The 65,896-nt window shown below is 39.2% G+C and overlaps 10 protein-coding genes, 1 non-coding gene and 1 pseudogene across 14 annotated transcripts; 10 read left to right on the top strand and 2 right to left on the bottom strand.

Moving 5' to 3' along the window:
- The first annotated feature begins 558 nt into the window (after positions 1 to 558).
- LOC137942170 (uncharacterized) lies at positions 559 to 1,119 on the top strand. The gene has a single exon (XM_068787862.1). It carries the CDS (start codon positions 772 to 774, stop codon positions 997 to 999), a length of 228 nt encoding a protein of 75 aa, XP_068643963.1. The 5' UTR covers positions 559 to 771; the 3' UTR covers positions 1,000 to 1,119.
- Positions 1,120 to 8,667: 7,548 nt separating this feature from the next.
- Positions 8,668 to 10,425, top strand: LOC137941756 (uncharacterized). Its single transcript, XM_068787324.1, has 5 exons — positions 8,668 to 9,007; positions 9,128 to 9,215; positions 9,312 to 9,382; positions 9,494 to 9,550; positions 10,122 to 10,425. The coding sequence occupies exons 1-5, from the start codon at positions 8,906 to 8,908 to the stop codon at positions 10,311 to 10,313; spliced, it is 510 nt and encodes a 169-aa protein (XP_068643425.1). The 5' UTR covers positions 8,668 to 8,905; the 3' UTR covers positions 10,314 to 10,425.
- Positions 10,426 to 17,003: 6,578 nt separating this feature from the next.
- Positions 17,004 to 17,459, top strand: LOC137940854 (uncharacterized). Its single transcript, XM_068785974.1, has one exon. It carries the CDS (start codon positions 17,004 to 17,006, stop codon positions 17,457 to 17,459), a length of 456 nt encoding a protein of 151 aa, XP_068642075.1.
- A 392-nt stretch (positions 17,460 to 17,851) lies between these two features.
- LOC137940853 (uncharacterized) lies at positions 17,852 to 18,289 on the top strand. Its single transcript, XM_068785973.1, has one exon. It carries the CDS (start codon positions 17,855 to 17,857, stop codon positions 18,287 to 18,289), a length of 435 nt encoding a protein of 144 aa, XP_068642074.1. The 5' UTR covers positions 17,852 to 17,854.
- A 1,819-nt stretch (positions 18,290 to 20,108) lies between these two features.
- Positions 20,109 to 24,248, top strand: LOC137941883 (E3 ubiquitin-protein ligase SINA-like 10). Its single transcript, XM_068787492.1, has 2 exons — positions 20,109 to 20,325; positions 23,497 to 24,248. The coding sequence occupies exons 1-2, from the start codon at positions 20,122 to 20,124 to the stop codon at positions 24,151 to 24,153; spliced, it is 861 nt and encodes a 286-aa protein (XP_068643593.1). The 5' UTR covers positions 20,109 to 20,121; the 3' UTR covers positions 24,154 to 24,248.
- A 1,404-nt stretch (positions 24,249 to 25,652) lies between these two features.
- LOC137941089 (uncharacterized) lies at positions 25,653 to 31,452 on the top strand. Its single transcript, XM_068786342.1, has 11 exons — positions 25,653 to 25,784; positions 25,871 to 25,933; positions 27,618 to 27,752; positions 28,242 to 28,344; positions 28,831 to 28,901; positions 29,100 to 29,204; positions 29,347 to 29,380; positions 29,697 to 29,797; positions 30,657 to 30,716; positions 30,774 to 30,971; positions 31,069 to 31,452. Exons 1-11 carry the CDS (start codon positions 25,677 to 25,679, stop codon positions 31,159 to 31,161), a joined length of 1,071 nt encoding a protein of 356 aa, XP_068642443.1. The 5' UTR covers positions 25,653 to 25,676; the 3' UTR covers positions 31,162 to 31,452.
- A 728-nt stretch (positions 31,453 to 32,180) lies between these two features.
- LOC137941068 (nuclear pore complex protein NUP50A-like) lies at positions 32,181 to 35,813 on the top strand. Its single transcript, XM_068786313.1, has 2 exons — positions 32,181 to 32,371; positions 34,259 to 35,813. The coding sequence occupies exon 2, from the start codon at positions 34,342 to 34,344 to the stop codon at positions 35,623 to 35,625; it is 1,284 nt and encodes a 427-aa protein (XP_068642414.1). The 5' UTR covers positions 32,181 to 32,371; positions 34,259 to 34,341; the 3' UTR covers positions 35,626 to 35,813.
- Positions 35,814 to 38,034: 2,221 nt separating this feature from the next.
- On the top strand, positions 38,035 to 39,449 carry LOC137941069 (heavy metal-associated isoprenylated plant protein 21-like). Its single transcript, XM_068786314.1, has 3 exons — positions 38,035 to 38,116; positions 38,239 to 38,314; positions 38,978 to 39,449. The coding sequence occupies exons 1-3, from the start codon at positions 38,039 to 38,041 to the stop codon at positions 39,268 to 39,270; spliced, it is 447 nt and encodes a 148-aa protein (XP_068642415.1). The 5' UTR covers positions 38,035 to 38,038; the 3' UTR covers positions 39,271 to 39,449.
- Positions 39,450 to 39,471: 22 nt separating this feature from the next.
- TRNAD-GUC (transfer RNA aspartic acid (anticodon GUC)) lies at positions 39,472 to 39,543 on the top strand. Its single transcript has one exon. It is a non-coding gene; the product is annotated as a tRNA-Asp (tRNA).
- Positions 39,544 to 41,321: 1,778 nt separating this feature from the next.
- LOC137940401 (beta-glucosidase 44-like) lies at positions 41,322 to 44,654 on the bottom strand. The gene is made up of 11 exons (XM_068785446.1): positions 44,389 to 44,654; positions 44,217 to 44,275; positions 43,833 to 43,908; positions 43,639 to 43,710; positions 43,453 to 43,540; positions 42,721 to 42,973; positions 42,524 to 42,639; positions 42,208 to 42,425; positions 42,085 to 42,116; positions 41,857 to 41,959; positions 41,322 to 41,714 (listed from the first exon to the last, which is right to left on the bottom strand). Exons 1-11 carry the CDS (start codon positions 44,615 to 44,617, stop codon positions 41,437 to 41,439), a joined length of 1,524 nt encoding a protein of 507 aa, XP_068641547.1. The 5' UTR covers positions 44,618 to 44,654; the 3' UTR covers positions 41,322 to 41,436.
- Positions 44,655 to 49,667: 5,013 nt separating this feature from the next.
- LOC137941105 (heavy metal-associated isoprenylated plant protein 37-like) lies at positions 49,668 to 53,285 on the top strand. 4 transcript variants are annotated; one of them, XR_011110361.1, is made up of 5 exons: positions 50,821 to 50,883; positions 50,982 to 51,032; positions 51,146 to 51,221; positions 51,844 to 53,016; positions 53,112 to 53,285. XR_011110361.1 is itself a non-coding variant. In XM_068786365.1 (4 exons), exons 2-4 carry the CDS (start codon positions 50,994 to 50,996, stop codon positions 52,848 to 52,850), a joined length of 1,122 nt encoding a protein of 373 aa, XP_068642466.1. In that variant the 5' UTR covers positions 49,668 to 49,675; positions 50,982 to 50,993; the 3' UTR covers positions 52,851 to 53,103. The 4 variants fall into 4 exon arrangements, 3 of the variants coding, with proteins under 3 accessions (XP_068642466.1, XP_068642465.1, XP_068642464.1); XM_068786365.1 differs by lacking the exons at positions 50,821 to 50,883; positions 53,112 to 53,285 and adding an exon at positions 49,668 to 49,675 and having other exon boundaries at positions 51,844 to 53,103; XM_068786364.1 differs by lacking the exons at positions 50,821 to 50,883; positions 53,112 to 53,285 and adding an exon at positions 50,623 to 50,675 and having other exon boundaries at positions 51,844 to 53,103.
- A 1,894-nt stretch (positions 53,286 to 55,179) lies between these two features.
- Positions 55,180 to 58,206, bottom strand: LOC137940852 (uncharacterized; annotated as a pseudogene).
- Positions 58,207 to 65,896: the final 7,690 nt, after the last annotated feature.

Here is a 65,896-nt window from a genome sequence, read left to right as displayed (position 1 = left end):
ATAATGGCAAAACTGAAAGCTCAATGGTTTCATTGCTATAAAGAGTGAGCTAAGGTAGGGAATCCTCGAACGTGTTTTTTTGGCACGGCGGTTCCTTATCCTGATGTTCATGGCCTGCCGATTCCCATTGATGTTCAAGCCGGACGGGGCAATCGACCAAACAGAGTAAGGGGTTGATCGATCATGTTCTAACCGATTTGGCTATTGGGGAATCCAGAGTTAGTATAGTTTGGTTTCGAACTACTAAAAACAGGTTTCTTTAATGATTTTTTTTAAAGTAAAGGTTAATATGAAATTGTACGTAAGGCATAAATGGTTATTTTTAAATTCTATTAATTGCATTAACAAAGGGAAGTTAGTAGTCTAAACATGAACTTAAACCGCCTCCGCTTTACAAAGGACACGCGGATGACATGTATCCCTTCGCAATGAGCTGAACACTACACATTTAGCGACACGTCGCCTCAAAAGAACACTACACATTTAGCGACACGTTGCCTCAAAAGAACACTACACATTCTAGCTCCTTCCAACACGTTCTAGCGCCTTCCATTTAGCGACACGTCGCCTCAAAGTGTCATAAAGTGTCGCCACTTGTAACCCACATTCTTTGATAAAATTGCCCAAACTCTTCCATCTCTTCTCACTCCAAGGGCAGCAGACACTTACGCTTGAGCTTCAGCCTGCAGCCAGAAAGAGAGTGGTCTTTTCATACTAGCCTGATCGATTTTGTGGTCGAGACTCGAGACGTCAAAAGATTTCAAAGCGAGAATGGGAACGGGCGTTCCTCTCTGCATCCAGTGCGGGACCGCGAGCAACCCTTGCCGGTGCAAGGTGGTAGGGCCGACCCTCGGCTTCCTGGCATTTGCGGTCGCAGCGATCGTGGAGTGGCCAATCGGTGCGCTGGTTTACTGCTTCCGACACATGAAGGGTCGTCGCATAATGGCTCACCCGGCGACTGTCGTCTACCCCTCAGTCAGCAATGCAATCCCTATATGACCTATTAAGGGCAGTGGCCTTCACTCATCATTCATATCGTATCAGCATGCAATGGTGTGGGAGTAAACATGTAACTCGTCTGTCCTTTTAATGCATAATACCAACTTTCATGCTTTTCAATATTTTTTCTTGGTCAATTTTTCTTCTCCTTACTCTTTGGATATTGGTCTTTAATTAGCTCTTTTGGGTATGAAATTCGAAGCACTAAATCTTGCAACTATAACAACTATAGTACATCAGTTTGGAAGCCAATTCAGATGGGCTTGTGCTGTGAGTATTGACTAGTTGCCTTAGACTCGATGACGACGCGGGGTGCGAGCCCCATTTATTTATTGGGTGTGAAACGATTGGAAAAGGATTGACATACCATGATGACACACGGGGGCCAAATACTTGTACATCTTCCACTTGTGACACGATCGAAAAGGGAGAAGCTGCTACTTCCTTGAGGATTTAAGGTTATCTATTCGAGAGTTTTCAAAGAGATATTGGGATTTTTACTTGTGGGATATTGGGAATATTACGAGAGTTTTCAAAGGGATCATTTCTATCACCATTAAAAACAAAAAAATGATAGAAAAATTAAAAATCATTCACACGTTCTGTATCTATCGTCGATCAGGGGAACGAGCCATAACAAAAAGGGCACCGCAGAGTGCTCTCTTACCATATATTCCTGTCTTCCTCTTGAAGGCCCGGAGCATCCGATTCTCTGATTGAATTTCAAAAGAGAAACGTGAGTCACAACAGGTAAGGAAGAAAAAGAGTAAAGATTAAATATTGCATTTTCTATTTCTTCTCAAACGATGTTACAAGCGTTTGGATTCTCGTCACTGAATATGGAAGTAAGGTTGCCACCGTCCGCGTCAAGTTTGCAAATGCCCTGGCGAAGCGCAGCCGGAAATTGCACCTTCTTGTGGCTGCTGAGTTGACCAGATCCTGGGGAGCCACTGTGCGAGCTACTACTGCGATCATCGTAAGACTTACTTGAGGGAATCTCATTATAAGCGCCGAATTCCGGCGAGTCGGTGGCTTCATGGATGTTCACTGTCTTCCTACTGGAGGAGTTCAAGCTCAAAGCATGGGCTGACGGGTGGATTACGGTTTCTGGAAGGGTGTCTGAAGGAATCCACCTGACGGGCGTCCCGGGGATTGGGTTCCCCACGTAGATGTGGTTGTCGCCGGGAATTATTCGCTTTACGATCTCATCCCTCGATCTTTTCTCCCTGCCGTGCAACGATCTACGTCTCTTAGCCTTCACTGAGCATTAGGAGCACGAAAGCAAATGGAGAATCGTGGATTATTTATGAGAAGAGCGCAAAACCAGCTCATAAATTCAGTAAAAGTTTACAGAGAAAGTGGAGCCTGTGGACTCATCTGGAATTGAGAAGAGAAAATATCATAAACGCAGGATTTTCAGGGGATGTGACAAATGATTTAGGAAGAAAAACTACCGCAGGCCATGGACATGAGCTTTCCGAGGGGGTTGCAGACCATTCGTGCTCTCTTGTGTCAATCGTCTCCACACCAGGAAATGCCTCACGCCTTTCTATATATAGGTTCCACTTTCCATCCTACACTGAAAAGGGCACGCAGGCACCCTGCATTTCTATCTGCTTTTAGTCGAAAATAAGACTTTAATTTTAGTATATATTCTCATTCACAATAGCCATTTTACATACTATATATGTAAAGATTATGAGACTATGAGTGATTACGGAGATTAAAGACAATTTACATAATTATAGGATTTACGGAATATTTATAAGATTTCTTATTAAGGGAAGAAATCTTAGAGGAAATCTCAACACTCTCCCTCATCATGCCCAACTTGTCGAGACAATTGTTAAAGGCTCGATAAGACACTACATCGACAAGCTGATTTTGAGACAGAACATGGAAGGATTTCAATGATTCTTGTTTCAAACTTTTCTTTAATAAAGTGCACATCAACTTTTAAATGTTTAGTTCTATCATGTTGGACTGGGTTGTGGGCAACTATCACATGCTGCCATACTGTCACAATATAATTTCATAGGACTTGTCAGCTCAATATAGAGTTCTTGTATCAGATTTTTTATCCATAATAATTCACATATTGCATATGTCATTCCCCTATATTCAGCTTCAGTTGACGATCTAGCCACCACTTCTTGTTTCTTACTTTTTCAAGTGACCAAATTTCTACCTACAAATGTAAAGTATCCAGATGTAGATCGTCGATCCTTTATTGACCCAACCCAATCGGCATCAGTATAACCTTCAATTATCAAATCGCCTCCCTTTTTAAATAAAATTCCTTTCCCTAGAGATGATTTCAAGTAGCACAAGATACGGTTAACGGTATTCATATATTCTTCAGTTAGAGATTGCATAAATTGACTAACCATACTTAGTACATAAGCTAAATATGGTTTGGTCTAGTATGTGCAAAATACATTAACCTCACGACTAATCTCTAATAACGTTCCTTGTTTGCAGGAACTTGATTTGAATATGTTCACAGTTTTACATTTTCTTCCATGGAAGTATTGACTGGGGTACATATTGTCATACCAGTTTTCTTCAACAAATCCAAATCGTTGAGATAGAAAAATTTCTTCCTTCGATCTTGACACTTAAATACCAAGAAAATATTTTAAGTAGCCAAGATATTTCATTTCAAACTCTCTAGCAAGATGACTTTGCAATGCCTTTTTTTTTTCTGGATCAATCCCAGTTACTATCATATCATCAACATATACAATAAGAGTTGTGATTGCCTCCTTGTTAGATTTTAGGAAGAGAGTATAATTTGAGTTGCTTTGCTTGTATCCAATAGATTTCATAAAATTGGTGAACCTTCCAATTTTAACATTTGTTGTAGATACAATATGTTGTTCAGATGGTTTCATACTTTTAACATGATGATTATCAAAAGTCATATGATCAGTAATACCAAAATCAATTATCCATTCACTATTTCTACTAGGAGCGGAAGTATTAAGAACATTATCAGATGTAGCAATTAAAACTGATGCATCCTCAGTTGTGTGAGAGGTGGAAGGTTCTTCTACTGCAACAAAAGCATAAATATTTGGTTTGGACTTCCGTTTGCGAGGCTCTTTGGTAGGATCTCACCATTTTGGATATCCAATAAGTTCATAACATCGTGACTTTCACTATTTCTACTAGGAGCGAAAGTATTAAGAACCTTATTAGATGTAGCAATTAAAATTGATGCATCCTCAGTTGTGTGAGAGGTGGAAGGTTCTTCTACTGCAACAGAAACATAATTATTTGGTTTGGACTTCCATTTGCGAGGCTCTTTGGTAGGATCCCACTATTTTGGATATCCATAACATCGTGACTTTGTATGCCCAGTCACACCACAATGATTAAAAATGTGCTCTTGTTTTGCTATTCCAACCTCATAGCTGCGATTCTGAGATCCTGATGTCCGATTTTGATCACTAGTAGGACCAGTTGGTCGAGTTGTTTTAGGTTTAGCTCAACGTGCCACCATTGCAGATAACTCAACACGATCAACTTTACTATTTAAAGTGGTTCTACGAACAGAGTCACGACGTACGTAAGCATAGGCTTCTTTAAGATCCTATATCGGGTCTTTTCTAAGAATTTCGCCACGGATTTGTTCGAATTCTACATCCAATCCATTTAAGAAAATGTGTACACGTAATCTTTCAACGAATTTTCTATAGGCGATAATATCATCAGGATCTTTCGTTATAATCCTATCACGATGATCAAGTTCTTGGAAAATTTCTACAAGATCACCATAATATATTGACAGAGGGTGACCAGTCTGTTTGGTGGAGAAAACTCTCTGATTCAATGAAAATAATTGTGATTCATCTGACCCTTCATAGAAAGTTTTTACCAGAGCATTCCATATTTCGCTTGTAGTGCGTAGCCAAATATAGCGCTTCATAATATTTGGTGACATAGAGTTTAACAACCACCCCTTGACCTTTTGGTTTTTAGCATACTACTTCGTATAGGAGACATCAGATAACTGCAATTTGCATCTCCATGATCTCAGACCATACATCATAGTTTACTTCTGTAAGAATGACCCTAGTTGTAAAACTAGAGTTTTTGAATTGAACATAAATAATCGATGTGGATTCCTTTGACATGATGAAAGAAGATCGGCGATGATCATAATAAAATCACCCAAAAATATTGGTTTGGTCCGATTCCTGCCAATGCGTTGACCCGATTTGGGTCTCTGATTTCGGTCCGGTCCGAGATTTGATTCGGTTTGTTTTCCTGCTGCTAGGTTGACCCGGTTTGGATGTCTGGTTCTAGTCCGGTTGGAGTCCAGATCGTTCGACAGAAAAAAATAAAATAAAAAACAAGTACCTAAGTTAAGAGAAATAACACCTTTTTCTTCCCCGCATGTTGTACGTCTGAATTTTTTTTTCAATGTTGTCGTCCGGTGAGGAGATCTTCTCGGTAGAGTTTCGTCCGGCAAGGAGACCTTCTCGTTCTCTTCTTCCGCTTTCTCTCTGAACGGAGTCAAACCGAGTTCTTCCCTTCCTCACAAGCAACACGGCGAGAGGATTCAGCAAATTACGGCAAAACTCGTCTTATGGCGAGAGGGTTAGACAAGGTTACAGCAGAACTCGTCTTCCGGCGAGAGGGTTCAGCAAGGTCACGACAGAACTCGTCTTCTCCGAAAATGGCAGACAAATCGAAAAAAAAAACATGTCTCAATTGGAAGCTCTCTTTGATTGATTGAAGACTCTGTTTCGCGTTGATCGGCTTCCACTGGGTCGGCGTGTCTCAATCAGAAACTCTCCTTCGGTTTCACGGGCGGCAGAAAGGATTCAGATTCTGTTCATCGTGGATCAACTTCCACAGACGCTCTGATACCAAGTCTGAGAAACTCTCTTTCAGTTTCACCGGTGGCAGAAAGGATTCACTCTTCATCGTGGATCGGCTCCCACAGACGCTTTAAAAGTCGAAAATAAGAATTCAATTTCTTTCATTCACATCGTCGGCTTAAATAACCATTTTATAGACTATACATGGAAATATTACGAGTGAATATAAGGATTACACATAGTTTACATAATTACAAGATTTACGAAATATTTAAAGGATTTATTCTTAAGGGAAGAAATGTGATAGGAAATGTTAATATTTTTAGGTTTTTTTCCTGCTTAATAATGATGTCATAGCAGTAGCCAATGACCTGCATGAGAATTCAAATAGTTCCTATAGTTTTTTTCAGGAGCACTAGAAATAATGTGCTTATATTTTAGCACATTAATGTGGGTATTTCCATTGATGGCTACACTTACTAATTAGTAGTGACTGCATACAAACTTGTATTAAAGTTCAAAGAGAATAAAAACTTATAGCTTTTCCCTACTTTAAGAAGTTGAAAAAAAAAATGTGGTCTTTATAATCCTATAATAAATTACAAATACTAATAGTTCTAAGTCTGATCTTATCCTCACCCTCATTGCCTCTGCAAGTACACTTACCAACTGTGTATAAGTCATGGATGCCTGATTCTCGACCAAATTGGACCGGAATCCGATCCTTTTTCCAGTTTCACATAAGGAAAACGATTTTGAGCTAAAAACATGATACCTTATTAGTTAGTTTGGTCTGAACTTGAATGTCAACTTAGTACAACAATCATTTTCTTACAAAGAAATGGTAAACAAAAAAAAAAATTACTAGAGAGGATTCAAAACCATGACAAGTACATGCATAAAGAAGATAATATTAACCATAGTTGAATCCGGTCTAACCCGATTGGACTGAAATCAATTATCCTACTAATTTGTTGGCCAGTTCGGTTTTAATAAATTGTATTAGACATATTAAGACAAATAAAAAATAGGTAAATGGTGAAATATGGGAACAACGAGTGCTTCTACTAACGTTAATTACTCTTTTTTATATTTGGTTTCAATGTGACCTCGTAATTTGTTGTGGAGTTGTTAAAAACATCTAATGAAATTATCAATTTCCAACTCAAACAAGTTTGATAGTACGTCTCAAGTACTTAGACCATTCTTTATTCATATATAACGTTAATTACTCTTTTTGTCTTTGAAAAATGTAAAAATGATCACACCTTGACATATTATCAACTATTCGTACTCATTGGTTTTCAAAGGTTAAGGTAATATTTTTCACTTTTAGGCTATGTTTGGAACACAGAAAGTGAAAAGAAAAGAAAAGGAAGAGAAAGTACAGAGATGGGTAACTGAAAAGAAAAGAAAAGAAAATAGTAATTTCTCTTTTACACGTAAAAATATAATAGAAAAAAATTAGTAACATTTTAAAATTTTGATGATTAAAATTTTCTCTCAATTTTCTATTTTTTATTTTCTCACCAAATTCCATAATTTTGTGAGAAAAATTTTATTAACTAAATTTCTCTCTTTTTTTTTTCTTTCAATGAGTCATTGTTGCCAAACAAAAAAATATAAATTTCTATCTCTTTTTAGTTTATTTCTTTTTCTTTTTTGTGAGTTTCGAACAGGCCCTTAAGTTTTATCCTTAACTTTGTGTGTTTATAATTAAATTTATAAATTAATTAACATAATTACACAAAAAGAGGAAGAAGAAGTCTCTCCTCCCTCCTATCTAAGGTTGATAATTTTACCCGATTATCTAATTGTCAGAGTGGTTCCGTCCACTCTTGTAGGCAGTAGCTTTTCATAGCTAACAGATCGGTCCGTTGGGTTATATTGGCTAACCGCTGTCATGGTGTCAGAGCTGGGCACGCCACGTCCCGTGTTCGAATCCCTCCTACAAGAGTGGACATAACCACTTTGACACTAATAATTTGCTTTATCTGTTTAGGAATATGAGTCAACTTATCCAATTACTTGTCACCCACTTTATAAACAAAATAGATATAGATAATTAGTTTTTTGCACCTAATTACCTATTTGCCTAGTTATATATAATATAACAATTTTTTTAATATTATAAAAATATTTTATTAGTTGTCTAGTATTTTACAGTTTTGTATGTATGTTATGTGATGTTGTCGTTTAATTTTAATTTTAATTTTTTAATTTTTAACTATTTATAACTTGTTTATTTTATTAAAAATATTTTAAATTATCTATTTACTTACCTGTTTACCCAATTACCCTATAGGTAAACGGGTAAACAAAATAAACTGTTATTTATTCAGGTGAAATGGATAATAAAATGAAAGTATAATAACCTGAACGGAAATTAAAATACCCGTTGCCACTTTGAGAGCAAGACCGTGGGTCCGGGCCATCCTCCCCTCTCCGTTCATAAGGCTTCGTTCTCATAGTCCCGTTCTTTTGGTTTTTTTTTAAAGAGAATTTGCATTGAGCTAAAAAAATTTAACCTAGGCTCGTGAACCAACCCCAACCCAAAAAATCCGGTGGCTGAAGGGGTCACATCCGATCCTCCTATTTTGCCGAAGGTTAATTGACGTTGGAAAGATGAAGAATATTGCATCTCATTGTAGATCATTGCAGTTTGTGCTCCGAAAATATCTACCATTTTTTAAACGTGATAAATAAAAAAATTAAAATATCTTCAATGAATCGAGTAGATGTAAAAGATCTTCTGACCCGACGCTTACGTGTAATGAGCTCTCGAATCGAGATGCTTCCAGATCTTTTTTACGAGGTCTCTAGAAGTTCCGTTTCCTGGATATTTCTCTTCCTCCCTCCCCCCTTAGTTCCACTTCCGCCTTTGCGCTCTACAGTTTATCCTTTATATAGCTTCCCATCCTTGGTTTGTTTTCGCTTTTCTTCGATTCTCTGATCCCACGTTCGACATATCGAGAGGACGATTAGACGCTTTGCGATCTTCCTTTCCGCCCATTAAAAAGAAGGGCCTGCTCACTGAGGGAAAAAATTGAAGGCTGATTGAGTTTCAAGTTCCAACAATGGGTTTGTGTCGAGAACCAGGATCATACTACGGCGTTCTTGGTGTAAACAGGAAGTCTTCCATCACCGAAATACGAAGTGCTTACAGAAAGCTTGCTATGGTAAGATGGAAATATAGAAGAGTACCTTGATTCATTGTGATTCCTTTATCTGAGAATCCCACAAATTTTGTTTCCTTGTTTTATTTGGCGTGGGAATTGAAAGTTATGTTTCTTGCTCAGAAATGGCATCCGGATAGATGGTGCCGAATGCCTTCAGAGTCGGAGAAAGCGAAACGGAGATTTCAGCAGATTCAAGAGGCCTATGAAGGTTGGTATATTGCATTAATGTGTTGTTTTTGTTCTGGTTGTGCATTTAGAACATAGTTAAACCCCAGTTGTACTGAAATCGCTCTGTTTGTGGCAGTGTTGTCTGATCAAAGGAGAAGAACATTGTACGATGCGGGTTTATACTTTCCCAGCGACGAGGAAGACGAGGTGAGTGTGTGAATGAGAACAAAACAGGTCCGTGTTTTTAGTCTTTCAGGGGTTTCTTATTATAAGCAAACAAATGTTCTCAACATTTTCATTTTGTTCGTCTTCACACAGGGCTTCTCGGAGTTCTTGCAGGAAATGCTATCACTCATGGCGGATGTAAACCAAAAGGTACGTATTTGTTTTCTCGATTTTTTTAACTGCACAATTTTTTGTTGATTATGTGGTTTCTTTTCCCGCAAGATTGATCAATTGAAACGTGAAAGAACGACGCGAGTCCAATGTGGACAGTCCCAAACCGGCTCGAAAGTTCCCTGTTTGGTTTCTCCATCCCCTCTGATCTCTTAATGTCGTCAACACGATCAATAATGATAATCAAACGTCGATTTTCTTTTACTATCTGATAGTTCGTCAACATCGCACCACAGTCGCATTCTACGAGTTGTATGATTTTTTGTTCACAGGAAGCTCCCAGATTTACAGCCCTCTGTTTTGTTCATCTCTCCTGTATTTTCCTGAGAGTTCGAAGAAAATATCTTGGAATAATTTTTTTCTCAATGTTAAATGCAATTCGATCTCGAAGAAAATATCTTGGAATAATTTTTTTCTCATGGTTAAATGCAATTCGATCTTTCTGGTGCTGATGATTCTGCACCTTTCGAGAAAATATCTTCTGTTGGGGGGTATAATAAAAATTTTATCCGGAGGAGTTGTTTTCTAACAGAGACGTGTGTGGCTGCAGGGCCAAGGCTGCAGCATGCCGGAGCTGCAACGAGCGTTTGAGGAGATGGTTCAAGGGTTCCAATTTCCTCAACCGTCGAACATGGAAGAGCATAGAAATGTAAAGAGGTCCAGATGCGACAGGGGTCCTGCTGACTGCGTGCACCGCACCGTTCACGTGTCCAATGTCTGGGAACATGGATTTTGTAAATAGCGACGAGCGCAACTTTTGGTTTTTATATTTTGCTTTTGCTTTGCTTTGCTGTTTTTCGCTTCTGTTTCATCAATCATCAGTCGTGAGGAATGCAGCTTTTCAGTTATCAGTACACATCAGCTTGGACTTCGTTTTGTCTGCATTCTGCAAGTATTTTTATCATATTTTTTTTTATGTAAATCGATTTCCAAGTTAAAGAGGACAAGACGTAACGGGCGGACCGACAGAGACTGGGAAGGCGTCAAAGTTAAAATTAAATAAGCATTGAGAGTTGGAGACACAAGGAATGATCATATGAGTATTTAAGCAAGAAGCCGTTCATAATTGATAAGTTTCCTAGTTTTGGCCAACATTGATGCAACCAATGGTTGGCCTGGGACAAGAAATATTATCTGTCCTGCTCTGAGACAAAAGTGTGGGCTTGGATACATAATGCTTATTAGACGATGTCTTCCAAATTGAACTCATCTCTTCTTTCATTACCCATTATTGCCTCATTGTACCCGCCCACAAAGGACATAAGCCCGATTACCCCCTGCCATGTCTGTCGCAGGCCTCTCCTTGTGGAAGTTCCACTTCGCCATCCACGGTCCACGGCCATAGACCATCTATAGTTGCTCTTGAGTAACCATGCCGCGACACCAATGTATATTTTGTATAACGGCTATTTAAGCAAAATCAAGATTGAATGTGAATCATTATTTTTGACTTAGTATCAGAGCAGGATAATCATCTCCTTCTCCTTCTCGTCGTCGAAGAGCAGAGCGAAAAATCTTTGTTCCGTAATCTAAACTAAATCTCTGTTCCGTAATCTAAACTCTATTTCGCCGCGAAACAAAGTTGTTCGGAAGCTCCGCAGGTCGCCGCCGCCGATCTTCCATCAGAAAGCTTCATCGAGACGTTCCGCAAGCAGCCGACGATCATATCCGAGCTACTGCTCGGCCTTTCCATCCGAAAGCTTCGTCGACCGACGACTTGCCGCGAAACAGCGCTGTTCGGACGTTCCGCAGGCCGCCGATCATAGCCAAGCCACTACTCGGACCTCAACAGAACCTTCACCGACGACAGTATTCTAGAATATCGTCAGAGCTGACGCCGGCGAAGGGGGAGACGCACTGTCGAGACGAAAACTTTGTCGTCTCGACGACGAAGAAGAGGTACAGTAACCCGGTCCAAGATAAGTTTTATTTTTTGAACTTAAGTGTGTGTGGTATAATTATTTTCTGCCAGAGCGATCCAGTCTCAGACAGACCAAGATCGGCCCAGCATAAGCGAACCAGACCAAACCAGTCTACTGATCGGACCAGACCGGACCGGTCCAAGATTAATTTTAGAAAGGGAATCGGACCATACCGAATCAGTATACGGACCGGATTGGACCAACATTATTTTTTGTGAACCAGACCAGACCGGACCACTCTACGGACCTTCTTTTCATCATGTCGAAGGAATTAACACCGATTATTCATGTGCAATCAGAACACTCTGGTTTTACAACCAGTGTCACTCTTACTGAAGTCAACTATGATGTATGGTCCCAGATCATGGAGATTCAAATTGCGGGACAAGAAAAATTTGAATATATTATGGGAAAACACCATTCCCACAAGAAACGAATGCCTCCTATGCGAAATGGTATGCTGAAAATCAAAAAGTCAAGGGGTGGTTGTTAACCTCTATGTCACCAGATATTATGAAGCGCTATATTCGTCTGCGTACCGCACGCGAAATATGGAATACTCTGGAAAAAGCTTTCTATGATGGGTCAGATGAATCAAAATTATTTTTCATTGAATCAGAGAGTTTTCTCCACCAAACAGACTGGTCATCCTTTATCAACGTATTATGATGATCTTGTGGAAATTTTTCAAGAACTTGATCATCGTGACAGGACTATAATGAAAGATCCTGATGATGTTATCGCTTATAGGAAATCCATTGAAAGGTTGCGCGTTCATATTTTTTTAAATGGATTGGATGCAGAATTCGAACAAGTCCTGTATTTTCGAGTCGAGTTTTGATTTGAATATTTTGAGCCGAGCTTCGTATGGAGCCTCATCTCGGGCCTCAACATATATTTAAAATTTTTCAAAAAATATATATTAAATAAAAAATATATAAAATTATGCATACATTTTATATAAAATTGGGCATAACCTTTATATATAATACATGTATAAGATTGGGCATAACTTCTACTTAAAATTAAGCATAATCTATATATATAATACCTGTATAAAATTCGACATGACCTCTATTTAAAATTGGGCATAATCAACATACATAATACCTTCATAAATATTCCATGAAATTGTTTATATATACCATAAACACTCCAAGAAATTGTTTATATACTCCATAAAATAGTCTAAACACTCCATACACTGCATAATATTATAAATAAATTCCATACAATAATCAAACACAACAAAATTAAATAAAATATCACTATTAATTTACAATTACCCAAATAAAAACTATAAATCCATTATAAATTTACAAACTATAGTTATTTCTCTTCATGCTAGAAAATAATATACGTCATTACTTGAGAAAAATCTCCACCTATGACAAAAAAAAAAAAAAAAAATTAGTTATTGTCAGATAAAAAAGTACTCTTCCACTACTAGTTACTTAATGTCGGTAAAAATATTAAAATTGTCATGAAGAGAAAAACATGAAAAATTATGTAGTTGCTAGTATTATCTCTTCACTCTTCTTCTCAGGCTGTAATCATAAAACAAAATTTTAATAAATAAAACTAAAAAATATACTAAAAAATATCATAATAAATAATTAATCAAAGAAATTCACCTTTTGATTTTTCTTTATAATACCATGAAGAGTTCGAACCCAATCAGTGCCATAAATCAAAGTTTGAAATGTATTTGGTACCAAGGAAGAATGATACGAGTCTATTACTCTACCACCACCACTAAATAATGACTCCGAAACTACTGTGGATATGAGAATTATAAGGGGGGTTAGTCAACAAACTTAAAATTTGAAGTTCATCTTTATCTCCTGCTTCAAATTAATTTAATTCCTTTTCATGAAATTTAATTTCAAACTTGGTGTTAGTGTGGACGAGTTCATATACATTGGAAAACAGTTTCCAGTGTTAGTGCCCCAAAATAAAAAAAATATAAAAAACAAAAAAATGAGTAACTTATAATAGTATACTTAATTAAAACATAATATTTAAACCCCAATTTAGGTAAAACAAACATGATTACAACACAAATAAGTAATTTAATGTATAATTAAAATAAATTAATATATTAATTAATTAAATTAGATATTATATTATTTAATGATTGCAGTTTATTATACATTAATACAATTATTACGTGAGCCAATTAATTGTGTACATGATTAATTATAAAAAATAAAAAAATAAACAAGAAAATTTGATCAAATGCTAACTTTAACGCACTATATTTTCACGTATTATTGCATCGTCCAGAAGAAAAACATGCGAATAGGATTTACAAGTTTTTTTTTTATTTTATTTATAAAAATCACATGTGCGAAAACTCGCATGTGTGAACTGCACGTGCGAGTTCGCACACTGTGCGGAACGGAGCGTCGAGGGGGGAAAATAATCTCCCCCCCTCAACTTAGGTATCCGGGGGTTCTGTGCCGTTCCGGCGAGAGCAATGGGCAGCTGATTTGACGACGGCAGCAGGTGGTGGTAGCGGGGTGGCGACAACGGGAGAGGGTCCAGAGCAACCGCTTTAGTTGGGGTACGACGAGGCGAGGGCGATGCTACAGGAGTAGACGATGACGACGAAGAGAGGCAGAGAAGGCGATGAGCGGGGGGAAAGATTAGGTGCGGCTGCTGCAGAAGGGGTACCAACGGTGAGAGGGAGAAGGGAGATGGAGGCCGAGAGAGGGAATTTCGGAGAAAGAAGAGAGAAGGGAAAGAGGAGATGAAGATAGTGAGGGAGGGAGAGAGACCGAATTTTTTTTTTTGGGAGAGAGAGTGCAAGACTCCCGAAAACTTACCCCATCCCGCCGCTCATTAAATTAACGAGTCAGCTCACGAGTCGACAAACCGAATCTAGTTCTGCTCGAGTTCAGCTCGTTAACCTAAACAACCCTATTTCTGAGTTCGAGTTCGGCTCGAGCTCCATATATAACGAGCCAAAACCGAGCCAAACACAAGCCGTTCGCGAGCCAGTTCGGTTCAAAGAACCACCCTTACCATTGAGCACCCACCAGCTATTCCTGTACATTCAATTAATCATCCTTTCAGTTACTTCAATAGTAATCCAGTCAAGATATAGTAATTATGTAATAGCAAGAGCTACAAGATGTCTTGTTCTGGTCGAATGAAATCGATTGATGCGCCCATAATCAACTCATTGCTGAATGTCGATAACTTAGCTATTGGGACTGTCGGCCATTGATGAGGTTGAATTGAGACTGGACGGTTGGGATTGCCTCACATAAATAAGTTTCGACTCCTGCATTGCACGGTTGATTAGTTGATATAGGAGAGCAAGTTACAGGCCTAAGCCTAATTCCCTAACCCTCGAGTTTTTTTTTAATTTTTTATTTTGTTCGGTTTTTCTTGTGATTTGTCTCTACTATGTGCCGTGTAAGTATAGCTTACTGAGAAACTTGTGGATGGGAAAGTGGGAAAGTGGGAAACTTAGGAGAATGCGGACGCGATCCATCAACGTCTACTTTCCAAATTAACTTTCCCATTGAAACGGTGACGTAAGCGTCGTTCGCGGGATCCAGCGTGATGCCATTGGGGATGGCACTGGAGATTCGTCGTCAGAGAGGACAGAAAGGAGGATGCGGCGGCCTGAGCATAGATCGTAAGGCGCGTGGACGTTGAAGCAAGGGAACCGTCTGCCGGTAATGACGACGGCTGGCACACGGCTTCGGACGGAGTCTACGGCAACGCCGAGAATAGAGACATTGGCGGGGAGGTAGGGAACGGAGACTGTGTGAAGTTGCGTCTACGCCATCCCAAAATAACTACCGTCTGCCGGTAATGACGACGGCTGGCACACGGCTTCGGACGGAGTCTACGGCAACGCCGAGAATAGAGACATTGGCGGGGAGGTAGGGAACGGAGACTGTGTGAAGTTGCGTCTACGCCATCCCAAAATAACTACCGTCTGCCGGTAATGACGACGGCTGGCACACGGCTTCGGACGGAGTCTACGGCAACGCCGAGAATAGAGACATTGGCGGGGAGGTAGGGAACGGAGACTGTAAAGTTGCGTCTACGCCATCCCAAAATAACTAACCAATTTAGGACCTCGTGTGAAACTACCAGACGGGGCGTGTGAGACTACCACCAGACGGGGGATTCGCAAACGAATCCAGGTACAGAAGTTGATGGCATGGTTCTTCCGGGCAGACACAACTACGAGGAGAAGCTGAGAAGTGTGAAGTTGGCTCAAAGCTTATCCCAAGATATTTAGCCAATTTAGAAAAAACTTCCTGCGATTCTTGCCCGTAATCTTTAATTTTTTTAGTTTTTATCATTACTTTTCTTTTTCTAACCCGAACCAGTCGATAAACGAGTTTGGCTCAACTAGGTTAACACTAACGAGGTTGGTAGGAAAACGTATGAACCCTTCCCTCCTCTCAATCTGGTGTCATCGTGCTCTATCTCTCTTAGGTGTGGCAGTTATCAACACGAGCTGGAGAGATAAAAGAGGAAGGGCCCTCTTCTCGGAAATGGCTGAGATCAGGGGGCTCCGTGATGAAAGAGGGAGGCCACCAGAACTTATCATTTTCACGATGGCGGTCAAGTACTTTTGACAAAGTACGCAAGTAAAAGAAATAAAATTCATGAGCAAAATTCGAGATAGGTTTCGAAGTTGTAGTAAATAGTCAGGCAAGAGAAACTCTTATGCTAAACCTGCACCACAATCGATGCCTGGTCTTGTTACTCTTCGGCTTTCAACACCTACAGAAAGGACTCTTTGGGGCAGCTTTAAGACGATACCTTGCTTCAACTCGATACTGTGGAATGCTAACGAACCAATAACCATGTCACTGTGGAATGCTAACGAACCAATAACCATGTCGCATTGAACGATACCAGAAAAGATCTTGTCTGTAGGACTTATAGTAGATTCTTAGCAGCTCGAGATTAATCAAGGGAAACTATCAGCATGCTTTCGTATCCATTATTAAATACCCGAGGAGTACGATCTGCATCCACGATAATTATTACTTCCTTCTGGTCTGGACATTTGCAACTTGCCACATATCTAAGGAGAACTTTCTTGGAAGTTTCTTCAGATCGAAAGAACCGGGAGAACCGTTGGTTGAGTTAAGAATGATAAGAGATTACACCGAATAAAGGTCCCTGTCATATGTCAATCGTCATGTTCATTGAATTATGCATCAGAGGAATCAGGTGATCGCAAACTCCGCGTCCTTTAGATAGTTATCTTGTCTCTTGCATTTCCTATCCCCTTCTGCGACACAGGAGCCCACCATTCTCCGCGTTCCCCATCGAGGACAGAACACGTAAGCAAGCAGAAACGCGGAGACTTACGTACCAACGAAGAATTTGTTCCAGCGCCGGCGGTAAACCCATTCTTGCCTCTTTAAGGACAAGATTTGCAGAATATTCGGAGAAGATGGCCGATCAAGCCGTTCCTACAGCCTATAAGAACGAGCAATCGGAATTTTTTCCTAGATAGATTTCAAGCAATGGAAGCTTCTTTTTTTCGATCCTCTACTCTGTTTCTCCCTCAACGCGCCTTTGCGGACAAACCCCATCAGAAACCAAGGCCATATCTCCGTAACAAAGCAAGCTGCAGTAAGATATGCGCTGCCGGAAACGGCAGGCATGACAAAGATTTTGGAGGGAGACTGGTGGATGAGAACATGGTCGAACTTCGCAAGCGAATTAGGGACATAAAGCTAAGAGACGACGACGAGGAACAGCTGCCAACCGATTGGATGAAGTGGGAGAAACAATATCACAAGTGCTATAGATCGGATGTCTGCCAACTGATCGGATTTTTGCAGATTGCATTGATGAATACAAGGCCAAGCACGGCGCTAGGTTTCCTAGCACTGGTGGGGCTAAGTGTTCCTACTTCAGTGGGGATGATCATGATTAATTTGATTGGAGCTGCAAAGACAATATTTCCCGGGGCTTAATACGATGTCTGAGTTGTTACGAGGGATTTTCTTCCCCAACTATGTATATAATTTATGTTGAAAGATCTCGAATTCTTCTATGGTTCGAATTCGTTTCAATCCAGAGCTTTTTAAATAACTTGAATAAAAAAATATCAAATCATTAAAAAAACATAAAGTTACAATATAATAATTTACAGTTACGAATTTGTTTCAAGAAACGCGCAAAACGCCACGTGGCAGAAATTGACGGGGTTTTCTCCTTAGCCTTTGATAAACCTGACACCAGCCTAGGCCTTCAATCCTATAAATATCAACACTACGTTCATCTCCTTCGTGCAGCCCCTCTTCCTTTCCGATCGCTTTCTCTGATTCCAATTACAAAATCTTCCATCTTCCAAAACGAACCAGAAGTGATGGACGCTTCTTCTCTCTCCTCGATTACTCTCCCTGCGCTTTCACGGAAGATCCGCTTCCGTCCCAAAAGATACCACCTTACCAGAGTCTCCGCCTCTGGCAATTGGCCGAAGGACCGTGGCTACGGCGGCCGATCGGTGGACGAGAGCCTGACCGTCCTGCGAAAGCGGATCCACGAGATGAAGATAGCGGAGAGGAACTACGAGCCTCCGGCGGAGTGGACGGAATGGGAGAAGAAGTACTATACGTCCTACGACTCGGATGTGTGCAAGGCGTTGGGTTTATTGCAGACGTTGCTGATGAATACGAGACCAGGCGTCGCAGTTGCGATGGCGGTTCTTGTGGCATTGAGTGTTCCTACCTCCATTTCCATGATCCTCTTTCGTCTGGTTGATTTGACAAACGTAGCTTTGTGTGCCATCCATCTCCACTAAAATATACTTCTTTTAATTCTTTTAGTTGTTTGAGAATCTCTAGATTGAATCTAGAGCTGTAAATACTAGTTGTGACGCAGCTTTTTAAAGTTTCGTAGTTATATGACATTCATTATTTCATTCACATTCAATTCGTTACGGGCTTTGTTCTGTATTATTAATCTGGGATTACCGGCTGAAGATGCAATCTTTGGTGTCGTGAAAGTTTTAGCACACTTTAGCCGCTGCGGCAGATCCCGAGCTTCCTCGTGTTACTGTTACTTCCTGAGGTGCTGCCGGGGATTTCTCAGCAAAATTCGTCGCAAAATAATTTTCCAGTTCGTGGAACTCACATAATCTCACTTTCAGTTATAATTTTAATAATTAAAAGTTAGTGTCTGAGTGATGCGCATAGCGCGCTTTCACGTTATAAGATGAATATTAAATCCAAAATAATTTTCTATTAGTTTTGGTTCTGTACCTCAACGCGCTTTAATCTAATCTCTTAAAAAAACTCAAAAAGAGTTGTGCAACCAGTCAAGAAACCCATCCCTACTCTTGATTCGAGTCATGTCGATAATGTTCTCCACCTCCAAGGAGTTCTCTGAAACAGAGACTGAATCTATTCAAATTGAGAAGACTCGTTGATCGAGAAAGAAAAGTGGCACGATATAACGACTTTAGAAGGAACTTATTGACGATTCCAATCAGAAAATGGGAAGACTTGATTCTCGTTCTTTGAATTTTCCCTAGTAATTGGATGACCTTCTTTACGGAAGGTGGGACTAGGTGGAACCGGTACAGTAAAGAATATGTCTTTTTCTATCCAGAGTTAATATGAGCAAATGAAGACGTTTCTACTTAATTATGCCCCCTTTTTTGTTATTCTAACGAAGGTAGGCAATAAATTGTTGGCGTAGTTTGACATAGAATGGTTCTCACACTGATATCTTCTGCTGTGTAGCAACAACCCACAATGTTTTCTTCGTGTAAGAAAGTAAAGAAATTGATTCATCAAACCTCCCCCCAGCCCAGCTTTCTTGCCTCTGTTTCAAAACTACGATACTTGTACTAGAATCATACCATATGGCGGATTTATTTAATGTCTCATCCACTGTGGTTGAAAGCAATCCATAAAACATATCGTAGGATGAAGTCCTGCACATTGTTTGATTCAACAGCCTTACTCCATTTCCAACAAACCAAACTCCTTTGAAACTGTGGAACATGTAGAGAGGTTACTGACCTATATACTCAACAAACTCTCCCTCAGTTCCTCTTAGAAACCAAGGTAGATACAGAGAGATTATGTTATGAGGACATGGCACCTTCAATGGTAAGGGGATGATGCAGGGGCCAGATCTGGCACCCCACTCAAGTAGGAAAGTCAGCTTCTAGACTTCTTCACCAGTTGATACTTGAAACTCATACAAAATTGAGAACTGTTGCTGGTTCAGATCCAAGGATCCAAACTATGAACAAGGTAAGCTTGGCTTTGGTAGGAATACTTCATCTGTGGCCTCAAAAGTTTTTGTGTGAAGTCTTGAATAGGTAGAATTTCAGCCGAGTTAGATCGATTCAACCCCGATTCAAACCGAGTCAAATCTAATTATTTCATGCAAAGTCGTGTCAACTGTCCAGTCAGGCAGGCCCCTATACCCAGGTCCAATTCCCAGTCTGACTCAGAGCCCTTTCTAGATGCGAGTCGACACACGAAAATCGTAACTCGTTGTGAGGGTGGTGTCCGAGTCTCTGTCGTGTTAATTGGCCTAGAGGATAATTTTTTTAAATTAGTGCCTTTACCAAGGACAAAAGCAAAAGTATGCAGGAAAAGAAAATGGTCATTACGGCACATGGCAAAGTTCTCTGCTGCAGAAGGAGAAGGAGAAAGCGAGGGTCCTAGCAACCCGAAGAAAAGAAGAAGAGAAGGAGAGTGTTCATTGGATGCAAAAGTGAATGGTGACTTGGACTCCGGGAAGACAATCTCTATCACCATTGATCCCGATGTTCTGGATTGCTCAATCTGCATGGAGACTTTCGTTCCACCCGTCTTTCAGGTCTGCCTCTTCTATTTCATATGTTTATCATTCTTAGGCATTTTTAATTATCGAAATAAGCTATGCATCTTTGCGTTTTGGTCTTCTTTTAGAAGCTGACAGGAGAAAAACGGTAAGATGAAGAGTCAATTAAAATCCCTAGTTTTTGGAAAGTGATTGATTCGCATTCGTTGAAATTTCTCTAGTAATTTAGCGGCCTTTTCTACGGAAAGGTGAGCTGTGGCTGAATTGAGACTAGGTGCGATCGGTGCAGTAGGCAGTTGTCTTTTTTCTTTATAGGGTTGAATATGAGCCAATAAAGACGTTTTTATTCAATTATTTTCCCTTTGTTATTTAAACAAAGGGTGGGCTTTCTGAATGAGGAAAAGTTTTCTCATTGATGCGTAGATGTTGGGATATAACCTATAATTTGTTACTGCTAAATGACTATTATGGTTTTGAAACTTGATCAATTTTCATTCTTTAAATGTATCTTTTGCTGAGTTGCAAAGCACATAAAGTTCATGAAGAGTTTCATGGGTTGTCCTATCCGAATACTAGAAGGATGCGTTTGAAAGATAGGATTCTAGCTTTAGTATTAAAAAAGTTGATGACTACGAATGTAGTGATCATCCTTGCTTCCTGATCCAGCCAGATTGGCAGACTAGCCGGCATCCACTCAAGTAGAAAACATGGAGTTAACCGTCCAGCATGACTTTGCCCATGCCATGAGACTGATTACAATCTCCAGCAATAATTGGTTGCATGACTCTCTTCAAGCTGGGAATTGAAGACTCTGGAACTGAGCTCCTTTTCTAGATTAATGGATGTCTTGCTAAGCTTGGTGCAAGAGAAGAAAAATCAAGTTTTTTAGTGTCTTTTTCTCTTATCTATTCCTTTTCTATCTGGAATTTCTATAAGAAGATCAGCTGCTGAATTCAAATTAAGTCTGTTTGTAGTTATCTGGAGAAGTGTAAGAAATTAAATCGGTCCATTAATCTTCCCACCAGACCAGCTTCTTTGACCCATTTCAAACTATGACACTCGGTTTCTAATCTCATAACAAATGGTGCTTTCGTTGAATCTCTGATCCACTGTGGTTGAAAGAACTCCATGTGGCATCATGGAGGATGAAATTCAGCATTTTAATTATTCAACAGCATCACTCCATTTCCAACAAATCAAACTCCTTGAAACCATGTAATGTCATGAATGCCCTCTGCCCTATATACCCAACAACTCTCCCTGGTAGAAACCAAGTTAGATAGACTTCAAGATTCCACTGATTCGAGTCACCCTCTCCTGTCTCCAACTTGTTTTTCATCTTCTTCTTCTCCTAATTACTCCATGGAAGATAAGTCTGCAACTTCATTGTTCACCTTTCCACCTTCCCAACGTCCCGAAACCCACACAGTCACCACTCTCTTCCTCGAATCCAAGGTCACACAAGATGAACTAGTAATGTCTAACAGGGGACCAGAGTCCTATGGAGCTGCTGTCACTTTGATCCAGGCAATGCATGAAAAACAGAATGTTAACGATAATGTTGAGCCCATGCTAATGCTTTCTCTTACTGGCAACGATACTGTTGGATAGTTAAAATTCAGTTGATTGTGAGTTTGTATCAATTGTCAGTAGGCCAGAAATGATGGAAGCTGTTATGCTAGCGGACATTCTTCTTCAAGTGAGATTGTATACAGTAATGTTGTCCATTGAAGACAACTAGAAATTGAGGCCTGAAGGAAAAAAAAATGGTAATTGAGAAGCTTCATTATGCTACCAAAATCACATATTTTATCCCTCCTTGGCCACCTCCAAATTATGCCAGCTCTATGCTATGGGACATGGTGCCTTCAAGGGGAAAACTCTGCCTTAACTGTTCAGTATGACTTTGCTGATAGCAAGTGCCATGAGATAACCTCAATCTCAACTGAATGGATGCACTGCATGGTCAGCAATGACCAATGGCATGATCCCTCTGCAGGCTAGAGAAACATGATGCAAAATGTGGACTCTAGAGCTGAGCTATTTTTCTACATTATTGTATGCCTTGCTAAGCTGGGGGCAGAAAAGAAAAATCTAGCTTCTAAGTGTCTTTTGTTCTGCTTGCTTCATTCTTCTTTTCCTATTCTATTTTGAATATCTCTTAGAAGATCAGCCAGGAAGCCAAATTAAGGCTGTTTGTAATTAACTGGAAAAAGCAGTGTAAGAAAGGAAAGAAATTGATCTGCCCTCCAACCCTGCTTCTCTGCTCTGTTTCAACGCTATGATACCCTTTTTTTTTACATGACAACAAGCCTTGCTGATACAATGTGCATTGGGAATAAAATAACCTCATTCAAAGAAATATTATGATTCTTCATGAAGTCTTGTGAATAAAATAACCTTCACCATCACTAACTGCCCTTTTGTGGTTGCATTGTTGGAAAATATGATTTGTTTGATGCATGTCTGAAGAGAAATTGTAATTCTTGCAAAATTTCTCTTTATTAACCATTTGGAAGTTCCTTTCTTTCTAATGGAAGCAATGTAATTTTCTTATGTACATTTAAAAGCATCCTGAATTGCCTGTTTATGTCTCGACACATCGGTTCACGGGAACTTGAACGATTACTATTCATGGGTTGTTGCTGGAAGTTTTGCAGGAAAAAAATGACACTATGTTATTGTTATTGTTGTTGTTGTTATTATTATTATTATTATTATTTTTTTTTTTTTTTGGGGGGGGGGGGGGTGGGGCTTCTTCTAATTTCACTCTAACAGGAAGAAACACTTTGCTTGCAACATAGCCCCGCTTGTTCACCTGTTGATTCTTGAAACTTACAAAAAGTTGAAAGCTAGTACTGGGTGACATTAGGGGTCCATCTGGTAGCCTAGGTAAAGTTGGTTTTGCTGGGAATACCAGTTTAATCTGTGGCCTCAAAGTTACTCTGAAGTTTTGAAGTAAAATTTGGCTATACTATCTCTGCTTACGTTGCTTGTGGTGTCTAACTTCTTGATCAACTTCCAGCATTCTGTATATGTAGTTTCAGTCTTCACCTTTTTGTAAATCCTATATGGTTTATTACATATGTGAAGATCCATTGACTGCTTTGGATTCCCTTAACAACAAAAATTCCACAATTGTGATTTTTTAAATTTTGTGCTCTTAAAGTTGACGGCAGGAATTAATCTTTTGATTGTCATGAACAGTGTGAAAATGGACATATTGCATGCTCTTCTTGTTGTATGAAGCTCAAGCATAAATGCCACTCCTGCCCATTGCCCATTGGCTATACCCGGTGTCTCGCCATTGAGAAAGTTGTTGAATCCATCAAAGTATGCTGCAGAAATTCCCGTTATGGGTGTAGAGAAACCCTGTCATATTCTAACAAACCAACCCATGAGGAAACTTGTTTGTATATGCCATGCTCTTGCCCTATGATCAACTGCAACTTTATTGGATCATTTGAACAGTTATCAATTCACATCAATAGCAATCACTGGGCTTCAGCTATAAGGTTTCGATATAACTGTCCTTTTCATGTTTCCTTGGACAAGAATGAACCATTCAATGTTCTTCTCGGGGAAGATGGTCTTCTGTTTATAGTCAACAACAGAGAGGAACACATGGGACTGGTCATCGCAGTGCATGCGATTGGACCTCCTTATTCTAAAGGGGGTCATGCGTTCAACCTCGTAACAAAAAGGGGTGCAAGATCCCTTAGTTTACAGTCTTTTGCAAATAGTGCTACAAAAAGGTCTGATGTGGCTCCTGGTGTGGATTTTCTTCTGGTTCCTTATGATTTTAATAGTCGTGCGCAGCTTAAATTGGAAATCTGTATCTGGAGTAACAGAGAGTTGGAGTGAGAAGAACGTAAGTTTGTGATAATTCGTGTATGTTGAACTCTCCTGTATATCATGTAAAAAGGTGTTTGTAATACTATGTCCAGCCAGTTCTATCAGTCTACACTGCTTATTCACTCTGTGATTTCGTGCCTATGGCGCTTTCGCTTTGTGCAGAAGCAAGATCATACATTTCACTATTTTGCAAGTAAAAGGAGGAGGTGTCATAAGCTTGCTTGGCCTATAAAATCCATCGAACCCTTGCAGCACAAGCTTCTTCAATCTCTAGATGGAAATATTGATTTCCTTGGAACGCATCCTTTGCTAAATCTCATGAGCAAAAAGCTTAGCATTCAACATCACAACAACTTTTACCAATTTCCAGTTCAATCTTGTGCAAACTACAATGTCCTATGATAAGATTTTTTGAAGTTTTTTTCTGATTGCATCTGTGATTTTGGCTGTTAAATATCTCCATGAACATGTTTGACTAAGATGTCAACAAGAGGTGAGACCCAAGATCGGATGCTCTTATTATAACCTCAAAAAATGGTTTACGCCCACCTCTTTAAAAGAAAAATAAAATAAAGGAAAACTTGCAAAAGATGCAATCTTGAATTGGGAATCTGAAATATCTGCACTATTTTAAGTTGAACTCATGGCTTTGATTTGCATCTAATTGCTCTATGAGAATTTAAATCCTAATGTTTTAGTTCTTGTATTTCTTTTATCAAAGCATAGAGGCTTCATCCAAATATAAAATTCTAGAGAGATCCCTTCATCCATACCAGCTGCCATAGCTGAAGGTCGCAATGATCCCATAACCATGGAAGCTCTTGATCACTTCCCAAATGCTACGAGTCACTTGAGCAACTCTAGCAGAAGTGCTTTCGATCACTAACCTAAGTCAAAGCCCCAGCCGACATCTCTCCAAACGAGTTGCTTCGGTATTTTCTCAGTCCACACAACCAGCGGAAGGAAAAGTATAGGCAGACATTGGATTTCTCACTTGTTTTGCCATCTCATTTCATCGAAATCCAGAACAGACTTGTGATTTCTAATTAGCATACAGGTATATTCCTTCTGCAGCACATCCAACTGATTAATTCTAGTCAGTTTGAAGAAGCAATCCATTAATTTCTTTAGGCAAGTTCAGTGGACATCAATTTTATAAATTACATTAATATAATATACTTTCTTCACATAAAATAAATTACTTGGCAATATTCGGGCTAAATGTCTTGGATATTGGAGATGTAATAATTCGCCCCTACTAATACTTTTTATTTATAAACATATGCAATGTTTCATGTAAAGTTATCTCATTCGAGACGTTCCATACCTCGGCTGAAGAAAAACCTTCGAGCTCTGTAGTCTGCAGTCGCTTCCCAGAGCCTGAGTTGGACGCATTCACAAGGGTCCCAGTCGCACGTGAGTACAAGCACGAGTTGCGGAGTTGGTGCTGGCCCGATCCCATTTCTTTGAATACCTGGGACAGTGGCTGCAACGAACGGATAGACGGAGTAGGCGGCCGCAGCAAAGAAGCAATGACACCTGCAATGCTACTGAGACGCTTCTGCTGCTGCAATGTCGCGTATCCTGCTACGCGCCCTTCAGCGACCAAGAAACAACTGGTTTTCATGGGCTCTCCTCAGGCATTTCTCAGAAGCTGTTCTCTTGTACAGTTGGTTTTTCCTGGCTTTCGTATGCTCTCATCCTCATCTTTGTTGCGCGCTCGCAGGTCTCGGCATCTGTTCTAGAGACGCTTCTCAATGCCTCTAAAGAACCCAACTCCATTTTTCAGGTATTTAATTCTGTTTCCTTAAACAAACATAATCTTTCGTTATGTTTGCGGAATTGGGCACCCTTTTAGCTGTGCCGAGAAAGTGTTGTTCTCGAAAGCCTTGTGGGGTTTTTGCCTTTTTGGCTTAAATACAGCTGTGTCTTCGAAATGGTCAATTTTTCTTCAGAGTCGCATATCGATATTGTTGTTCATTTTCTCCAATTAAGTACGAGCATGTTCCTGATGCTCTTATGAAATGGGAGTTTACATTCAGTACCATGATACCGTACTTTCTTGTAGGTAGCAAGCTCAGTTATAGGTTGTTCAGTCTCAGTTTATGCATGTAGAAATTAACCGTTTGACATTGCCAAAGGATGTTATTGGGCATTGGAGACTTGTCCGTTTAGCTACTTGCATTGGGTCCTGTTTTGGTTGTTATTGAATACTCTTCTTTTTTACGAAGGGTAAGAAGAGCAGATTAACTTCGAAAAAAGTGATCCAACAATCAAATGGATGCGATAACGTGGGGTCATACAGAGTCTTTTGTGCGAGGCACACAGTCTGTTGCTTGTTTTTTGTTGATTTCTAGGGCCAATACATAAACACAAAATATTTCAAGGGAAGAAGTGAAGAAAAGAACTCTCTAACTCTTGGAAGAGAGGAGAGAAGAAACCAAGAGAGAAAGAAGAGGCAGAGAGAGAGAAAGGTGTAAGGACGAATTTGAGACAAGGGGAAAAGGCTTGAATGCTCTACCTCATCCCTTGAGGTTGTATTTATAGTTGTGTAAAGAATTTACCATGACTACAATACCCTTAGGGTTACATGCTTCAAAAAGAAAAATATATCAGAGGACATATCCCAGCTTGCATAATTACAATTTTATGTCATCTCTATGGAAGTTTTCTTTATTTACTAGCTATGCCACCCCTACACACGTGAGTGTATTTTAACATTTCTTTCTTTTCTTCTTCATTCTCAACAGGTTTAAACGGTTTTCCAATTGGAGTTTGGATGTCTGACGCGATATAACTTTAACTATACCTCATGTGTATATTACTAGTAAAATTTCCTATTTACTAAAATAGGTGACATTGATCACCTATCAATGGGGTTTTTGAAGGGGAATCTGCATCATGTTTCTGGTAAACCTAGGCTTCCTGACCAGAGGAGCACTGGTTCTACCTTTAACAAAGAGAAGATGGTCGGCTAACTGCTTTATTTTCTCTCTCCATGTGTTCTTTTTGTTAATTGTTTGGTTCTGATGGCATCCTTGAAAACTTGTTTATTAAGCTGCTAAATTGGCGAGTTCTGCTTTTCAGTAAACATTGAATGATGTTGGAGCAGCATATCTTTTCTTTTTTTAAAAAAATTTAAAATTATATTGTAGTGGTTGGAGGGATATGAAGATTTATGTAACATACTGTGACTAAAACCTGTCTTGAGTTAGGCCAGCACTCTTAGTGGATTATTACTGCATAATAGTTTCATGAGATCTTCCTATTGTGCAATTGACTGGTTATGATGGTTATGATTTATTTCTAATTATTTTAAACCCATTTTTTTTTTTATTGGGATTCATCTCTTGATGTATTTAGACTTGCCCTTAATGCCAGTGAATGAATGTGTTTTTTTTTTTTTTTTTTTTTTTTTTTTGTGTGTTGGAAAATACCAAATTGACAAACATGAATTAATTAGTTTTGTATAGCTTGCAGCAATTGTTACACAGCCACCTTCTGCAAGGGATAGAGGAAGAAGGGTTATGCCTTCTCCAGTTGCTCAACTTGCACTTGACTGGGACTTCTCACAAGATCGTGTTTTCACACCAGAACGAGCTGGAGAGGTGCACACCTCTGTTAAACGTTCTTTAGTTTGTCAAATTTATAGCAAGTGGTAGCACCTTAGTTACTTGTCATAGTTCTGTTTTCTTATCCTCGAAGATGCCTGAAGTAGCATTCGGTCTACTTTCTCGCATATTCGTCTCTTTTGTGTCTTACTCTGTAGAAGTCTATATGGTTGACTCAACTATTTCCAGACACAAACCATCATGAGCTGACATTTATTGGTTCTCGCAAAAATGAGCTATTGGCTAAATGACCTGCATTTGGAAATCTTTGCCATCCAGTTTTAAGATTGGAAGGTGAACTATAATTATAGTCCTTTAGATCATAAACTCGAATAATCATTTCAGTGAGAATTTCAGACAATGGCCGCGAATCATCTTCAGATGGTTTCGGAGTCCCCTGCAATGCTTATTTTTTGTTGGGTATGATTAATTTGGAGGGATTTTTTATCACATAAGTCATGAAATATATTGCTTGTTGGTATACAGGAAAATTTCTTGGCTGAGCTGAAGTCCTTGAACCCGGAACTCTGTGTCACAGCAGCATATGGAAACATCTTGCCTACAAAGTTTCTTAACATTCCTCAATATGGTGAGTTGAAGTATTTTTTTTTGACTGAGAGAGAATAGATGTTTATTTTTTGACAAATTCAACAACTGCATGGTTGAGGGCAAAATAATACTTCAAAACCAGTGAGTAAATATGTGTTTTTATTGGTGGACAGTTATCATCTCAATTGAATGGTAATCAAATATAAACTTAGTAAGCTCAGGAAATCAATGCCTACTGAAAGAATCAATTGGAGGAACCAATTGCACTTGGATCAGAATATTCAAGGAATACTACTACTGAAGAAAGGCTATCATTATGGAAGAGATGATCCCTATGTTATTTTTAGATCCTGACCTTTCCTAGGATCCATGAATGGTGGACTCAAGGTTTCTTATAAATGCTTATGATGCATGATTGGGAGTTGTATCATTTGCTCTTGCGTATGTACATCAAATACAAGAATGAAAGGTTCAGGTTGTTGCCTTCATGAAATCTACTTACATTGGATCCTTTCCCTTGTTATAGGCACCGTCAACCTACACCCTAGTTTGCTGCCTCTATATCGTGGTGCTGCTCCAGTTCAAAGAGCTCTTCAGGTTCTGAAGCATTCAAGGACTATGCTTTTTTTTTTTTTTTTTTTTGTTCTATGTCTATTTTAATGTCTTTTAAATCTATTGGAAAAAGTTTCTCTCCCCCACCTACCTACACACACACATGCAAAAAAAAAAAAGAAATGAAGTTTCTGACTATTGATACTCTCATAATTCAGAATTCATTGATTGATCTTTAAGCAGGATGGGGTCAAAGAAACTGGAGTCTCGCTTGCATTCACTGTTCGTGACCTGGATGCAGGACCTGTAATTGCCTCTGAAAGAGTTAATCTTGATGATCATATCAAAGTATAAGACTCGCCCTATCAATCAAGTTATTGTCATTATTATTTGCATCACTCTTGTGCATGACACAGTTTGTGTATTATACTTTCAGCATCTTGAAACCTTATTGGATTATAGTAATGTTTTTTGAATTATTGGTGTGTAGGCCCCAGAATTGCTCTCTCTTCTATTTGATCTGGGTACAGAATTTTCCCCTTTTACTTATTTATTTGATTATCATTAGGTCTTTTGTTTAAAAATCTGATGACTTCCTTATATTAATTTTTCTTCTCTCTAAATTGAAATGCTGTACTTTTTCATAATTTTGTCACTTTTATATTGTGATATAGAACATATGATGCCTTCATATTAAAAAAAAAAAATACTTTCTCATTCTCATTTAGTGATGGAAGAGTATAAGAAGCAAAGTTTCAAAAAAAAAAAAAATCTTTGTTATTCTACTACCTCTCCATTTGGTAATTTTGTAATTTTTGAGTTGGGTTTTAATTTTGCTAGGGTCAAAGCTTTTAGTCCAGGAGTTGCCTTCTATTTTTGATGGTTCTGCAAGAGTGAAAGCACAGGTGCAAGATGATTCAAAAGCTACTTTGGCTCCTAAGGTATCATGCCCTGTTGTTTCTCAGTAGAATGAGAGCCAATATACACTGTTTTCTTGTTGCTGTAATTTTTCTCTGGTTATTCAGTTGAATCGTACATTTATTCTTCTGAGACATCCGGCTTCTTTCCCTGTAGAAGATTATTGGTCCTATTGCTTAATTTGTGGATGTTGTAGTTAAGGACATGCATTTTTTTTAAGATTATCACATACCATATCCTACGAGATGGTTCAGTGACAAAACTCACGTCTATTCACTGTTCTTAATTATTGTTTTTACTTAAACTGGAGTAGGGATCATCTAGAGGCTGCTAAAGTTGATTAAAGGGAACTGATGAATTTCGTTGTTGGAACTTATATCTATATGACACTGTTCACATGTAACTTTGGGTTCTACATATCTTACACACCTCTGATTTTTGCGCCACATGGGTGACCACTGTAGTAGAGTTACACTGAATCCTTATTGTTCATTTTCAAATATCTAAGCTTGTTTAATCCTTTCTTTGATTTAGGATTAGACTAGGATAAGGCCTAATTTTTACGACAAGAATGAAATGATCATTTAACCAGTTTACAGATTAACAAATATTTACCAAGGTTGCAATCACTATGAAGGTGAGATGTGGGGGTTTGGGGGGAGAATTTGTCTGCAATTCAGTCATACACTCGAACCATACCTAACCTGGCTGGCCTTAAAATACCTACTGAGGGTGATTTTAACACTGTTAAGCACATTATGGAAGGCTGTTTGGTTATAGGAGCCTACTGAGTTACTAAAACCAATCGAGTTAGAAGCTGTAGCATTTTTCTCATGAATAAATCTTTCCCTTTTAGTGCTAAAAACTAGGTTCTTGGAGCAGATAACGTCTGAGGAATCGTGGCTGTCATTTGATCAACCAGCACTGGTGTTGCATAATAAGGTAAGTTGCAAAACTCCTTTGGACTTCATTATTTTACTTGAAAAATGATTTCTCCAGGTTCGGGCATTTGCAGGATGGCCAGGCACAAGGGCTAAAGTGCAAATAGTAGATGGAAAAGGTGAGCTTGATACATTGGAGCTCAAAATAATCACCACAAGAATTTGCTCTCGTGAAGGGGTTAGCAGCAACGAAAGTGATATAATCCTTCACAGGGACGCGTTGTTAATTCCATGTGCGGGAGTCACTGCACTTGAGGTACAATTAGCATTTTGGCACATCCAGCAGCATTTGGAAGGCCCTGTTATGGAGAAGAAACATTTTTTAATAATTTGTGATATCATATTGTTATCAGGTTCTTGAACTCCAACCACCAGGCAAAAAAGTGATGAATGCTCGCGCTTTCTGGAATGGCTTGCGGGGTCGGAGACTCAGGCTTCTGCCATGAGTGAGTTTCGTTAATAAACATGTGCAAGTGAAACTTCCCGACTGCTCCTTGTAGCTGAAAGGGCCATGTGACGCGGACGTTTTGGGATGAAGGGATAATTGCGGTTCTTTTTGATCTCTTGTGTTAGTTTTTTCCCTTTTGGTCGGCAATTTGGCCTTGTGAGAGGATCTCATCCTATCTGCATCTATGATTCATTCGAGGGCACCTCTCTTGTACCGATTACATACTGATGGTCTTTCAAGCAAACCCAGATCTACTTGACATTGTCCAGTGTCACGGTCACCAATAAAATTCAAATGGTTAGTAATTCTTTAAGTTTTCGATGGTTACTCAAAGAGTTAATTAAATTATTCAAAGCATTTTTATTTAACCTTCTATAATCTATTGACTAGCATCATCACTTTTTTAATTAAAACATTTTTTTAAGTACTTTTAAGAAACTTAAGAAATTATATTATTATATAATTAAAACATATATCCTTCATAAATTCTCTAAAAGGGCATTTACATATATAAAACTCCCGCAAGTTGGGTGTGGAAGATGAAAAATGGGGTAATCCGATAGACATTCCTATAAAGTGATCTTCAGTTCTGATTAAAAAAAATAAAAAAAATTAGGACACCACCGGATGGATAATAAGATCAAAAGCCTACACGAAAAAAGTTAAGAAAGCAACGGATAAGCAAATGATCATTTCTTTTCGTTTCATTATTTCCTGTTTACGACCGATGATCATTCATCAATCATCAATACCTGTCTGAACATCATCCAGAAATCCGACTGCCTGATCACTCTTCGGGATTGAGAATAACTGTTACCGTAACACGTACGACACCAGACAGGATCGAATCAGTGGCGTGAGTTTCTAGTGTTATTTTCTGCTAAATCAGACTCGCGGCTGATGGGCTGTGGTAACCAAGTGGGCGGTGGCTTTCCGCTTTCGTAATGGACCCAATATGGAGACATTTCACAGGCGCTAGCGATACAATTATATTCTGCTGACGGTAGCTACTTTCTCGTTCGTGTAAGCTCCTTATTTATGGGCCTAGGGCTCCGTCTTCCGTTGGCACAGGGAGGTCTCTCCTTGCCGCGGTTCAAAGACTTCTTTCTTCGGTGAGCTGCGAGGGTTTGGGGGATCCTGCAAACATAATTTCCTTAGACCTTCTAAAGCAGTCTTAATTTCTTGCTGTTCGGGTGACTGTTTGTGAGGTATTTCTGTTTATCTTGCCTACTTATTCATGTTAGATTATCGTCTCGCGGTGCCATCTTTTGGAGGAAGGTTCATTTTGCAAAATTGTAATAAGCTTTCTGTTATTTCTTCTTCTTGCCGTTATGTTTCGCCAATTTAGTGCTTTCCAAATGCTATTGGGATTTATGAGCTCTTAGTTGGAAGCCTCTCTGCTGTCTATTGATGTAAGAAAGAGTAGGAAAAATGTTTTTGGATTTTCTCTGCGTTTTCTTGTTTGAACTGAAAATGAGGAGATACTGACCGAGATTCTCGGAAGCTAGATAGTGAAACATAGAATGCGTATTCTTTTCTGACATAGTCTACTCTACGTTTTTTCCTGAAATTTTCTTGCTCAGCTCTTCTTCTCTGTTCACATGGGCAATTTTCTGATTACTGGATTCCTTAACCGGTGGTTCACCTGGATACTTGCCCATAATACAGCAGCAAAATCGTGTTATTATATATATATATATATATATTTATTTATTGAATGCCTTGTTATATTTCCTTCTGTTCATTTATTCAAAGCTGGACTAGGATCACATTCCTGATTCGACAAAACCTGCAGCTAAAACATATGTTAATGTTGCTACAAGTAACTACAAATCTGTTAGCATTTTCGTTTTATCTACAGGAAGTGAAGATCTTATTGGTAAGCTGGCACTTAACCCACAACTTCTGCAAAACCAGGCTGAGATATATTAATAGTTTTCTTGACATTTGTGTACTTGTGCATAATATCTTTTCCTTTACCTGGTTTTGGACATCTTTTTGGTCACAACAATATTAGATGCAAAAATCTATAGGCATATTATCTTAACAACATTTTTGGCAAGGATTGGGTATGTCTTCATGTTTTAAGAATCTGATTTGAAGATAAGGAAATATTTGAATTGACATTCGTGTTCACATTGTCTTAAACTTTTCTTCTCTTCTTATCTCAAGTTTGATATCATAGTTAATTGTGACAAAGCTAGCAATGCTGTTACAATATTGGCCTGGCTATCTTGAATTAATTGTTTGGATCAATGGCCACAATGAGATGTTTCTTAATGTGGGGTCTTGGGTTTAGGTCTGGCGTCTATATGTAACCAATAGTTAAAAACAAATGACCAACTTATCATGTTTGCCTTGTCTTAACTGATAATATGAACTCCTCAATCTTTTTGTCTTTCTCTCAATAACATTCAGAGTTTCTCATGACATTTTTTAGAAGATTTTACTGTGACTTTGACCATGTGTTCATCTCTAATATTCTCTATTTGGCTGCTGCTTTGTGATCTCTGTGCTTCCTTGGTATGCAATTCGAGATATGATAATTTGAGGCCCCTTTGAATGTTATTTGGAAACAAAGTAAAGGCAAGAGGAAAGCAACTGTAAACAAGAAATTACTAAGGGGAATAATTCCTCTTGGGGCCTCTTTCTCTTTAAAATATTTCTCATTCTTTTAAAAAAAGGAAATATTTCCAGCAAAAGGCATACCCAAATTTAGAAAGTAGACCATTGATATGCTTCATGATATAAGTTCCACCACACTTTTCTGTCCAACTTTGACAAATCTTCCTTTTCTAATCACATTGATTCAGCACCTCATGCCTTCATGCATTCCAACACACTTTCTATCCTGCTTCGACAAATCTAACTTTTCTAATCACATTGATTTAACACTTCTCTTCACGAATTCGATTTAACTCTTTGTTAGATGGATCCTTTGAGTTATCTCTTCATTTTTGTGCTCATTTTAAGGGTTCTAGTTTTTCTTGCAATTTGGCTGCCTGTATTTTCCTTACTAGTGCATATTTAATTAATTGTATAAAGCCATTGGAACATTGGGCATCATTTGTTTGAAAATGTGGATTTCCCTGCAGGTATAAGAGCACTTTTTTAAGTCATTGTGACCTATAACAAAGGAGGGAGAAAGTCCAGCATCGTGCTTTAGATAATATAATCAATGGGGGACTCAGACAATACCTTACCTCCCTCTAAAAAAAGGGTTGCTGGTAGGGAACTTTCCCGAGACAACCCAGGTCTTGATGATGAAGATGAGTCTCCTGAACTAGAGGCTGGCACTTTTAAAAGAGCCAGTGATGAAATTATGGCAACTAGAAAGATTGTTAAGGTGAAGAGGGGCCAACCTACTTCTGCCGCTACTGCAACTCCTTCCTCTAACCCTTTTGCAAACATCCAGTTGGTTCATTCTACTCAGCCTGTCTCTGATAATGTTTTTCCAGCAGTGTCCAGAAAAACTGAAGAAAACAATGAAACAGAGAAACAAAGTGATGTAAAAGAACCAAATGGGACCGAGGAACAGGTTGACACAGTAACTGAAACTTCTGATAAGGAGAAAAATGATTCACCGGACGAGGCAAACAAGCCCCCAGTAGGACCTGGGGAGAAAACAGAATCAGAAGTAGAAGTAATTAAGAAAGGACCATCAGAGGAGGCAAGCAAACCGTTGGATGATGATAAAAAATCTGAAGATGCAGACAAAGGTGAGGGCACTGACATAAACCCAGAGGAGGCAGAGAAAGGTGAGGACAGTGATAAACAGACTGAATCTGGAAGAGTGGAGGGCAAGAATGATTCCAGTGTTCCACTGAGTTCATTCCAGCAGCTGTCAAGCAGCCAAAATGCCTTCACAGGTCTAGCAGGAACAGGCTTCTCAAGCTCGTCCTTCAGCTTTGGTTCATTTTCTAAAGATGGTTCTGCTTTTGGGCTAAAGAACGAAAATTCATCCTTCCCTTCTTTTGTTATTGGAAATTCTAACAATGGCAGTGCCACTAGAAGTGAGGGAAGTGGGATCCCCTCAATGCAGGAAGTGCATGTTGAAACTGGAGAAGAGAATGAAAAAGCAGTTTTCACTGCCGATGCTTCTTTGTTCGAGTATTTAGATGGAGGATGGAAGGAACGTGGGAAGGGAGAAGTGAAGGTTAATGTCTCCACAGCTGATCCTGAAAAAGCTAGGCTTGTGATGCGGGCCCGTGGAAACTATCGATTAATCTTGAATGCTAGCCTTTACCCAGACATGAAGCTCACCGATATGGACAAAAGGGGCATCACTTTTACCTGTATGAACAGTTCCACTGAAGGAAAGGATGGGCTTTCTACAATTGCTCTGAGGTTCAAGGATGGTTCTGTTGTGGAGGAGTTCCGTGGAGCTGTAACCGAGAACAAAGGGAAAAAGAGTTTAAGTTTGAAGACACCTGAGAACTCTCCAAAGGCTTCTGATGAGTGAACTGCCGAATGGGAAGATTTTTGTTGCGGGATGTTTTACTCCTGATGGAGAGTATCTGGCTGGACTAAATTGTTGTTCAAGTCGATATTTTGTCCTCCTCGTTTAGTTTTGTACTGTCAATGTATCTGTAGTTTGAGCTGTAAGGTCAGTATGGAATGCAAAGCCACTATCCTGTTTTTATTTTTAAACTTGGCTTCGGTCAACAGTACCAAGTACCAACTTACATTATCTACAGAGTGGGTCGTAAACAGTGAATGGTGACGCGTTGAGTTTAGCATCAGAAGGCTTCACAGGGACTTGTTGAGGTGCACCAATTAAACCGTTGTGAGAGGTCGCTAGCGACAGGTAAAAAAATCCTATGTGAATAGAAAAAGTGACTCAACTTGAAAATGTGATCGGTTGAGATTTGTGAAAATAGTAAAATTGAGAGTAGGTCCTATGTTCAATGAGAGTCTTCGGTTTGGGTATGCGAGGACGGGCGAGAAGGCGGTTGAAGTCATCTGGGTCCGGAAAGGCTGGGCTTGAGCCCAGTGAACCTTGGCTGGACGGTTTAAGTGAAAAATACACCAATTAAGAGTTCTTCGTAGTAGTAGTAGTTTGATTGAGATTCTTGACGGTCGGCCTAAATCTCTAAAGCTAAACAATTGGTACTAAAATCGACACAAGTCTCGTACAAGTAGTTTTTATTTTAAAAAGAATTCGTCCTGCGTGTTTTTGCCTTTTTCACCAGCTATTGAGCTACCCTCTGATTCCAGTGGCCGAAACAAACTGTTGCTTGCACCAGTTCAAGTTGAAATTAGCGATCGATTTGGTAGATTAAAAGTTAAAACACCAGTGCCCCGTTGGGAAAAGTTCAGTCGTAGCCACAAAGTGAGATCTTACTTGGTTGACAAATCGAATATTCACTAGAATTCAATCTCTTTGCCTATGTATTTAACATATAGCATATTGGGCGATTCATAAGGGGCTCCTGGCTACTGCTATGGATTCTCATGCACTCGACTATTATCGTGTCGTATCGGCTCGTTCAATAAGGTGATTCTGGTGGTCCAATAGTACATGGGTTTTTTCTAAGCGAAAGGGACACAGAAGCACACGTCAAAAAAGATCGCGGAAGGCGTGCAATCTGCGCCAAGTTCTTCACCTAAACTATTGAATAAAGGACCCCATCGCATTAAATTTAACAACCTCTCTCTACGCTGATAGAGGGCCTAAGCCTCTGGTAGCTGACCCTTTCTTTTTCTTGCAGCCGACTCCTCGCAAACCCCTCAATAATACAGGTGCCGAAGGGCCCTCTCATTTACTCTCGTGTCTTCAGCTATTAGTCAGAAGGCAGCCATCCCCATCTCCGTGGCCAATGCAAGAAAAGGAAATGAATAATACTTCAATAAAACTTCCCCACAAAATATAGACTATTTTGAAAATAAACACGAAATTAATGAATGCATTGGAAAGAGAACTGATTTTGATTGAAGATTCAAGCGCATAATCCAGATGGGTTTGTGTGGATTGTAAAGGTTTGAGCAGTGCTCGTCAAATGTTTGTTTATTTTACCCCATTCAGAATTCTATTGTCGAGATTAGACGTCAAATAGTGGAATGAACCCCAGTCTTCGCACAAAGTGACTATGACCCTTTGTTCAGATTGGCGAATGGAGTTGGGGTTCTTAGCCGATCAAATCATCTTGTTATACATTTAGATCAATTAAAAAGAAGATGCCAAGCAAAGGAGTTTGCACAAGAGATGATATGTGGCATCACAGGAAAGTTCCACCCGATGATTTTGCACATAATTTGACATGCTTTCCATTAAGCAAATAATTTGGTATTTAGGTGACACATGGCATCATAGATAAACTTCACAATTTCAAAAGGGGATGTGTCATTGTGTCATGGAGAGAGTGGAAAGAGTCTTACTACATTTTCCTTATTCCAAATCACCATCTTTTGGCCCGTGGCATGAAAGGAGGGACGGTTTGCTCCAATTTTAATGGATGAAGTGTATTCAAAGGCTTATTTCAACCGCGAGAATGGGTTATATGCCCAGCTCTTCTGCGTAATTTCCAAAAATTTGTGCATCTCGGGTTTTGGACAGACCCGTGTAATCAATCGGGAAACAGAAAGCTTACATTAATCAAACACAACTCGGAAGCCTTATGGCCCCTTCAACCCTTTCGAACTCCTTAGAATAATTCGGTGCTCTAAGCTTTTATTTTCGTTTATTTTATTTTATTCCCACTAACTTGGCTACCCCCTTTGAAATATCATCATTGATGTCTTCATCTCTTCCCTGTATAAATACACCCCCGACGCTTAGTGCTTCTCCATCGGTTCACAGCTTTCCCTCCATTCTCTCCCTTCTCTTGCTCTCTCCTCCTTACTCTCTGCAAGTTCGAATATCTCTCTGTCAACACATGGGAGCCCTCGATTACCTTTCAAACTTTTGCACAGTATCATCCACAAGGACGAAGACCAGAAGAAAACCAGTACAGGTAAAGTTTGAACTTCGACCTTTGATTCTTTCAGCATGGAAACAAGGAGATACGGAACCTTTTGTTTTTCCTCTTCGTGTTCTTGCTCTTATTCTTACTACTCATTATGTTTTCGCGCGCAGACGGTCGATATAAAGGTGAAGATGGACTGTGATGGCTGCGAAAGGAGAGTCAAGCATGCTGTTTCTTCAATGAAAGGTTCATTTCCATGTCTGGCTCGCTGTCTAATTTTTACCGTGGTATCCTAAGTGATAAGAGAACAAGAAGAAAAAATCTTTGCACTTCAACTATAATTAGCTAACGCAGTTGAGACCTAACACCTTGAACGATCCGTTAATCATAAGCCAACTCCGTCGACATAGAACGACTCTATTCTTCTCGATATGTTCGTTTTATCTTTTCCTTTCTTTTAATATTTGTTTTTGACTACCTATATGAACTGGATACCAAAAACCATACCAACTACTTCCTTTTTGTTAGATTGCAATAGATCCAGAGCTACCCCTTACGGAAAGTATGAAATTTCAAAAAATCTCTGACACTGTTTCTTCAACTGTCTTTCAACCTTCCATCCCTTCACTTGATTATAAGTAGGTGGTTAGGTTTCTGTTGCCCACTATTAATACAAAAAGGAGGAGAAAAAGCTCACCCCCCCCCCCAAAAAAAAAAAACCCTCCTGCAGCCCCTCCCAAATGAGCAAAAACCGACACTAATCAAACAACGTTTTTCTTTCTTTTTCCTCTTTCTTCTTCTTCTTGTCCTCTCTTCAATCATCCTCTTTCATTTCTTTAAATTGTTCCATCAATCAAATGGGTATTTTAAGCTACCTATAATTTTCGTTTACTCTCTTGAGAAATCCAGGAGTGAGATCGGTGGAGGTGAACAGAAAGCAAAGCAGGGTTACTGTCACAGGGCATGTGGAAGCCAACAAGGTTTTAAAGAGAGTGAAAAGCACTGGGAAAAGAGCGGAGTTGTGGCCATATGTTCCTCACAATCTGGTGTTTTATCCTTATATAGCTCAGGCTTATGACAAGAAGGCTCCAGCCGGATTTGTGAAGAACGTGCCACAAGCACTTCCTAGTCCCGGTAATCCAGACGAGAAGTTCATTTCTCTCTTCAGCGACGATAATCCGCACGCATGTAGCATCATGTAAAGGTGATTGAGCTCAAAGTCTCAGAGAGTGAAACGATGTACGCTTTGTCTTTCCTTAAATACCAGCTTTCTTTCTAGGTTGTTTTGACAGAGAGTCGCCGATGGCTGTGAACGAATCGCTCCACTTAAAAGACGGAGGGCTCTTATAGTTTCATTTAATTAAGGATTAGAAATTTTAAAGGAAATTTATAACCATCGATTAGTCGTTGTAGTATAGTGGTGAGTATTCCCGCCTGTCACGCGGGTGACCCGGGTTCGATCCCCGGCAACGGCGTTTTATATTCTTTTTAGTAAAATTGTTTTTTTTTTTTTTCAATTTTTAATATGATTATGCAAAATCACTAACAAAGTAGAACTAGAACGTGCTTGCAATTATCCATGCGGTCTTGCACTTACGCACAAAGCTTGGCACCAAATCTCGTAGAAAGAATGGAGTAACATGCATTGTTTGGCAGATTTAACTCAACTACTGGATGCATGGTCGAGGTTCGGATCTTTGGTGAAAATAGGACCCATTGTAGCAGACACTGCAATCCACCTTTTTGACAGAAAAAACAGCATAAATTGGAAAAAGAAGGATTCCAATTCTAAACCAGAAAGTTGTCTTTAATTCCCAAAACAGTTTTTCCTTCTCACTGACGAATGAACGGAAGAAGTCTTGGTATAAGATCCTCTCTCTGGTTCATCATGGCTAGGTACATCCCATACTGCCATTCAGCGCATCATACCTTGATGAGACCAAAATTAAAGAAAAAGAAGGAAAAAGAGTTACACAACGACTTGGTTGATTCCCCAATCACTTGGCTTGGATTCAGAAATCAACACGACTCATTTGCGATTTGCTGATTTAGGTGGAATATGTGAAGAACTTTTAAAAGCATAAGCGACTCAGTTCAATTCCTTTTGCCGAGTCAACTAACTCGACAGAAAGTCCCAGTTCTTTCCGAGCTAAGGTTGCGCTCCATGGAAAAGCTCTATTCCTGGGTCCGTTGCCTTCGGCGTTAATGCAAGGTACAAGTTGCTTTTGGATAGAAATCAAGTTGCAATCAAGCAACAAGCCTGGAGGGCAATCACCCAGCACAGCCACTCATTCGATAAACACCACTCGCTTCATTCGTCATTTCTTCCCTTCATAATTGCAGTATTTAGCACCTTTAATAAAGATTTAAAATGTGTAAAGTGCGGCAAAAGGCAACGCAGCTTCCTCTTTCTTAGCCTAATCCCACAACGGCAGGATAAGTTTCTTTAGATTAACTTGTCCCGTGGTTATGGATCAGCTTTGACATTGACATTTTTACAAACAACGATGATCACTCTGGACGAAAGACATGCAGTCAGTCCTTCCATCTTATTGGATTGTTAACTAGTGCAGAAATGTGATTTGGTGCAATCGCATCATCCTACGGTTGTGGGGTTGACACTACGGTGCCGCTAAGTGTGATTAAAAAATTGACTGGAGTGGGAAACGACAGGATGGTTTCATCTGTGGGGGCGCAGAATCTATGACAGATTTTTTCTTGTGGGAAGAAACTTCCAATGGAGTATGCTTTTGCCTACTTTTTAATTCTAGATCAGAGATTATTTAGTGAGAGCTCCAATAAAGAAGGATCCGTTTAGGGATTTTAAATCTTACTTTTCCTTTAGTTTAATCCATAACTCATAGGTTTATGGAGGCAGGACTCGGGAGTGACGATAAGAAATTAACAGGTATTTGTTTCAGTTTTGGATGTTATCCTCCCGGTCTTCGTATGACCTGTTTGTGATTAGAAATCTAATGAAAATTTGAGGAAGATGAACGATCTATTTCTTTTTAAGTTGATGCCGAAAAAGACAGACCGTAAGTAAACAAAATAATGAACCGAAAGAGAAGTTGTGAAACTCATAAAATAATAAAAATTGTTTGACGAACCAGTAAATAACAACACGAAATAGCGGGTAATCCGGTTCCTATCTGCATGTTTAAAAACGAAATCTAACCCGAAATCAGGTCTTACAAGCTTTCTTAAAGCAAAGGAGCGTTTCACGTATCTAATCGGCACCGATGCGCAAACATAAACGTTTCCAAAGATAATAACTATTTTATTTTATTACGAGTAGGAAGTAGAGTCTACATTACATATAACATTACTAATAACAACGATAGCGTGGCTGGTTAGCCCCGCAAAGCTTAGTTCTTCTTTCTTTTGAGTAATTCTCTGAACCAGTAAGCGGACATCTTCGGATACCTCTTCAGGGTTCTGTAATCCACGTAGACGAGACCGAACCTTGAGGTATACCCTGAACGCCATTCGAAGTTGTCAAGCATAGACCAGGCAAAGTAGCCTATTACATTAGCTCCATCGTCAATGGCCTTCTTCAGTTGGGTCAAGTAGCTCTTGTAAAAATTAATCCTCGTGGTGTCGTGCACACCCGCTCGCAGAGTAATATTGCCAGGATCATCCATGCCTGTCGCCAAACAAAAAAAAATTGTCAATTTTCAATGTTTTTTTTTTTCCTGCAAAATCTCCCTCTAGAAACGATCATGTCATTGAATTTGCAAAAAACTTCATCACTGAACAATTGAAATGAAACTCCGAACAGTTTATACCATTTTCTGATAGAATCACCGTGGGGTTTTGATATCTTTCTTTCACATAGGTCACTGCTTTGTACATGCCCCATGGAACCATGTAAAGCCAGTACGAGTACGCCTGTGACATATTTAGCATTTGTGAAGAACTGAATATGTCCATAGAATGGAGCCATCCGTACCAAACAGTAAAAGATAAATTATGAAAAAAGCAGAGAAGATCGAAGACGAAGATGGATCATTTACCTTTGGTCCAATGGGTACACCTTTGCGCTCATCTGCAAGGTTGATAAGAGTCAAAGACTTTGATAGCAAATGGAAATTCCGTTAATAAATTTGTCTCTGATTTTACAGTAAATAGAAACTTACAAGCAAATCCAACATTCCAGTCCATCTGATAGCCAGTAACTGCCTGCTTTGGCGTGTGAGGATCATACATATAGTAGGATGTGTACTGGTTAATACCCACAAAATCTGTGGAACCTTTTACCATCTTAACCTCTTGTTTGGTAAATATAGGAAGCCTAGCTCCGACAATATTTTGCATGGTTTTTGGGTATTCTCCATACACGATCGGATGAAGAAACCTGTCATTGAATGCAATGATTATCCATAAAATAATTTATTATTTCAACCGATCATGGACTATAGGGTTACTTTTGTGGCTGTGGGTGCCTATACTCACCATCCTAGATGAAAATCCCTCGCTCTTTGTGCTGCGAGTTGGTCTGCCTTTGATCGGGTAAGAGGTTCATACCAAACAAAATCCAGGAGAATCCCTATCCTCCCTTTCTGTTTTGCCTGAAAGTTCCATAACTCAAGATCGTAAGACACTAAAGTTTTGAAATTGGAAAAGCCACATTCATCAAATACAGATTTTACTTGATACTTCTCACGGTATCTTTGAACTGCTGCCGCATGAGCTAAAATCAAGTGGTGGGCAACAATATAAGGCTCAGTAGCAGAATTCCCTTCGGTACAATTTCCAAAAGCTTTTGAACATCTTCCCGGAGCAAAGTACCCATTGTCATATCCAAGTGCTGCCACAACTCTTGGTTCATTGAAGGTCATCCAGTTTTTCACTCTGTCACCATATGCCTTGAAACAGAAATCTGCAAAATCGGCAAAGTCCTTCCTGCAGATATGAATCAGCAGAAAACTGTCAAGCTTGTAATCTATAAAGAATCACCACATAATCCTTAAAAAATCAGTTTGGTCCTTCTATTTAAAGAGAAGCCCAATCTCAGGAATCTATGATCAATTCCACAGACATCAAAGTTCTCAATGCGTAACGAGTGAGACTTCCGACTGATCTTACAATCATATAGATTGACAAACAGCCTGAAGAAACAGCAATCTTACAATTTTACTTGACGATTATACAAAAGATTGGTGAGAAACAGCTGAGTTATCTAAGAGTAAAATGACCAAACTGATCAACTGATTAGGTAGGTGAGTTGTATATCTCCGCATGCATAATTCCCATGTAATTAGGAACAGAGGTGAAGACCCAAAAGATAAAACTTTAACATCCAAGCAGAACATTACTGATTTTTCTAGAAAAAAACAGGGTGAATTGAAGCCGTGAGACACTACATCCAATATCATACTTACACGACGTTATGGCTCAGGAGGCCATTGTATTTCTTCTCCAGGGCCTCAGGAAGATCATAGTGATATAAATTTGCATAAGGAGTGATTCCTAAATTTCCAACAAAAACTTGATTAGACTTGGAATCTGACTTGAAATTCAAACCCAAATAACTGCAGAAAATGCTGTCATTTCTTTTTAGAACTCACCCCTTTCAAGTAGGTAGTTGATCAACCTGTTGTAGTAAGCCACTCCCTTCCAATTCACTTGTCCAACTCCATCTAAGCGAAGAAAAATTGTAATCCACCGCGTCAAGTTTTTACAGAAGAATAAGAAATGAAACAACTAGTGTCTTTTAACAACCAATTTGTTAAATGCTGTAAAATAGTCAAAGTTAGTTTACTTGGGAAAATTCTGGACCATGATATTGAGAAACGGTAAGCATCGAAATTCATCTTCGCCATAATTTCAACATCTTCCTGCAATAAGAATAGCCTTTTAAACAGATTCCTGGAGAAGAAGAGGTTACTGGGAATTGAGCTTGCCGGGAACAAGTTCTAAATATATTTCTTTGATTTTTATTGTTCTCTTCAAATTCACATTCTCACACATCATATCATAATATTATCATTCAATTATTCAGCAACAGCTAGTGGATAATGCAAATCTTTAAAATACCAGAAGTATTATTTCGAAGTCTTGCAACTCGAAATATCAGGAAACAGTACCGTTTCGTATTTTTAAGGAGTAACACTCTAACCTCAGAAAGATTCAGTCGATGACTTACTTTATATCTATGGTATTCATCCACTGAAACCTCCGCGGTGCCATTATTTGCGATAGTCCCTGAAACCAGTTCGGTAGAGTAAATGAAAAGAGTACTAAGTACTAGTTAAATCTCAAGTTGCTAAAAATCCGTGAGTAGCAGGTTGAAGAGAAATGCAATGCCGATAGTATACCAGCTTTCTTGACAAAGACGTCCCAAATGCTAGGGCCTCTGCCCTCCTTACTGGCCATTCCTTCAACCTGGTAGGCCGACGCGGCCGTCCCGAAGACGAAACCTTTTGGAAAACTCGCTCGACTGAGTCCTCCGGTGTCCAGCCGAGCCGACTCCTCCCATGGCTCACCGTCGGCAAGGCACTGCGAGACGAGAAGCAAATGGAGGAGGAGATGAAAAAGGAAGCGCATCTTCGTGGCTCAACTAGTGGTCCAAGGGGAGCAAGCTGCGAAAGTGTGGAAATTTAAAGAAAAGAACACGGCATATGGTCCAGAAATAGAAAAAATCGGGACAATAATGAGAGTGAGGAAGTGAAATTGTGATCAATTTTACTGGTCAAAGTTGAGAGCGTCTTCACTTTAACTCGGTCGAGGGTAAAAGCTTTCCTCAAAAGAAAACATAGAAACTAAGCTTTGAAAATTACTTCCCAATATTTTGAAAGCATGATCTATGAAGTATCAAAAAGCTATATATCATACTAAAAAGCCCCAAAAATTGGCGCTTGGAGTTGGAAGGATACCAGAATTTCATCTTGCCCTCTTGGCTTATCCTTTTAAATGTCCCGAACTACCTCTATATAATTTAGGAATTAAAAATAATATTTACTGTAATTTTTTAGAAGATTTTTATTTATAGAATTACAATACCGTAGAGATTACAACTCTTAAGTTTGAGTGTACTTGTATTTCAATTATTATACTTCTCTCTATCACTCTCACTGATAAATAACGTGGCTATATTAGAACTGAAGTGGGGCAAAATCTTTGGACCAAAATATTTTATACGATACCTGAGGACAGATGGAACCGACGCTTTTATTTAACGTTTTTCCCTTAATATAATATAAGAAATAAAATATTATTTTATATTTTTTTAAAAATAATAACACAAAAAACCAAATTTTCAACTTAATATGATATATACCCAATTTTGACCATCAACTATACTATCAAAGTTGATACATAAATTTTAACTATTTATATGGTGCCACATCAACACTAGTAAAACCTAATGACATGCCACCCACTATGTGATCATGAAGCCACATCATCATTCAAGTATGATGCCACTTCATCAAACAATCGTCATTATCCATGTTGTATGCCATGTCATCATAACGAGTTATCAAACTTTTTGAAAAAAAATTAAAACTTTTAAAAAATTATTAACTATTTTTAAATTAAAAAATATCTTAAATAGATAAAAAATCTGTTAAACAAATTAGAAGAATTTTTATTTAATGAATATACTTAAATTTTTATTTTATTAATATAAATATAAGATAATAAAACATGTCCGGATAAATTAGATTTTTAAACACTAAATATTTTTTTTAATTAATTGATATACGAATTTTATATTTTATTATTATAAAAGGTAGTAAAATATGTACGAACGAATAAGATTTTTTTAAAATAATTATTTTTAAAAAAATATTATATTATATTAAATTAAATAATATCTTAAAACGATAATGTAAGGTATTAATTAGATGGAGGATCGAAGTTTTCTATTATGTAGTGGGTGACATGGTGGGTGCAGGTATAGGATGATGACGGTACAGTATTTAACCGAACACATGTGTAACACATTTAGGTATTTGTGATATTAAATTAAAAAATATGGGTTATCTGTGATATTATTTTAAAAAATTATTAATATCACCTGTTTATGAGGTTTGCATCGGCTCTCCTCGTCTTTTTCTGCCGGTAACTGTATGGTGTATATCAAGAAACGACCTTCTCGAGCTAGAGGCGGAACAAAACAAGAAATACGAGTGATGCCCTTGGAAGTCAAAACAGAAGAAACTCAGTAAAATAAGCACGGTTTCCTTTGGTTAAAGTTGGTGATTCTGATAAAATAACCTGGCACAGGAAGCCATGGCAATGCTGAATTTCGAAATTGTATTTTACACAGTTCTGTTTGTTACGCAGTCTCGTCAGCCTGCAACGATGTAGGGTAAGCGGAGGGGGACCATGGCGTGCCAAGATTCTTATCCTCCTCTCTACGAGAAAAATCAAAGAAGAGAAGAGGACAGGGTCACTGATAATGGGTTTTGTCACTTCACACGGGAAATGGGAAAAGCAACCTGCCATGAAACGTGATTGCAGTCGGCTCTCCGCATCCTGCAGATCAAGGCAAACATTTTGTCGGTGCAAAGGTCCCAGAGAATCTTGTTGAATTCAAATATGACGGCTGCTTATTTCCTTTTCTTCTCGTTTGTTTATTTTTGAAAGTTCTTTGTACTCGATCGTTGCAATTAGTATAAGACTAATAGATTAACAGTGATTACCGATTAGTGACAGTCCCCCCTTGGCCAGTCCTGCACAGCCCCGTTTAATCAAATGGAGTCTCAAACAAGCTTCATTAATGATACAGCCGTACTAAATCGACACAAAAGTTTACGGTTCCAAAGTCCAACATATAACAGTGCTCTTCTGCAGGAGAATCAAGTATACAATTTAGGGGAGAATAATCCACTAAAATAGAAAAGCTGTAACTCCGGGAGCCAGAAATTCTCAGAAGAAAGCAACAGACCATAATGGGCAAAGAGGGAAGAGGCAGCAGTCTAAAAACAATAATGGGGTAATGCACCTAGTTTTTCAATATTTGAGGGAACCCACCTCCTCTCCATGGGCTCTGCTCCTTTCGTCTCTCCGTACTTTTTAAAAGGTCTCAAAACTCTACAAAGTTGCACGTCTTGAAGATACCTTTCCTGTGAGTGGGGACCGGATTTGTAAGTCCTGAGCATGTTCCGCTGGTTGAACCTAGTAAGAAGTCTGGCCCAGGGTCTCACGTCGCTGCCATTGCCAGCTCCTTGGTCAAAGATAGAAAAAGCAGATTAATATAAAGCTCCACCATCCAAATCCAGAAAACCGACATCAAAATTCGTCTATAATATAATGGAATAAACATTTGCTCTCTTGAGACGTCTTCATTCTCTATGCATTAACATCTAAAAGAGTAAAACTAATACTAAACCAAGAGAGTAAGGACCAGAATCCTGTTATGGAGCCTGAGAGTTAAGCAACCAGGTTAAGTGCAAAGAAAGCCATCAATGGAATAATAACTATATCATTTACACTCCGGTTAAGTGGAGACCAATTGAACACAAAAAAATAGTCAAGACGCAGGGAGCGAATATTGAGGACGCTACATTTAGCAAATGAGCCTTTGTACAGATTAATTTGAACTAGAAACTATCCGCAGATATTTAATCAGATCACATAGCTAAAGAAGTGGCACTCTCCGTGGGCTTTCGTTAAGTAGCTTGACAAGGTTATGATGGGCCCAGCCACTCTTAGTTGGGAAGTCGGAGTATGAATTTTAATGGGAACTTTGGTAAGTGCGAGACTTTCTCCGAGGTCTGGGTATAGAGTTGCACCAAATACTAATAGCTTATCATACTTGACCAAGTTCATGACCTCGATGAACAAAGCTTGTCCTTTAAAGATAATCACATTGAACGACCTAGTACAAAATTAATATTTGCAGTTAGGATGACTCGTCTTAATTGCATGAACCCTGTGCCCTTTCCCAAGATTACGCTTACAAGGTCCCCTCATTAATTTGGACCACAATCTCTGGTTGGTGAGATTCATTATTCGCATAATTGTGGCTTGATGAGGCTTACAGAAACCATACGATGTAGCTGGGTTTATGTTTCTGTTCTGAATATTTCATTTGATCTTCAAACACGACAAGAACCCCCAAGTTTTAATTTAGCCTTAACACGTATCAGAGATTAGTACTTAGTGATAAGCTTGTTCATTACAGATTTATCAGCTTACTGGTTAGCAGAAGTCGATGTTTATTTCTTCTAGGAATAATATTTTAATTTCTTCAATAAAATCAGCCGTGCTCAATGGTCTGTAAATAAAATGAAATTGGCGCTTAACATATCAAAAGGGTAACAAATTCCAATCACAAGTAGTCCAATTAAATTGAAGCAGATATACGTTTACCTAACCCCAACCAACAACATAAAAGGAGGAAAATGAGTTGCAGCCTAATCCTGCGTTTTTACTCGAGTACAACTCGACTCGAATCTTGCTTCTCATTTAAGAGGTATTAGTGCTTCAATAGTACATTTTTCTAGGTTAAATTTCCCGTATCAATTGATACAAAATCCTAAACAACTGTGAACAGGTTCGAATAGGTTCAATTCACGTTGGACCAACTAATTCTTCTTCTTTCTTTCTCTTTCGACTTCAAGAACTCGTATAAACTACCAAAAGGCACATAGGAACATTTCCTATGGCTGTTGACAGAGAAGAAAGAAAATACAGAGAAATATAATAAAGGAAAACTATCTGATTTGGCCTGGTATCGGTTGAGATGAGATCGTGGGTTGAAAAAGTAAAAAAAACAAACTCAAGTCTCGCTACAGAGGGTGGAGAGATGACATAGTCGCAGGGTGAATTCAAGATTCGCTTTGAAGTTATCCCCTTGCCATCCACAGAAAAGAGAAATAGAGTTAATTCCGTGAAAGCAAGAGTTAGTACTTGTTGTGTAAACTGGAAATTCAATTCAATCCGTGGCAGAGATACGGCACAGCTTGCGCCGAACAAACTTTATCCGCTGGATAGTAGAGCTCTTAAAAGATCAAAGATTTAAATTTACGGTGTCCTCTCCCTCTGCGAGGTTCCTGGTTCCGTCTTAAAGAACGTAGGTTAACACAATAAGCAACGACAGTCGACAGGTTCGGTAAATCGAGAGGTTGGGGAGCGCATGCAGCTGGCAGTAATGATGAGTGGTGGTTGTGTGTGTTTGAGTGCTGCCAACGACGAGTTGGAGAGTAGAGGACCAGAAGAGAGTCAAAGAGTGAAAGAGGGAAGTGGGGACGCAGACCCAGTAGCAGAAGCAGCAGGCGCAAACGCCACCGCTCCCACTCTCTACTTTCTAGACAAATAGCCGACAAGCTCAGTAAAATAAAATCCCTTTTAGTCACTCGGGAATCGCTGAAAGAAGACACTGAGCAGACTGGCAGACGGCTCAGGACTGGCGCTGCCCCATCCAGATATCTTGAATCGTATCTTTACTACAGAGAAAAGTAAAAGGAAATACCCGAGAAAAACACTTACAAGTTACAATCACAGAGTGAGCTAGTGTGAAGAGATAAAATCGTAAACAGACCACAGAGTCAGCCTCGGAAGACAAGCCTCTGCCTCGTTTTGATCCCATTCTCCATCAACAGTCAAAACTCCGAACGCGACTCCCCAGCTCGCGGGAGCGGTTGCGGACGAGCGGTAATCTCCTCCTTTCTCTTCGTCCGCCTCTTTCCTCTTCCTTTTCGTCCCTGCGATCCGACGAAAAGAGCCACCCATTTGGACCCAACGTCGAGTGCTACTATTAGCGTCATTTTGTGTCCCGCAAAAATCTCTGCCGGCAAGTAAACTGTCGGTGGCTGCGGCTATCCATAATATTAACAGTTTTCACTTCCCCGTCTGGAAAAACCGGGACCACCATAATGGCGGACCTGTTCCTCCAAAGTGCTATGTTAGCTTTGGACAACCTACACTTTTCTGCTACCTTTTCGGTTGAATTTTGACTCGTGTAGAAATAAGCGAGAAGGCAATAGTCCTCAGCTAATGGAGTGGGTGGGGCACAAGAAGTTTCCCGTGGCCGGCTCGAATCTTTGTTGAAGGTAGAAGGTAGTAGTGACTCGTGGATCTTGACAGTACAAATAGTGTCAGTTTGCGGAGGAAATAATCTGATGTGATAGAATTTTCAGCAAAAAAATTGAGATGTACTAACGTCTAGAACAGAGTAACCCTGTTAGAAAACTTAAACATTTAACTATTCAAACAATACTCTACTTTAACTGTTCTGTAATACAAACTAACAAAACGAAAATGACTGGATTGGCATCTTGTTCAGTTCAACGGCAAAGAGAAAGCCCTCGATCGCTTCGGTTCCGTTCAGGGGAAGAAATGATTATTGTTACTTTGCTAGTCAGGCTTTTCGGCCGAGCAGCCTGGACCGTCGAGCCTGCTGACCAAACGCTTTACGCAGGGACGGGCACTGAAGCCACCGCGTTTAACCCAACGCAAGATAAGTGGATAACCGACATCTCATTAGCTAAAATTTCCTATTGCAAACCAAATAGTTCCTTCTCTCGCAAGATGTGGGCGTCGATTCTCACGTGCGGCTTCGAAAGGGTCTCAGGTGCACCCGTCACCGCAGGGACTGGAGAGAAGCAGCCAAATTATACTAAAACATGTGACAGTGCACCAGCTTACAAAAAGGGTTTGTCAAGTCACTATTTATCTTTATTGTATTCGCCAGTTTTTAACGTCAAAGCAGTCATCACATCGTCTCGTTTCTCCACTTCACTCTCCTCTTAGACGCCTGCCATTCCTTAGTTTTCTCCTTCTCCTCCCTCCGATTTTCATCCGCCTGTGCGCCTCATTTGTCCAAGTATTCATGTGGGTTAGCTAAAAAGAATCTCATCCAGGTCTCAACTCTCAAGTTCTCCACGCAACCCTTTTCACCATCCTAGTGCTTGCTTCATACTGAAGACATTTGTTTTCTTCTTTTTGTTATTCTGCACAGCTAGCGGAAGAAATGACTAAGGAGGAAGACTTTAAGCTGCTCAAAATCCAGGTCTCACTGCTTCTCGTTGGTTTTTTGCATGTCGTTTTCTTCTATTTCTTGCCATAGAACGAAAAATGGGTCTTTCCAGTAGTTTTGAAGCAGCGTTCCTCTTTTGTTCCCAGACCTGCATGCTCAAGGTGAACCTACACTGTGACGGGTGTAAGCAGAAAGTGAAGAAGCTCCTCCAGAGAATTGAAGGTGCATTCTTACCTTTTCATTTAGGGTCATTATTCTCAAGATGCGGGGAAGACGATAGACCAAAAAAATAACTTTCTTGAAGGTTTAAGGTTTGGGTCAATAATGTTGACACCACAGCAGAAATTAATACATTTGCCATCGGTCGTCAGTCGCAAAGATGAATCTGCTGTCTCGTTTTGTAATACGGCAGACGCTGTTTGTTATTATTGATAGGGTGTTGTTCTTTGTTGAATCTCTTAACAAACCCAAAGAGAGCTTTCTGGTTGAAGCTGTTACCAACATATAGTTCGTGCTTTTACATCATTGATTAAACAACTCATTTCTTAATCGAAATTGTAAACTGATTGAATTCGATTATGCATTTTATGAGTTCAAATGATATTTCTATTATTCTTCACAATTTTTTTGTACTTGTTGGTTGATGAATTCTGATTCGGTTTGATTATCTAGTTAGTAGATATTGTGCTTGAGATTTTCTCTTCGTTTGCTAACAGGTAGAGAGACTGTCACCATTTTGAGAGGATGTTTAAAGATCCAATATTGATGATTTCTGTTCTAATTTATACTAGTCCATATTACATTTTACCGACGGTTTGTCATTTCTCTTTTCCGCGTGAGTCAGGTGTATACACAATCAACATAGATGCAGAGCAACAAAAGGTCACAGTCTCAGGAAATGTAGATTCTGCAACATTGATAAAGAAACTGGTGAGGGCAGGGAAACATGCAGAACTCTGGTCTCAGAAATCCAACCAAAACCAGAAATTCCAACAAGCCAATTGCATCGACAAAAGCGGCAAAGACCAAAAGCAGGGTTTGATGAAAGGATTAAAAGCTTTAAAAAAGCAGCAAAAACTTCCACCTTTTAGTGACGAAGAAGATGAAGATTTTGATGATGATGATGACGAAGACAATGAGGAAGAGGAGTTCAGGTTCCTCAGAGAGAAAGCTAACAGATTGGGTCTTCTCAAGCAGATTAATGACGCCAATGCGAAGAAGGCTGTTCAAATCAATCACAATCAGAACAAAGGTGGACCTGCAAATGGGAACGTAGGAAAGAAGCCCGGTGGAGGAGGGAACCCAAATCAGAATGTTGGATTGAAGAATCCAAACGGGATTGAGCACAAAAGCATTAATGTTGGAGGCAACAACAAGATGAACGCGGGGCTCCACTTGGGTGGTGGCTTAAACCCAAATGTTGGGGGGGCAAAGAAGTTAACAGAGTTAAATATGAACCCTATGGGCCACCTTCAAGGCCATGGCGGTGGCATGGGGGGTCTTACTGGCAATTTGGGAGGTTATCAAGTTCAGCAGCCAAGCGCCTTTCAGGCAAATGGCTTGTCTGCAAATGGGTTTGGAGGTTTTCACCAACCATCACCGGGTTTGACGAACTTGCAGGGTCATCAGCATTTCCCATCATCCATGATCATGAATATGCATGGCAGGCCTGGTATGATGCACGAAAACAGATATGGGCAGCCTCAGATGATGTATCATAGGTCTCCATATGTCCCCCCTTGCACAGGCTACTATCAGTACTACCCCTCACCTTCGTACCAGTCTGAAAATGCAGACTACGGTGCACATATGTTCAATGATGATAACACTAATAGCTGTGTGGTCATGTAAAGAGAGTGGGAGAATGTCTGTGTTTTACAGTGTGTAGCAAACCATGAAATTTTTACTTTTTAAGGTCTGGTGGGTGTCCTTGGTAGTAAAGAACAGTTTGAGGTGATGTTGGTTTCTGTTAGCTCTGTGATGTTAATAGTGAATGGGGAGGTTGAAGGTGCAGAAGGTGGGTGTAAGCCTGTTCTATCGGTTTGTCTTGAGATGATGCGCATCTCTTCGTTTAAAGTTATTAATTACCTTTTGTTTTTGGCTTTTGGACAGGTGAAAAGCTTATAACAGTTATCAATTGCCTGGGTAATGCTTGTATCCAATTAACGAAATAAACGTCTTATTCGTTCAGCTTACATACACTTGGAGACATGTGGGTCAATTGCTGTGCGGTGCCCAGAAAGATGACAAATGAGAAAAGTGACCACTTGTCATATAATAGAGCTCAGGAAACAGGAGATTCGCAACATCTACTCTGGTTTGTAGTACTTTTATCACCAGCTTGGCTGGTCGAATAAAATTTGTAAAAGTAACCGTTGTTAAGTCGAGATACGGCTGGCCGTTTGATAGAAAAGAACCTGAACGTTGCGAAAATAAGTCTATTATAAAGTAAACAAACGCAAACCCGCCAATACGGTTTAGTCAGTTCGAAGGAGACGGTCTTGTCCCTCTCTTTGACTCGGCTTTTTAAGCTGCAACGGGCAAGTTCTTGTTCTTAATGTAGCAACTTTGCAAGAGAGAAAACAGAAAAAGTATTAGTAAAGGTTTAAGTTGCTTTTCCTGAATTTGGGAGTGTTGGGAAAGGAGTGCATTTTTTCAGAGGACAATTCAAATACTGTGCCGTGATGTCGAGAGTTGACCAAAATGAGTGTTCACCGTATGCACTGGAACTTATCTTGGACAAGAAGCTTTAACTATAATTTCTCAAAATCGATACAATCTGCTGAAAACTCAAACTGAATCGTCGAATAGAACACCTCGCTGTATCTTTCACCCTTTTACCAAGACAACCATTAAGAGGTGAGAAGTTAACCATTTCCTCTTCTGCTAGAATCAAAGCAGAAAAGACCGTAAGAAAAATTGGCTTTCGCTGTATGGAGCTCTGACAATCTTCACATGCTCCTTGGTTTCTAAAATATTGGAGGGAGGAAGAGCTTTTGCTCCGACAGCGTTACCAAAGTAAAAGGTCTTCCTTGCTTCTTACATTTGCTAAAGGCCCCACAATTTTTACGCCTCTCAGCTTTGCTTTTGTCTTGGTTAGTTGACCAGAGTCAGATAAACAGGTCAGTAAGTACAGTCTCGAATCGCAGCCGGGGATTTACGCGCATGTTAGGTTGATTTTTCAAACTGCATATGAATGGTAATTATAATCTAGCGATAGGGATAATATGGCCCTGGCAGCAGCAGTGTTTTGAGAAGAGGGTGATGTTCCCTGAAGACAATCAAACATCTTGGCCATTGTGCTACTTGTCGTTGCAAAGTTCCAACAATTTTGCTGGCCGCTTTTAATGGAAGGAACAAATTTGCCAAAAAGGAAGATTATGTCTATTTATTTTGAACATCCTAGATGAAGAACGATGGTTCGAGATCTCATGGAGACGGAGTACCCATTTGCAGCTGGTCCAGGTATCTGGAAGATTGAAGAACATGCAATTTGTCCACGATTTCGGAATATTTTCGCAAACCATGTCCAATGTAAACCAACTTACTCCCGAATTATAAAATCTGATTTTCCAACCTCTCTTTCACTCCGTGTTGGCTCTAATATAAATGGAATCTCAGGTACAAGAAGACTCAACAGTTATATCATAACTGGAAGCGAAATTGACCCACTACTGTTTAAAATCTGTTCGTTCATGCCAGCTTACCCACGTGAGACTGTTTGAGCAGGCAATGGGAGCCCTTGTTAAAATTTGGGGAACTGCACTCAATGAAGAATGAGCCAGTAGTCATTTATAGATGACAGTCTCTTACAGGTCCTCCATTAAACTATTTATATTTCTATCTTCCGTGTTCTTTATTTCCTTTCTATCTTCAGCAGCTCAATGAAGTAGGGGTAAACAATATATAGAGACAAGAAACCATAGCAGAGAGAGAGAGAGAGAGAGAGAGCTGAGGTGCATACGACTAGAGCAGGACAATTAAAATAAGGAAATGGGCAGCAAATGGGACTCCTCTGATGCTGAAGACTCCCTAATGAAATCCTTATTGTTATTATCAGTGGAATCAGCATCTTCCTTTCTGTTACCACTTATTATATCATGTATTGCATTAAAAGGGATAGCTGGTCTAAAAGCACTTGATAAATGATAACTTCAAACAAAAACCAACAATTACTTGCTCAGCGCCTTTCTGCTTTCCTTCCCCTACACCAAGCCTTTGGCCATCTCTTTCTCGAAACTAATTTGCTCTTGGATTCAACTTCACCTTTGGAGAGAACTCAAATGTGGGTCTCTCATGCAGGCTTACCCCATGTTCAGCTTCTTGAGACCTCCCTGCCTCAACTCTCCATATTCTGAACCTGAAACAACATTTTCAAATGCTCCAATGAGACCATCAATATCTTTCATGATATCCTAAACATTTGTATATCGCCCATCGGGTCCTTTTTTCAACTTCTTCAAAGCATTCTTCACTGCAATTTTCCTAGAGAGTTTGCCAGGTGTTCAGGTGGTTCATTTTTGGGTTTTAGTAGTTCAGAGATTGTTCTATATTTTGGTGCCTCCTCAAATAACTTATCTATGCAAGGGTTGCTCCTTTTATGTGGATGTCATCACATTCACTACCGATCCAGAAAGTCTTCTCCTCATCACTACCAGACCAAACACTTCTTAGTTTGTCACTATCATCTGCATCAATTAGGCTTGCTCGCTCCTCTGCTTCCTTTTTTAACTGTTCGATGTGTTCATCTGGATCACTGTCTTTTGAATTTCACTCATCATCTTCGCCCCTCCCACTCCATAGAGAAGAGCTTTTATCTTCCATCTCCCAGGTTCTCCTGAATACTTCTCTCCACATTTTCCCTTGCCAAAGAAATCGTACTGTCTGGATGCATGAGCATATGATCGTGACGCTGCAGACCAAAAAGCTTTGGAAAATAACTACATAAAGGCAGTCATTAAATAGGGAAAGGTTTTAGATGTTAGCAAGCTATACGATATTACACACGTAACACTACAAGTTAATTAATTTATACATCCCAGAAAACTCTTAAGCGTGTCAAGGTTGGTTTAAAATGTTTGAATAATGACCTCCAATTTCTTTAACAGGGTAATCACATCTGCTAGAATTTCTTGACCTTTAAATGTTATCCTCTAGTAAATAAGATTAAAGTCACTAAATATTTGTTTTCTCAAATCATTTTGCAGTCTGTCGTGACATTAGAATGTAATAAACACAGTTAAAAATCTTTTCATGGATAAGAAAAAACAGTTTTAACAAACCTATTCAAGTTCAGGAATCGCCGACAACCCTTTTTTCTTGTTCCAGATCAAAACCAAATTGAAATGATTAATCAGAATTTTTTACAATCATAACTGTTAAATTGGGTCCAATGTCTATTTAAAATTACTAACTACCTTAGGAAACCTTTTTTCTAACTAATAAACTCAAGATTTTTTATATCACTAATCCATATGAGACTACTCTTTAACACTCCCCCTCACGTGTAGTCACGTGGATAATTTGGGTGGAGGCCCACATACGGGTACTTACTTTGATATCATGTTAAATTGGGGTCTAAAGTCTATTCAAAATTACTAATCACCTTATAAAACCTTTTTTCCAACTAATAAACTTAAGATATTTAATCTCACTAATCCATATGGGACTATTCCTTAACAATAACCATACTGATTAGCAGAATATGTGTAGTATATATACATATATATAATATATATATCACATGACAACATGTAGTAGGTGAGACAGATTCATTGAAGGGAAGAGCCACTAGCCTAGGAAGAAGAGACAGATGGCTCTGTTATTTAGGAGATTTAAGGATAAAAAAAAAGGCAGATATTCCTTGTTAGTATTGTTAGCCATGGATATGCTGTGCCTTTAAAAATCAAAGTTTATCCGCTATAAAAAGGAACATAGAGCACCCTGTTGAGCTCTAGTTCCTCTCACGGATTAACAACGTAACCACTACGTTCACTTGTGTTAGATGTCTTAGATCTCTTGCAAAATGATATGCTTAATTTATTCAGAAACTACCTTGCAGTAACCAATTTCTAGTGCTTCTCCGTCCAACTAGACCAGGTCTGAGCTACATTTGATGCCCAAAACAAAAAAGATGAGTTCACTTTTGAGGGATAAGGATAATGGTTGAGTGTAAACTAATGCATCAACAGGTCTTTCTTTTTTTAATTACCAGTGAGCAGTTCCTAAAAGAAATTGATGGATTGTCTGAGAATGAGGTGATAACGTTTGAATATTTGAAGACAGTGAAAGGCATTCAACATTTGAAGAAATGAACAAACCGAGCGGAGACAAATTCGTAGGGTCATACCACTCCCTGATTTTAAAGCTTGTTCCTGTAATATTGAAGAGTCTCAGTAGCATAAATCATTCCTAAAGTAATGGTGTTCTACAAGAGATAACGACGAGTCTTAGTAGCATAATCAGTCGGAAGATAACGGTGTTCAGTAGTAGGTATTAAGTTGGCAAAAAATGGCAAGACGGCCAAATTGCTTACTCACAAAAACTTCCAGAAAATACAAGATTATGTACCTGCATCATCCAAAGTCTCGTACTCTTCGGGGTTTTTGTGAGGACACAGCGGAAGAACTACATCGTAAAATTGGGGCTGTAGCTCGCTCCCGGTGGTCTTCGTAAAACAAAAAATATTTAGTCAAAGACCTACTCTCTAGATCATAATGCGGGACGCTGACAGTCACTCTTCATCACAAATTCATATCAGAACCATCTGTCCTGCTAATTAAAATGTTTTTTCGTGGGCTAGGAAAAACGACTCAATCTAACTATTCGCTAGCCAATGCTATTGAACATCCCAGTTACCAGAAACACAATCCCACAAGACTGGAGGAAACTACAACCCACAAGACAAACCACGTCCTAAAGTAGAACAGAACCTGTCAAACTTGGAAGCTTCATCCTTTACTTCTTTTCTTATGCCTTCAGCCCTTTTCAGTCCCTGAGCTCCCGCTTTTCTTCTCTCCACGAGTTGCTTCTGGCGGTCCGAGATGAGCGAGCCGGAGGACAGACATTTTAAAAAAACAGAGGAAACGTGTTTTCGGAAGTGGTTTGGAGAGAGTAGCGGTACCGGCACCGGCACCGGCACCGGTAGCGGTTGAGAAGAACAGCCGCTGGGAGGAGAAGGAGGTGGAAGGGGCGGACGGAATCGCATGAAAGAACTTATATGTAATATAATGAACTATTCAATGTTATTCTCTGGTCCAGGGTGGCGCAGGAGCTCGACATGGAGTGACAGAAACACCGGTAGAGAGATGGGGAGCAACGAAACGGAAGTAGCAATTGGGACAGACCATCCGTCATGGAGAGGGAATAACATGATTTCGTTGTTAGAAAACCGTAATCTTAAATAATAATCCAAATTTTTCATCAAGCAGATTCGGGAGACATACGTGGATACATTCTGAAATTTCGTATTTCTAATGCGGAATTACTGTGACAAACAGATGAATGGTTTTATAATATTTTTCAACTAAATCGCCTGTATTCCACTACGGGACCGTCGTGACTCTTTTGGATGGGGAGAAGAGAAACCGTGTTGGATTTAGTATATTGGGGACTACAACTCTAATGTTCTATTTATATTGTTTAATTAGGTTTCCCGTAATTCTTTAATTAAGACAATATGGGTATCTACTCAATTGGCCCATATTTCTTCTTTAACAGTCTATGGGTTTACCAAAATTAGACCACTTAATTTTAGCCCATATTAAATATAATTTAATAAAATATGTTGCCCAACCATATTCCTTCTTTAACTCTATGGGTTTACCAAAATTAAACCACTTAATTTTAGCCTATATTAAATATAATTGAATAAAATATGTCGCCCAACTTAGGAAACATAAGTTTCCTAATATTCTTCACTTGATAATGTTGCAACTGGAGATAAATATGGGCAGTAGAAATCTGAGGATAATGTGAATTATTATTATACTTTTTGTTCGCATTTCTCTTCTCGAATTCATTGAACAAGATTCATTGTTTTCTTCTGTGTACTTATGATTTTCAGAGACCCGTATAAAGAGAATTACTTTCTTACTTAGGCCCGGGTTTCCTCATCTCTTTCGCCTATCTCGACCCTGGCAACTGTAAGTTAAGATACTCTCTATATCTCTCTCTCTACGGTAATTTTAACCTTGTTACGAAAAATTTGCAGTGGAAACTGACCTCCAAGCTGGAGCTAATCACGGATACAAGGTAAGTACTAATTGGATGCAACCATTCTTTGACATGTATAAACCAAAATGTCCTTACTAAATGATCTAGCAAAAAAGTGTGAACAATATACCACCGTAAAGGTGTAAACACCACCGTAACACCAGTATCGGAGCCAAAGGATAACGAAGACCGGATTACGAGCGCTAGAGATAGAAAAATTTTATTTCCATTTTATGTATAAATATATGGTGTAATCTTTATTTCCAAATCGTGGTGAATAACGTTTTCTCATTAAAAGCTCATATGGTATCAAAGCAGCTCAACGATCCCGTCTCCTGATTTTTTTTTTTTTTCTATCGACGGGAACCCATCTTCCATTCCGCCGCTCATCACAACCGATGCAACGCTGACAACCTCAGCGCCACTATCACATTTCATGCCCTCTTTGAATTTTTTTGCTCCAAACTTCATGTATGCTCCAATCTCACGCTTAGCTTGGGGGGGGGGGGGGGGGGGGGGGTGAACGCCACCGTAACATAAACCTAGAGACCAGACTTTTAGTATTGGAACCGAAGGAAGATGACAACCAGATCACGAGGGCCGGAAAAAAAAAAATCTCTGTTTCCAAATTATGTATAAATATACTATGTAATCACGGACCCAAAACCCGACGGGTTTTTTTTGTTAACCGTTTTATCATGAGAAACGATTTCTCATAAGGGTGGTCTCAAACTGCTACCAGTCAGTTGCAACTCCCTCGGTACCACGATGCCATTAATACCTTGATAGAAGGTTGGAAAAGAAAAGGTTTTTGATACAGTTTTGGTCCCCTATCTCGTCACTCAACCACCCTTCAGTTTAGTCATCGCCGAGAGTGTTCAGAGAATGGAAGCGCCAAACAGAGAGAATAGAGACTTACGAAATCTGAAGCGTATGGAAGGAGGTATGATCTTTGCTTCCGTTTACATTTATATGATGAATTCATAACATTAAAAATACATAAATATTTAAGTCTTACAGTTGGTATCAGAGCCTCGAATGTTAACCGTTTTATCTTGAGAAACAGTTTCTCATAAGGGTGGTCTCAAACTGCTACCAGTTGCTCCCTCAATAAGACAATGTCATGAATACCTTGATGGAAGGTTGGAAAAGAAAAAGTTTTTTATATATTTTTTGTCCCATATCTCGTCACTCTAACCACCCTTTAGTTTAGCCATCGCCAAGAGTGTTCAGAGATTGGAAGTGCCAAACAGAGAGAACAGAGATTTACAGAATCTGAAGCATATGGAAAGAGGTATGATCTTTGCTTCTGTTTACATTTATTTGATGAATTCATGACCTTAGAAATTTATAAATATTTAAGTCTTACATTTGGTATCAAAGCCCTAAATGTTAACCGTTTTATCATGAGAAACGGTTTCTCATAAGGGTGGTCTCAAACTACTATCAGTTGCCACTCCCTCGGTAACATGATGTCATTAATACCTTGATAGCAGGTTGGAAAAGAAAAGGTTTTTGATACAGTGTTGGTCCCTTATCTCGTCACTCAACCACTCTTATTTTTTGCCATCTCCGAGAGTGTTCAAAAATTTGAAGCGCTAAATAGAGAGAATAGAGACTTACAGAATCTGAAGCGTATGGAAGGAGGTATGATCTTTGCTTCCATTTACATTTATATGATGAATTCATGACGTTAGAAATTCATAAATATTTAAGTCTTACAGTTGGTATCAAAGCCCCAAATGTTAACCGTTTTATCATGTGAAACGGTTTCTCATAAGGGTGGTCTCAAACTGCGACCAGTTACAACTCCCTCGGTAACACAATACCATTAATACCTTGATGAAAGGTTGAAAAAGAAAAGGTTTTTTATACAGTTTTGGTCCCCTATCTCATCACTCAACCACCATTCAGTTTAGCCATCGCTGAGAGTGTTCATAGATTGGAAGCGCCAAACAGAGAGAGCAGAAACTTACAGAATCTAAAGCGAATTGAAGGAGGTATGATCTTTGTTTCTGTTTACATTTATATGATGAATTCATGACGTTACAAAATTCATAAATATTTAAGTCTTACAGTTGGTATTAGAGCCCCGAATCTTAACCGTTTTATCATGAGAAACGGTTTCTCATAAGGGTGGTCTCAAACTGCTACCAATTGCAACTCCCTCAGTAACATGATGCTATTAATACCTTGATAGAAGGTTGGAAAAGAAAAGGTTTTTGATACAGTTTTGGTCCCCTATCTCTTCACTCAACTACCCTTCAATTTAGCTATCGCTGAGAGTGTTCAGAGATTGGAAGCGCCAAACAGAGAGAACAGAGACTTACGAAATCTGAAGTGTATGGAAGGAGGTATGATTTTTGCTTCTGTTTATATTTATATGATGAATTCATGATGTTAGAAATTCATAAATATTTAAGTCTTACATTTTTCTCTTCCTCGTCCCCTACCCATATTCTTCCACTCAACTGGTATCGAGTTCCCCGTAAAACCCAACATGCTACCCACCCCTAGTGATACAATTTTTGCTCTGGAAGGAATAAAAATTACAATAATAAATTAATGAAAGTTCATATTCTTTTACTGAAGTTTGTATAATATATCAGATATCTATAATAGCTAACTAGGCATATTAGTCTAGACCCACAAATAATTTTTAGCAGCTCACTAGGCATATTAGTCTAGATCCACAAATAATTTTTTTAGCAACTCACTAGGCTATACAAGCCTAGACCTGCATAGGGATTTTTAGCATATCACAAGGCACACCAGCTTAGACCCATAAAGAGATTTTCAATACCACCTACCTACACAAGGTCTTTGGCTCACACTACCAAACATAGTTTCCCAATTTCTACAAATCAACCATAATAGTTTCTCTCAAACACTTTGGGATTAAGACGGTCTTGTCTACTCAATGCTTGACTCAGATTGCAAGGATTACTTGCTTTCAATATAGTCCAATTAAAATTGCCCTTCAATAGTCAGATTTTACATCAATCCTTACTCAATATAATAAATAGCTAAAAATAATCTTTAATGACTTGATTTGAAAATATAGGCAACTCAAAATGGTCTTTAATGACTTGATTTAAAAATATGAGCTCATTGTAAATATTGGATCGGTTTTCAAGTTGGGGAATACACACAAGATAATTCAATGTCATAATATATTTTCAAATATAGCCCACGAGTGGTAATCTGAACGGTAATAGATGATTTCAAAGTCTTATAGCACTAATTCAATGTACTAGACCAAATATCATAAATATATCTCAAATAAATACTTAGATTAGAAATTTTATCCAAGTTTTAATTAGGTAAAGAACCTGCAGGAAATCTTAGGTAAATCTATCTTCTCATTGGTTTCATGTTCCACAACTTCACTGACGAGTCAGAGTTGATGTATGCCCACAGCATATAAGAATAACTATCTTAGAAGTCTACAACGCTGTTTCTTGCGGAGGAACTTGAGAACGATAATCCCATCGAAAAGTTCGGCTCTAACCACGGACAACCCTGTTGGCGTGAGATCCTCCAGAGAGGACACCTTGACAACCCTGTTGGCGTGAAATCCTCAAGAGGACTTCTTAACAACCCTTGACAACCTTGTTGGAGTGAGATCCTCTAAAAGAGGACTTCTTGACAACCCTGCTGGCATCAGAGGAGGACTGCTTGATAACCCTGTTGGCATCAGATTCTCCTGAGAGGAGGACTTTTTGACAACCCTGTTGGCGTGAGATCCTTTAGAGGAGGACTTCTTATAGATCCATAACAAACCCCTCTCTACCGGCACTAACATTTCGGACCTGTGTGTTGGGGCTCGTGTTCTGTTCTTTTGGCGTTTCTGAACCAGTTCATCGATTACAGACTGAACAACATCTATGTAAGCTTTGTTAACTCCAGAGGTTGGTCCAACTTCCTTTCAGTTTCGGAAGCTATGGGCCAACGTCTTTCATGGAGATTGTGGTGTCATTTCCTGAATCTTCATCCTAAAAAAGAGGAAGCGTGTTCTCGGAAGTGGTTTGGAGAGAGTAGCGACACCGGCACTGGCACCGGTAGCGGTTGAGAAGAACAGCCGCTGGGAAGAGAAGGAGATGGATGGGGAGAAGAGAAACCGTGTTGGATTTAGTATATTGGGGACCACAACCCTGATGTTCTATTTATATTGTTTAATTAGGTTTCCCGTAATTCCCTAATTAAGACAATATGGGTATCTACTCAATTGTCCCATATTCCGTCTTTAGCAGTCTATGGGCTTACCAAAATTAAACCACTTAATTTTAGCCCATATTAAATATAATTGAATAAAATATGTTGCCCAACTTAGGAAACGTAAGTTTCCTAACATTCTTCACTTGATAATGTTGCAATTGAAGATAAATATTGGCAGTAGAAATCGGAGGATAATGTGAATTACTATTATCCTTTTTGTTCGCTTTTCTCTTCTTGAATTCATTGAATAAGATTCATTGTCTTCTTCTGTGTACTTATGATTTTCAGAGACCCGGATAGAGAGAATTACTTTCTTACTTAGGCCCGGGTTTCCTTATCTCTTTCGCCTATCTCGACCCTGGCAACTGTAAGTTAAGATACTCTCTCTATGGTAATTTTAACCTTGTTACGAAAAATTTGCAGTGGAAACTGACCTTCAAGTTGGAGCTAATCACGACTACGAGGTAAGTATTAATTGGATGCACCCATTCCTCGACATGTATAAATCGAAATGTCCTTACTAAATGATCTAGTAAAAAGTGTGAACAATATACCACCATAAAGGTGTAAACGCCACCGTAACACCAGTACCAGAGCCAAAGGATGATGAAGACCGGATCACGAGCGCTAGAAATAGAAAATTTTCATTTTCAATTTATGTATAAATATATGGTGTAATCTTTGTTTCCAAATCGTGGTGAATAAAGTTTTCTCATTAAAAGTCCATATGGTATCAAAGCAGCTCAATGATCCCGTCTCCTGATTTCTTTTTTTTTTCTATCGACGAGAACCCCTCTTCCTTTCCGTCGCTCATCACAGCCAATGTAGCGCTGACAACCTCAGCGCCGACAACCTCAGCACCACTATCACCAAAAGTATTTAACGCCCTCTCTTCGAATTTTTTTTATCCGAACTACACATATGTTCCAATCTTACGCTTAGATTGCGGGGGTTATGAACAATATACCACAATAAAGGTGTGAACGCCACCGTAACATAAGCCTAGAGACTAAACTTCCAGTACTGGAACCGAATGAATACGACAACCAGATCATGAGGGCCAAAAAAAAATATCTCTGTTTCCAATTTATGTATAAATATACTATGTAATCACGGACCCAAAACTCGACGGATTTTTTTTTTTAACCGTTTTATCATGAGAAACGGTTTCTCATAAGGATGGTCTCAAACTGCTTCCAATTGCAACTACCTTGCAGCTGCAACTCCCTCGGTGACACAATGCCATTAATACCTTGATGGAAGGTTGGAAAAAAAAACTTTTTGATACTGTTTTGGTCCCCTATCTCGTCACTCAACCACCTTTCAGTTTAGCCATCGCCGAGAGTGTTCAAAGTTTGGAAGCACCAAACAGAGATAACAAAGACTTACAGAATTTGAAGCATATGGAAAGAGGTTTGATCTTTACTTCCGTTTACATTTATATGATGAATTCATGATGTTAAAAATTCATTAATATTTAAGTCTTACAGTTGGTATCAGAGCCCCGAATGTTAACCATTTTATGATGAGAAACGGTTTCTCATAAGGGTAGTCTCAAACTTCTATGAGTTGCTCCCTCGATAACAAGTTGTCATTAATACCTTGATGGAAGGTTGGAAAAGAAAAAGTTTTTTATACAATTTTTGTCTCATATCTCGTATCTCAACCACCTTTCAGTTTAGCCATTGTCGAGAGTGTTTAGAGATTGGAAGCGTTAAACAAAGAGAACAGAGACTTACGGAATCTGAAGCGTATAGAAAAAAGGTATGATCTTTGCTTCCGTTTACATTTATATAATATATTCATGACGTTAGAAATTTATAAATATTTTAAGTCTCACAGTTGGTATCAGATCCCCGAATGTTAACCTCGGACAACCCTGTTGACGTGAGATACTCTAGAGAGGACTTCTTGACAACCCTTGACAACCTTGTTGGCGTGAGATCCTCTAGAGGAGGACTTCTTGACAACCCTGTTGGCATGAGATTCTCTAGAGAGGAGGACTGTTTGATAACCCAGTTGGCGTGAGATCCTCTAGACGAGGACTTCTTACAACCTTGTTGGCGTGAGATCCTCTAGAGGAGGACTTCTTCCAGATCCATTACACTCTCCACCGACACTAATATTTCGGACCTGTGTGTTGGGGCTTGTGTTCTGTTCTTTTGGCGTTTCTGAACTAGTTCATCGATTACAGTCTGAACAGCATCTATGTAAGGTTTGTTAATTCTAGAAGTTGGTCCAACTTCCTTTCAGTTTCGGAAGCAATGGGCCAACGTCTTTCATGGAGAACGTGGTGTCATTTCGAAAGACCACGTTCACACGTCCTCCCATCGACAATTACAAAAGCTGATAAGCTTGATGGGAGTTTGGCTTATAAATAGAGGTTTGTTCCCCAATCTTGTTCACTCGAAAAACCTTTAGTTTACACCATCAGAGAGAGTGATCAGAGAGTGGGAGAGCTAGAC

This window comes from Aristolochia californica, unplaced genomic scaffold, assembly GCF_029961685.1.
Source record: "Aristolochia californica isolate CCGP_79_NKW_82.1479 unplaced genomic scaffold, dmAriCali1.0.hap1 SCAF_9, whole genome shotgun sequence".
NCBI classification, from domain to species: Eukaryota; Viridiplantae; Streptophyta; class Magnoliopsida; order Piperales; family Aristolochiaceae; genus Aristolochia; species Aristolochia californica.
Note: the sequence above shows the minus strand (reverse complement) of the source record. Positions and strands in the feature narration are given on the sequence as shown.

Bases quoted from the DNA above. Each gene is read 5' to 3' on its own strand.
- LOC137940854 (XM_068785974.1), top strand. From the start codon at position 17,004: ATGGAAGCTTCTTTTTTTCGATCCTCTACTCTGTTTCTCCCTCAACGC.
- LOC137940401 (XM_068785446.1), bottom strand. From the start codon at position 44,617: ATGCGCTTCCTTTTTCATCTCCTCCTCCATTTGCTTCTCGTCTCGCAG. The intron at 43,909-44,216 runs GTAAGTCATCGA...TTCTTATTGCAG, and splicing joins ATGAATACCATAGATATAAA to GAAGATGTTGAAATTATGGC. The intron at 42,974-43,452 runs GTAAGTATGATA...TCATATCTGCAG, and splicing joins CTCCTGAGCCATAACGTCGT to GAAGGACTTTGCCGATTTTG.
- LOC137941068 (XM_068786313.1), top strand. From the start codon at position 34,342: ATGGGGGACTCAGACAATACCTTACCTCCCTCTAAAAAAAGGGTTGCT.
- LOC137942170 (XM_068787862.1), top strand. From the start codon at position 772: ATGGGAACGGGCGTTCCTCTCTGCATCCAGTGCGGGACCGCGAGCAAC.
- LOC137941105 (XM_068786365.1), top strand. From the start codon at position 50,994: ATGACTAAGGAGGAAGACTTTAAGCTGCTCAAAATCCAG. The intron at 51,033-51,145 runs GTCTCACTGCTT...TTTTGTTCCCAG, and splicing joins TTAAGCTGCTCAAAATCCAG to ACCTGCATGCTCAAGGTGAA. The intron at 51,222-51,843 runs GTGCATTCTTAC...CGCGTGAGTCAG, and splicing joins GCTCCTCCAGAGAATTGAAG to GTGTATACACAATCAACATA.
- LOC137940853 (XM_068785973.1), top strand. From the start codon at position 17,855: ATGGACGCTTCTTCTCTCTCCTCGATTACTCTCCCTGCGCTTTCACGG.
- LOC137941756 (XM_068787324.1), top strand. From the start codon at position 8,906: ATGGGTTTGTGTCGAGAACCAGGATCATACTACGGCGTTCTTGGTGTA. The intron at 9,383-9,493 runs GTGAGTGTGTGA...GTCTTCACACAG, and splicing joins CCAGCGACGAGGAAGACGAG to GGCTTCTCGGAGTTCTTGCA. The intron at 9,551-10,121 runs GTACGTATTTGT...GTGTGGCTGCAG, and splicing joins TGGCGGATGTAAACCAAAAG to GGCCAAGGCTGCAGCATGCC.
- LOC137941089 (XM_068786342.1), top strand. From the start codon at position 25,677: ATGACACCTGCAATGCTACTGAGACGCTTCTGCTGCTGCAATGTCGCG. The intron at 29,798-30,656 runs GTATCATGCCCT...TTCTTGGAGCAG, and splicing joins AAGCTACTTTGGCTCCTAAG to ATAACGTCTGAGGAATCGTG. The intron at 30,717-30,773 runs GTAAGTTGCAAA...TGATTTCTCCAG, and splicing joins CACTGGTGTTGCATAATAAG to GTTCGGGCATTTGCAGGATG.
- LOC137941069 (XM_068786314.1), top strand. From the start codon at position 38,039: ATGGGAGCCCTCGATTACCTTTCAAACTTTTGCACAGTATCATCCACA. The intron at 38,117-38,238 runs GTAAAGTTTGAA...TTTCGCGCGCAG, and splicing joins CCAGAAGAAAACCAGTACAG to ACGGTCGATATAAAGGTGAA. The intron at 38,315-38,977 runs GTTCATTTCCAT...TGAGAAATCCAG, and splicing joins TGCTGTTTCTTCAATGAAAG to GAGTGAGATCGGTGGAGGTG.
- LOC137941883 (XM_068787492.1), top strand. From the start codon at position 20,122: ATGGCAAAGTTCTCTGCTGCAGAAGGAGAAGGAGAAAGCGAGGGTCCT. The intron at 20,326-23,496 runs GTCTGCCTCTTC...TGTCATGAACAG, and splicing joins TCGTTCCACCCGTCTTTCAG to TGTGAAAATGGACATATTGC.